Source organism: Microcaecilia unicolor, chromosome 11, assembly GCF_901765095.1.
Source record: "Microcaecilia unicolor chromosome 11, aMicUni1.1, whole genome shotgun sequence".
In the NCBI taxonomy this organism is placed as follows: domain Eukaryota; kingdom Metazoa; phylum Chordata; class Amphibia; order Gymnophiona; family Siphonopidae; genus Microcaecilia; species Microcaecilia unicolor.
The window spans coordinates 127,524,924-127,597,012 of record NC_044041.1 but is presented as its reverse complement, the minus strand read 5'-3'; the positions used below and the strand labels follow the sequence as shown (position 1 = coordinate 127,597,012).

Here is a 72,089-nt window from a genome sequence, read left to right as displayed (position 1 = left end):
TCTCATACCCACAGCCATGCCATGTCAGCAGGTGGAAGCAGCACTGAAGACAATGAAGATGCTACTGGTCAAGGCAGAGCAACTGAAGAGCGATAGCCAGCAGCAGAATGAGGAAGTGAAGCAGGCCATGGAGGAGCTACAGTGGGAGAATTACCTGCTGGTGCAGAGATAGGAGCAAGCTGAGATGACATGACCAAGATGAAGAAGACCATCAATGAGTTGATGGACACCAAGATGGCCTTTGAGGCCCAAGAGAAGCAGTTTCAGAAGCTGAGCAAGCAACTGTGAGGTCTGACAAAGAACTCCATCAGTATCAAGCCCTGCTCTATGAACAGTGAAAATATCAACTTTGAATTCCCCACCCTGGCATTCTCAGATAGAAACATTATTTTTACATTTCTAGGGTTCAAATGTGTTATGGCTCCTTTGGTAATCCAGCAAGATTTTTGGCCCCGTCTGTCCCTCTCCTCAGAGGTGATGCAAAAGAAAACAGATCCCAGACATACTGCTCAAAAACAAAACTTCTTGATTAGAACAATCACCCAATGTGGCCCATGGGCTGCTTCATGGGTACAGTACCAGAAGTGGGAAGGCTAACAGATTCACAATCCCAGCTAAAATATGAAAAATGGCCAGAAACACAATGCTCACAGTAGCATGGACACAGACTGTTCTCAGTGTTGTATACAAGTCCTGTAAAGCAGCCATGGGGATTTCTTTTGAAATCCCCTGATGTTCTTTATCCCACGTACTTTATAACTGTGAACTAGGGGGATAAAAACATCCCTGCAGCGCTTGCCCTGCTTTCGGATTTTCAAAGGGGAACGCCATGAGGAGTTTCACTTTGAAAATTGGCTTGCAGGCCCATAGACCTGCAAGAGCCACAGTGAGTAGGAAAGATGCCCATCCTGCAATTGCACAGTATGCATAAGATTATCCCCTTTGTAGGGAAATAGCAGTGTGATATTTGGGAAGGAGATGGGGATTTTCAGACTAAAAGGCATTAAATTCTGATTTCATTTAATGCTGATTGTTTATCACTCCGTTAACAGCTGTTCTTGAATCGTAATACTGTCAGCACCATAAGAGCCACATCCTCATAGGAAGTCATTTCCTTACCCTTCACTATCAGCAAGATTTTAAACAAGCAGCTCAATATATCATGAGTGGAGGAGAGGAGAGGCCTAGTGGTTAGAGCACTGGTCTTGCCATTGAGAAGTGCCTGGTTCACATCCCACTGCTGCTCCTTATGAACTTGAGAAGTCACTTAACCCTCTATTGCCTGAGGTACAAACTTAGATTGTGAGTCCTCCAGGAACAGGGAAATACCCAGTGGTCCTGAATGTAATTCATCTTGAGCTACTACTGAAAAAGTTGTGAGCAAAATCCAAATAAAATAAATCACCTTCCTTGTCTTTGGCTCAGTCACTGCTCCTAACTGTCTTACTTCTTAACTCTCCTTCCTTCCACTCTCATATCCCACACCTGAACTTTCAAATGATGCCACAGAATCCATCTCTTGCTGAGGAGTTACTTATCCTCTGTTAGTGATGAGCACAGGGCAAAATTTTCAACTTGTCTTCAGTTTGTTTGCGCTTTCTTCCCAAGTTTTGGACATGTTTTTCATTTTGTTTCACATGTTCATTTTAGTTTAAGATTTTGATGTTAGAACTTTCTCATCTTTGTTAATCAACTTATTACGTATTACACCAATTTAATTCACATAACATTTTTTAAGGCAGAGCAACAAACCAAATATTTGCTAATGAATGTATCTCTCTATTCCCTGAAGAATCAGTAGGTCAAACCGGAAACAGTGATGGCCGGCACATATCTCTCCCTTCCTCACACTGGTGTTGACCTGGGCTTACTATTGGAGGGGGGGGGGGGCAATGGCAGAATGGTGCAGCAGACTCTTTCCTCTTCCCTACACAGGGCCACAGGGCCCAATATTCAGACCACAGAAGGCAGCCTGCATAAGTGCCACGATGGTGTTGACCCCAAATATTCAACTGGACCATTTCTGGTGACCGGCGTTGAATATCCAGCTTTTTTTTTGGCTGCCTCAAACTTAACCGGCTAAGGGGCCCTTTTACTACTACTATTACTTGACATTTCTAAAGCGCTACTAGGGTTACGCAGCGCTGTACAATTTAACATAGAAGGACAGTCCCTGCTCAAAGGAGCTTACAATCTAAAGGACAAATGTACAGCCAGTCAAATAGGGGCAGTCTACATTTCCTGAAAGGTATAGAGGTTAGGTGCCGAAAGCAACATTGAAGAGGTGGGCTTTGAGCAAGGATTTGAAGATGGGTAGGGAGGGGGCTTGGCGTAAGGGCTCAGGAAGTTTATTCCAAGCATAGGGTGAGGCGAGGCAGAATGAGCGGAGCCTGGAGTTGACGGTGGTGGAGAAGGGTACTGAGAGGAGGGATTTGTCCTGTGAGCGGAGGTTACGGGCGGGAACGTAAGGGGAAATGAGGGTAGAGAGGTAATGAGGGGCTGCAGACTGAGTGCATTTGTAGGTAAGAAGGAGAAGCTTGAACTGTATGCGGTATCTGATTGGAAGCCAGTGAAGTGACCTGAGAAGAGGGGTGATATGAGTATATCGGTTCAGGCGGAATATAAGACGTGCAGCAGAGTTCTGAACAGATTGAAGGGGGGATAGATGGCTAAGTGGGAGGCCAGTAAGGAGTAGTTTGCAGTAGTCAAGGCGAGAGGTAATGAGAGCGTGGACGAGAGTACGGGTGGTGTGCTCAGAGAGGAAAGGGCGAATTTTGCTGATGTTAAAGAGAAAGAAGCGACAGGTCTTGGCTATCTGCTGGATATGTGCAGAGAAGGAGAGGGAGGAGTCGAAGATGACTCCAAGGTTGCGGGCAGATGAAACGGGGAGGATGAGGGTGCCATCAACTGAGATAGAGAGTGGAGGAAGAGGAGAAGTGGGTTTTGGTGGAAAGACGATAAGCTCGGTCTTGGACATGTTCAGTTTCAGGTGGAGGTTGGACATCCATGCAGCAATGTCGGATAAGCAGGTCGATACCTTGGCCTGGGTCTCCGTGGTGATGTCTGGTGTGGAGAGATATAGCTGGGTGTCATCAGCATAAAGATGATACTGGAAACCATGAGATGAGATCAGGGAGCCCAGGGAAGAGGTGTAGATTGAAAAAAGAAGGGGTCCAAGGACAGATCCCTGGGGAACTCCAACAGAGAGCGGGATGGGGGTGGAGGAAGATCCATGAGAGTGTACTCTGAAGGTGCGGTGGGAGAGATAGGAGGAGAACCAGAAGAGGACAGAACCCTGGAACCCAAATGAGGACAGTGTGGCAAGAAGTAAATCATGATTGACAGTATCAAAAGCAGCGGATAGATCAAGGAGGATGAGGATGGAGTAGTGGCCTCTGGATTTGGCAAGGAACAGGTCATTACAGACTTTAGAGAGTGCCATTTCTGTCGAATGTAGAGGGCGAAAACCGGATTGAAGCGGATCGAGGATGGCCTGAGAGGAGAGAAAATCAAGGCAGCGGCTGTGAACAGCACGCTCAAGTATTTTGGATAGGAAGGGTAGGAGAGAGATGGGGCGGTAGTTGGAGGGACTGGTAGGGTCAAGTGATGTTTTTTTGAGGAGAGGTGTGACTACGGCGTGCTTGAAGGTGTCAGGGACAGTTGCAGTGGAGAGAGAGAGGTTGAGGATATGACAGATGGAGGGGGTGACAGTATGAGAGATGGTGTTAAGTAAGTTGGTGGGGATGGGATCAGAGGAACAAGTGGTGCATTTCGATGAGGAAAGAAGGCGGGCGGTTTCCTCCTCGGTGATATCAGGAAAGGAGGAGAAAGAGGCCTGGGTTGGTTGATTGAGGGAGAGGGTTGAAGGGTGAAGAGGAAGAGGTGCCTTGGTAGTGAACTCAAGGTTGATCTTTTGCACCTTGTCGCGGAAGTAGTCAGCCAATGATTGAGGTGAGAGTGAGGAGGGGGTGGGAGCGGAGGGCACTTTGAGGAGGGAGTTAAGGGTGGCGAAGAGACGACGAGGGTTGGCGCTGAGAGAATTGGTCAATTGGGTGTAATAGTCCTGTTTGGCAAGGAATAGGGAGGACTGGAAGGAGGATAGCATGAATTTGTAATGAAGGAAATCTGAGTGGGTATGAGATTTCCTCCACAGGTGTTCAGCAGATCGGGCGCAGGAGCGAAGGTAATGGATGCAAGGGGTCAGCCAGGGCTGAGGATTACTACGTCTTGTAGGACGGGAGATGGATGGTGCAAGGGTGTCCAGAGCAGAGGAGAGAGTGGCATTGTAAGCGGAGACAGCCTTGTTGACAGACTCGGAGGACATGATGGAAGGGAGGAGATTAGAGATAATGGAGGATAAGGTGGGAGGGTCGACAGCCTGGAGATTCCTGGAAGTAGTGGTTAGTGTTGGGCGGGACTGCGGGGGAGGGTGATGAAGTGTGAAGGTGATCAGGTGATGGTCAGAGGGAGGAAGAGCTGAGGCGCAGAAATTGGAGGGTGAGCAGGTAGAGGAGAGGACGAGGTCAAGACAATGGCCGTCTCGGTGAGTAGGGGTGGTGGAGCATAGCTGGAGGTTGAAGGAGGATGCTAGAGTGAGGAACTGAGAAGCGTGAGGGTCGGATTGGTCATCAACGTGTATGTTAAAGTCTAAGGTGCGCCGCAAAATGGCCTGTGCTGGTGTAGGCGTGTGATTTGGACATGCGCAGGTCCATTTTTCAGCGCATCTGGAGAAAAGGCCTTGGCCGAAAATAGACGTGCGGCAAAATTAAAACAAGCGCGTGTCCATTTTTGACCTGAGACCTTACCACCACCCATTGACTTGATGGTAAGGTCTCATGCACTAACCGGGTGGTAAGCATCAATGCACGTACACTGGTGCTTACTGCCCAGTTAGCGCCATATGGTAGAAAATGTCTACCGCATGATTTGTACGCGTGCCAAAATGGAATTACCACCTAGGGCATGCAGTGGCCGGGCAGTAGTTCCAATTTGACGCGCATTGGATGCGCATAGGTGCTTACGCACCTCAGTATAAGGACCCCTAAGTGAATATTCAGCACTGGCTAGATAAGTTTATAGCGCCAAAGATAGGATTGCTATTTAGGCAGTCCAATTTGGCCACTAAACTTAGCCAGCCAGCGCTTGAATATTTGTGGATAGCCGGCTATATTGTGCGATATAGCTGGTTAGGTGCTATGCACTAACCGTCAATATTCAGCGGAGATAACCAGCTATCTCCCACTGAATATTAGCGCTCAGCTTTCCCAATGCTCATTTCCTTCTACACCAAATTCCTCCTATGTTCAATTCACTTATCCGTTAATCCCATTAATATTGCGTTTACTACAAACTGTATATTCTTCTTACGACTTTATAATTCTTTATTTTGTTACTATGTAAGCCGCAATGAGCCTGCCGTATGTGGGAAAGCACAGGGTACAAATGTAATCTATATTAATAAATCCCACCTTGAATGTTCTGAAGCTCACTCCAAGGCAGAGAAGCTCACTTCAAGGCAGAGAAGCACAAAAATCCTGTAGTCTTCATAGGCTAGGACCAGTCACCCTCACTCATAGACCCGCCCTCAGCCACGCCCCATCTGTACATAAAACGCTACCTCAACATTCTGAAGACAACCTGCTGAAGCCATCTGCAAAATCCCTAAACAGTTCGTAAGTTCATGGTGGTGAAGCCATCCAACTCACCATGTCTCTCTGCCCCGCCCTCGAGGCGGAACACAGAGAGTAAAGGGAACCATAAAGGCACCCCTGCCAACCCCCTCCAACAAACAACGACCCAGGCAGGGGGAGTGTTTCCGTACTCCTCCCCCTGCCTAGGAATCGCTACAGACTGCTGGCAAACTCCCCAACCACATGACCACAAAAGCCACCCGCAACCCCCCCCCCCACACACACACAAACACACACACAAACAAACACATACACACACACAAACACACAAACAAACGCAAACACACACACAAACACACACACACATAAACACACACACAAACACACACATAAACACACACACACATGCAAACACATACACACGCAAACGCACACACAAACGCACACACACAACCACACACACACAAACACACACATAAACACACACACAAACGCACACACAAACACACACACACACATAAACACACACGCAAACGCACACACAAACGCACACACACAAATGCACACACACAAACACACAAACACACACACACACAAACACACAACCACACAAACACAAACACACACAAACAAACACACACACACACAAACACATACAAACACACAAACAAACACACACACACAAACACATACAAACACACACACACACAAACAAACACACACAAACACAGCCTCGACGGTGCACCTCTAAGTGCCCCCCCGCCGCATCGCCACAACAACCCGTGCAACGGGGCATCAGAAAGCCCCTACCCCCCTTCCCTCCTCGCCGCATCACCCAACCCCTCCCCCGCCGCTTCACCAAGCCCCTCCCCCCCACATCGACCGCCTCGCCACCCGCGACCGCTAATACAAACTCTGTCCGGCGGCTGCTGCTGCTTCTATTCAGCAGCAGCAGCCCGTACATAAAGAAAACAAACAAACAAAAAAACAACCTCCTAAAACGCACCTCCGTGGAGAACCATCTCACATTGGCTGACGTCTCTGCAGCCGCTCCTCCTCTCCCCTCAACGTCAGTGCCCCTGCTGGAAGACCCCGGAGAAACGCCGAGACATCAGAGGGGAGAGGAGGAGCGCATGCTGAGACTTCAGCCAATGTGAGATGCTTCTCAACGGAGGTGCGTTTTAGGAGAATTTTTTTGGGGGGGTTTTCTTTATGTACGGGCTGCTGCTGCTGAATAGCAGAAGCAGCAGCCGCCGGACACAGTTTGTATTAGCGGTTGCAGGTGGCGAGGGGGTTGACGAGGGGGGAGGGGCTTGGTGATGTGCCATGGTGGGGGGTCGGGTGATGTGCGAGGGGGGGACAAGGGGCTTTCTTTGGGTGCTGCGCCGGCTGGGGGGGAAGGGGGTCTCGCTGGACATGGGTGGCTGGAAGGAAGCAGGGGGAGGGGAGGGGAGGGTCGCTGCACATGGGTGGCTGCAGGGGGGGGCAGGGAACATGGAGATAGGGATGGGGCTCCACACACCACATGGGTGCCTGCAAGGGGGACAGGGGATACAGGACGGACACTGCAGGGCGGGCAGGGGGACAGAAGGGTTGGTGGTCATCAAGGGGGACAGGTGGGTCGATGGACATGGCTGGCCACAGGGGAGGAACAGGGAAAAAGGAGAGGAGTGTCCTCAGACACGGGTGGCTGCACAGGAGAGGAGGGTCGCTGGACATGGGTAGCTGCAGGGGGGGTAGGGGGACAGAAGGGTCGCTGGACATGGCTGGCTGCAGGGGGGACAGGGGAGAGAGGAGGGACGCTGCACATGCCTGCCTGCAGGGGGACAGGAGGGATGCTGAGGGGGAGGGCCTGAGACCACATGGGTGGCTGCAGGGGGTGCAGGGGGAGCAGGGGAGACAGGAAGGATGCAGCAGGGGGAGAGGAGGGTTGATGGGCATGGGTGGCTGCAGGGGGATACTGGACATGGGTGGCTGCAGGGGGAACACGGGGAGAGGAGGGTCGCTGCACATGCCTGGCTGCAAGGGGGCAGGGGAGAGGGAGGGGGTTCCTCACACCACACACGCAGTCACTCATTCTCTGTCTGCCACTTACACTCTCACTCACACACTCACTGTCTTTGTCCCTCTCTCTCACACAGTGTCACACAGAAACACAAACACTGTCTCTCACACACTCTCTCGCACAAACACATACACTCTGTCTCTCTCTCTCTCACATTCTCTCTCTGACACACACGCTCCATCTCTCACACACGCTCTTTCTGAAACATACACTCCAAGGAAAACCTTGCTAGTGCCCGTTTCATTTCTAACAGAAACGGGCCTTTTTTACTAGTAAATAAATAAATACTATTTATCTGGCCAGGAGTCATTCCTAACTGGTTAAATAGTGCTGAATATTGGACGGCCAGTTTGGGCTGTGCAATTCAAAATTAAACACTTTACCTCAGCTTGAGCTGCCCTTCTACAATTAGCAAGGCTGGATCAACAGGGAGATATAAAGGAGTGGTGGGGAAAATCAATATGGATGTGTGGTTAAGGGAGGGGATGAGAAGAGATATAGAGTGAATAAAGAGATCTTCAGTAAGTATGAGAGTGAGGGGATTGAAGGAGTATGTGAATGATTGAGGAGACAAGGGATATATTGTTTAATATTTTATTAGACACAGTAATATAGGGAAAACTCACTCAAACTCAACCTCAATGGTCACCCACATAGAGAGCAAGCGAAGTTCAACAAGTGATCTGCACCACTTAAACAAAAGGACCACCATATGTCCTTCAGGAGAACTATACACGTCAAGTTCAGATAATCAAGCTAAGCTGAATTTTGATTTATTTTTCTTGAACTTTGCATGTTGGACAGTACACCACACACTGATACAGAGTGTTTCTTTTTTAAGTGCATAAATATACAAAACATTTTAAAATATAATACAAAGATATGAAGAATTTCTTCCAACCTTTTTGGTTGGTTGGGGGTTTTTGACAGATGATTAGAAAAAACAGGCACGAGTTAAGGATTGTCTAACTGCCATAGGCTTGCAGAGGCAGGTCTTTTTATGAGGTCTTTTCCCCTTATCTTTTGTTTAAGTGGTGCGGATCACTTAATATTTTATTAGCCCATTCGCATTAATGATTCAAGAGTATAGATTAATGACTCATATGTTTGCAGCTGATATACTTCTTCTCTATATTGTGGAGCCTGATGCTATCGATTTTTCTCTTTTGCAATGATTGCTTTATGATTAAAAACTCACTGCTTGATCCTTAATCCAGAAATGACCACAATATTTTGGCTGACAGGACATCTGTCCTAGCTTAGAGTGGATTTTCTGACTCCAGTACCACCATTTCATTATTTGGGAGTTGAAATTGATTCAATATTGTCTTTTCATTGCATGTGTCTATAATGTTGAAATGTAAGAACATATGAACACATAAGCATTGCCATACTGGGACAGACTGAAGGTCCATCAATCCCAGTATCCTGTTTCCAACAGTGGCCAATCCAGGTCACAAGTAGCTGGCAAGATCACAAAACAGCAGTGCCGTTGCGAGGGCAGCTGACACCCGTGGCGGGTCACAGCTGTGCACCCTCCCCCCTCTGAAGGGCACCCCACCCCCGGAGCGCGTACTTACATAGGAAAGCGGCGAGGGACGGGCGGGAGGGCCGAACCGCCCCGAGTGCAAGTCGCTGGGAGCTGCATCGGCTCCGCTGGTTCCCTGCTCTCTCTGCCCCGGAACAACCTGTTCCGGAGCAGAGGGAGCAGGGAACCAGTGGAGCCGACCCCCCCCAGTGGCGTGCACCCGGGGCGGATTGCCCCACCACCCCCTTCCTATGCCACTGCAAAACAGTAAAACAGATTATATGCTGCTTATCCTAGAAATACTGTCAAACAATAAATGGCAATGTTCCACCTATATACCAATGAATAATACACAACCAAGTAGTGGTAAAACCTATAATACGCAGTTCTTGTTACGATTGTGCCCATGTTTCATGCTCTCATTCACCTTGCCCCCTGGTGGTTAGACCTGGTGGCTGCTATGGACTGACTGCTTGCTCTTTCCCATGTTCCAGAAGGTATTCCGGTCCAGATCTTCCAGCCTTCCAGACTGTTTTGGGAGTTTTTTGGAACTAAGCAGTACCCGTACCTGGTGAACTCCCTTGTATGTTGCCTTTATTAACCACCTGGAAGCTTTCTAGTTTGCCTTGCAACAGAGGTCCTCAGAAGAGTGTTCTTCTGTGAGTGTTTGTTGCTGTGCTTTCCTTGCTACTTTCTGTTCCTGCTAGACTCTGCTTGTTTCCTGGTTTGCCCTTCTGACTGCTGCCTGCCCAAGACTCTGCTTGTTTCCTGGTTTGTTCTACTGTCTGCTACCGGCCCAAGACTCTGCTTGTTTCCTGGTTTATTCTGCTGCCTGTCCGAGACTCGGCTTGCTTCCTGGTTTATTCTACTGATTGCTGCCTGCCCAAGACCCTGCTTGATTCCTGAGTTCCTGTTGATTGCCACCAGCCTACTGACTCTGTATGGTTCCTGGTTTCCCTGCTGCTTTGCTGCCTGCCAGTAAGACTCTGCTTGTTTCATGGACTATTCTCTTGCTTGCTGCTTTTGCTTCTGTTCCAGCCCAGCTGCTCCAGTCCGGGTTGTACCTGTCAGTCTGTGTTCTGCCTTGTCTCCTGTTTGGTTGATTCTCCTGCGCTGCCGCTCCTCGGCGGTGGCCCAGGGGCTCACAGACCCAGTGTTTCGTAAGAAGCGTGACAGTGCTGACAGTTAGTCAAGGGGACGTCTCATACAGTCACTTAGCCTATCTTTTATCACCAGAACGGTGAGCCTATACTTTGTGACAATGTATAATCATTGACTGCCCCCAGCTTCCCTTAGTGCCAAATCATCATTCAACAATATATCAAGTGCTCAACCCTATATCTTGAGTGTCTCTATTTATTACTTTTCCATTTTTATATTTTTTCTTTATTTTTCTTCTACGGATCTAATGTATGTACTGACTGATCGATTGCATTAGCTTAACTGCAGCACTCGTGCTTCAGCTGCTATCGATTGCAGCAGGGGCGTAGCCACAGGCAGGCCTGGATGGGCCCAGGCCCAGCCACTTTCCCTCCAGGCCCGCCCACCCAACACTGATCTGACAAGTCTCCTGCGAAACACGTGGCGCCAGCTCCCATTTCCGGCCACTGCTGCTTCTCCTGTTGAGTGCTACCAAAAATGTTTTTTAAAAAGCAAGTGCAGCACCGCAGGCAGCCATCAGGCATTGGCTGTTGGCTCTGCAGCCGCTCCTCTCACCTCTGTTAATAATAATAAACATGCTGCATAAATATAATGAGAAACAGTTGAACAGTAGAAAGTTCCTATGGTCAGTGAAGTGCAAGTATTAAGGCAAAAGAACTATGAGTCACAAACATATGAGAGCAATATGGTTGTCATGGAAATAGCCTTGAGCTATGTAGCCCTGGGCAGTGAAGTAGAGACGGAGGAGAAAGTCTGTGCTGGGGCAGAAGGAATGTTGCTTGCAGACATTTGTAGATAAGAAATGTGAGAACAAGCTTCAAAGAAAAGGGTTGCTGACGTGCAGGTAGGGGGTACAGCACGAATGAAAGTGTATTTAAACTGAGGAGAAGATATGTATCTTAAGCAAAGCAAAGCAAAGCAAAGCAAGCATATATCTCTGTATTACTGCTGAGCAAACATATATCTCTGTATTATTGCTAAAAATAGATTCTGTAAGTATACTTTGCTTCCAGCATGATGTTCTCATGCTGCCTCTGTCCAACGGGGGACAGTTGAAAAAATAAAAAATTTTGATTATTCTTCTTTATAATAGGTGTCAGTTTCTTTGCTTACACACATATAAGGTGTAAATAAACAATTGGCGACCGCGGCAGGACGCGGCTGCCGTTGTTCTGATTAAGTTGTTGTATTGGAAATCGTGTGACTTTCTTTCCTATGATCTCCAGAAATGGCCAGCCTGGATTGAGTAGGTTATAGACTGTCAATCAGCTGAACCGTGAGTATATCTTGAAGCAAAGTCTTTTGAAAAATTGCTTTTTTATTTTTATTCTTGTATCTTTCATTATCTATATTATTGTTTGCTGTGTATTTTGCTAGCTTAGGCATTGTTTGTTATTATATCATGAGACCTTTTCAGTCTAAGAAGGAACCATTCCCTCAACCCGCTGCAGAGGGTCAGGGAGAAACATCTATCACTCCTTATGTTTTGTATGTAGATAGCCGAAAGAATTGCTCACCCCTTGTGCATGTTAAGGATACTTTTCCCTTTGAGGCACCCGTTATTCAAAAGGTCTGTGAGAAATGGGCTGGATATGCCTCACAGGATTCATTTTTATCATGGCCAGGTGGTGGTTCATTTGTAAGAACTCAGCTGTTGTCTGTTTTAAAATACATACAACAAAACAAAAAGGGAAAATCCTTGCAGAAACACTTACATGTTTTAAATCTTTTTATGGTAGCAGCAGACTTATACCATGCTGATAAAATGAAAATTGAGACACAGACGCGTGAAACAGCATGCATGAAGGCAGACGAGGAATTTCAAAAACAGCCTCCTTCATACCAGAGCTCTGAAGCTGCCGCAGCTACACTACAACATCTTGGATACCTTTTACAGAACCAGCTGCCACTGCTAAATTAGGAATGTTAATTAGACAATTTACAATCATTATTACATGTTGTTACCCATGAATTGGACATTGCTTTAACCGCCCTACAAAGGCAGATTGATGATTATGTTTGTGAACTTATTAATGATACATCATGTTGTGCAGTTCCTATGCAGTTATTAGAAATCAATCAATAATTGTGAAAAATGAAATGCAGCGCATTCTTTCTCTAGCAAGAATTCAAGTAAGTGATTATGAAGGAATATTGGATATGTCATGGTGGGATTCCATAAAAAATTGGTTTGGAGGATTAGGTCCATGGTTAAGAGGGATTGTGACTGGATGTATTGTTTTCATATGTGTTGCAGGACTCTTATTATGTTGTTTGCCTTGTTTGCTTAGCTGCTGCAGACGAGCATGTCAAGATTCATTGAAAATGACCATGGTAACTCAGATACAAAATATAATGCCTGACACCAGTGACTATGAACCAAACTGTCCTGTGTTACTGATGACTCCCGAAAGTTCTGTGGTTTGATAGAAAATGTTTGTCATTGCCATGACGGCCTGAGGTGTTACCTATTTATAGGATGATGCCCAGTCTAACAGTGATGAAAACTATAACCATGAAATTTTGGTGAACCTTGCTTTACAAGGTTCAAGGGAGGATTTGTTAATAATAATAAACATGCTGCATAAATATAATGAGAAACAGTTGAACAGTAGAAAGTTCCTATGGTCAGTGAAGTGCAAGTATTAAGGCAAAAGAACTATGAGTCACAAACATATGAGAGCAATATGGTTGTCATGGAAATAGCCTTGAGCTATGTAGCCCTGGGCAGTGAAGTAGAGACGGAGGAGAAAGTCTGTGCTGGGGCAGAAGGAATGTTGCTTGCAGACATTTGTAGATAAGAAATGTGAGAACAAGCTTCAAAGAAAAGGGTTGCTGACGTGCAGGTAGGGGGTGCAGCACGAATGTAAGTGTATTTAAACTGAGGAGAAGATATGTATCTTAAGCAAAGCAAAGCAAAGCAAAGCAAGCATATATCTCTGTATTACTGCTGAGCAAACATATATCTCTGTATTATTGCTAAAAATAGATTCTGTAAGTATACTTTGCTTCCAGCATGATGTTCTCATGCTGCCTCTGTCCAATGGGGGACAGTTGAAAAAATAAAAAATTTTGATTATTCTTCTTTATAATAGGTGTCAGTTTCTTTGCTTACACACATATAAGGTGTAAATAAACACCTCTCACCTCTCAAGTCACTGCCCCTGGAGGATGACCCAGGAGGAGCGCAGCAACGTAAGAGGCGAGAGGAGCGGCTGCAGAGACACTGGAAGGATGGGGAGAGAAAGAGGAGAGCTGCTGGATGGAAAAGGAGAGTAGAGAAAGACTGGAGAATAAGAGGAAGGGGCATGGCGAGAACAAGGGTGAGAAAAAGATGAAAAGCCATAGGTAGATGAAGGAAAAAGAAGAAAATTAAAGAATGGATAATAAGAACGAATTAAATCTGGACAGAGAGAGAGAGAGGCTGAAAATATTGAAGAAAGCAAAGAAAAAGGAGAGAAAAATGACAAATGGCGCAGAAGAGTTAAGCGAAAATGAAGGAAAGCAGAATCTAGAGACTGGGAGCAACACAATGAGAAAAAGTAAACGGCCATACAACAAAGGTAAAGAAAATAATTTTATTTTTAATTTAGGATCAAGTAATATGGTACCTGTGTTAATAACGTTTCAGAGACCAATACTTCCTTAGGTCAGGAGAGGATAACATAACAGCATTATACTGACCTGAGGCAGGAGGTTTTGGCCTCTGAAAGCTCATTGAAAAGGGTGTTAGGCTATTAAATAAATTATTTTCTGAAACCTGATGCACTGAAAAGCAGCACTTTACCCCTGTGTGACAAATGCATCTGATTAGTGTGACTAAATTTTGCTGAAGGAGGGGGGGGGGGGGGGTAGAGAGAAAATTTTGTGCCCACCCACTTTGGGTTCAGGCCCACCCAAAATTGGCAGTCTGGCTACGCCACTGGATTGCAGGACACATTTAAATGTCTTCAAACATTATACAGCCACAGTCTTCACAATATCAGGCACATCTCTTACAATGCTTTGCCTTGAAACTGACTACCTACGGCTGTATATTCATACTACAGAATTGAAAGCGAAGCTGTATCACTTATCTGTATTTAATCCCAGGTATACTCATGAAAAAAAACCCCGCCTAATTTTGACATTTAAGGCTCTAAGGATGCGAGCCCTTCTTCACCTAGCAAATTTAACAATCCCATATATTCCGAGTAGAACCTTTTGGCATTAAATGACCATTGCCTGTACTTCCTGGTCCTAAATTGACCAGGTTGGCGTCCACAAGGCAATGTACTTTCTTTTTTATGGCACCTTTTGAGTGGAAAAATGTACCGAGTTAGATTTGAGGTGAATTATCCTTTTCCAATTTTAAAACACAATTTAAAATGTTATTTCTTAGTCAAACCTTTGGAGTATTCAATTAGCCACTGGTGGCTTGTTTTGTTGAGAGAACTTATACAGTTTACTTTTTTAGTATGGAAATTGTTGATTGCTTTCTAGTGATGAATGTTTTATGAATCTTTTCTAGCATTTTATTGGAGTTCTTTTCTTTATACTGCTTTGACTGTACATCCCTTTGGCCTGTATTTTACAGTAAAGGTGGTACAGCAAATATAAATAAATTAAACCGAGTGAGGGGACTTGGGGAGAGGGGTAATTGAGGAATTAGAGGGATTGTGGAGTTATTACCTCTCAACCTCTGTGTTTTTTTTCTCTTTCCAGTGCCTTGCCTTATCCCTCATTCCTTTTCTGCATCCAGCTTTCTTCATCTTAGTCATGTATTTGGGTTGAATCAAATTATCCTACATAAGTACATAAGTATTGCCATAGGCGGTCGGTGGCCCAACTGTTTGGGGAGGCTAAAGGGGGCGGGGTTAGGGGTGGGGCCAGGGGTGGAGTTTAAATCCATAATTGTCTGATAACACACAGAAAAAAAATAAATAAATAAAAATAAAAGTCACAATACCTTTTATTAAATTTAGATATTAGATATGTATCATATGTCAAAGAATAAAGTGGTTGCTCAAAGCATATTCTAAGCACAATCGCTCAACAGCAAAACACTATGCACAACTTTGTGCAAAAACACACTCAGAACCTTACTGTACCATAAATATTACACTGGGCAGAACCTAATACACCAATATACCACCCATACGGAGAATGCAGACCATCAACAATATGAAACAAGGGATCATATCATCACAATTCTCATGTAGAGCCACAAAACACCCTAATTCATGTTTAATGTGGGATAAAATGCCATAAATAAGTAAATAAATATAAACTTTTAATGTTGAGCACCTGATTCTCAAAGTGGACATATTCCAAACACTATAATGAAAATAAAATGATCATTTCTACCTTTGTTGTCTGGTTGTCCGATTCTGCTGTTATCTGTTCTCAGTGCAGGTCAGGAAGTCATCCTCCTTAAATATCTCCCTGGCAACCCAGCCACCCCCCCCCCCCCCCCCCCCCCCACTCTCCCAGCAGTAAGGTAAACAAACCATAAACCAATTTCTACAATTGGTTACATAAGGCTAGAGGGCTTTCACTGCAGCTCCTGCTGTGAGGATGGAGGTACATCAACAATTTAAACCTCTCAGAGCACAGCAGGTAAGGCTTAGCCTGTCCAAGCCTCTTATACGGGGCGCCTAAGAGTATTGCCATACTGGGATAGACTGAAGGTCCATCAAGGCCAGCATTCTGTTTCCAACAGTGGCCAATCCAGGTCCCAAGATCCCAAAACAGTACAGCACATTTTATGCTGCTTATCCTAAGCAGTGGATTTTCCCCATCCATTTTAATAATGGTCTATGAACTTTTCCTTTTGGAAGCCATCCAAACCTTTTTTAAACCCCACTAAGCTAATTGCTTTTACTATATTCTCTGGCAACAAATTTCAGAGTTTAATTACACATTGAGTGAAGAAATATTTTCTCCAATTCATTTTAAATATATAACTTTTTAGCTTTATTGTGTGCCCCCTAGTCCTAGTACTTCTGGAAAGAGTAAACAAGTGATTCACATCTACTAGTTCCACTCCACTCCTTATTTTATAGACCTCTATCATATCTCCCCTCAGCCATCTTTTCTCCAAGCTGAAAAGACCTAACTGCTTTAGTCTTTCCTCTTAGGGAAGTCGTACCATCCACTTTATCATTTTCGTCACCCTTTGGCAATTAAAATTCAATGCAAAGTGATGCACTTAGGGAGTAGAAATCCACGGGAAACATATGTGTTAGGCGGTGAGAGTCTGATATGCACAGACAGGGAGAGGGATCTTGGGGTGATAGTATCTGAGGATCTGAAGGCAATGAAACAGTGTGACAAGGCGGTAGCCGTAGCCAGAAGGTTGCTAGGCTGTATAGAGTGAGATGTGACCAGAAGAAATGAGGTATTGATGCCCCTCTACAAGTCGTTGGTGAGCGGAGAGAGTGGTGGATACTTGGAATACCCTCCTGCGGGAGATGGTGGAGATGAAAACGGTAACGGAATGCAAAAATGTGTGGGATAAACATAAAGGAATCCTGTTCAGAAGGAAAGGATCCTCAGAAGCTTAGCAGAGATTGAGTGGCAGCACCGGTGGTTGGGAGGCGGTCCTAGTGCTGGACAGACTTCTACGGTCTGTGCCCTGAAAATGGTAGATACAAATCAAGGTCAGGTATACATATAAAGTAGCACATATGAGTTTATCTTGTTGGGCAGACTGGATGGGCCGTACAGGTCTATTTCTGCCGTCACCTACTATGTTATGTACTTATGTTACTATCGGGCTCATTTTCGAAAGAGAAGGATGCCCATCTTTCGACATAAATCGGAAGATGGACGTCCTTCTCACAGAAACGTCCAAATCGGTATAATTGAAAACAGATTTTGGACGTCCCCAACTGCACTCCGTTGCAGGGATGGCCAAAGTTCAAGGGGGCGTGTTGGAGGCATAGCAAAGGCGGGACTTGGGCATGCCTAACACTTGGACGTCTTTGACCCATGATGGGCACTTGGACGTTTTCACCTGCACCTGTTTTTCTTACGACTAAGGCACAAAAAGTTGCCCGAAATGATCAGATGAGCACCCGTTACTCCCCCAGTGGTCACTAACCCCCTTCCACCCTCAAAAAACATCTGTAAAAATATGTTGTGCCAGCCTCAGATGTCATACTCAGGTCCATGACAGCAGTATGCAGGTCCCTGGAGCAGTTTTAGTGGGTGAGTGTACTTCAGACAGGCACACCCAGCACCATTCCCCCCCTCTCCTACCTGTTACGTTTGTGGAGGAAACAGAGAGCTCTCCAAGACCCACCACACACCCACTGTACCCACATCTAGGTTCCCCCCTTCACCCGTAAGGGCTATGGTAGTGGTGTACAGTTGGGGGTAGTGGTTTTTTTTTTTTTTTGGGGGGGGGGCTCAGCACACAAGAGAGCTATGTTCCTGGGAGTATTTTATGAAGTCCACTGCAGTGCCCGGTTGGTGTCCTGGCATGTCAGGGGGACCAGTGCACTACAAATGCTGGCTCCTCTGATGACCAAATGACTTGCATTTAGTTGTTTCTGAGATGGACGTCTTTGTTTTCGAAAATCGCTGAAAATCAGAAACGACCATGTCTAGGGACGGCAAAATTTAAGGATTTGGACATCCCCGATGGTATTTTTGAAACAAGATGGACGTTCATCTTTTGTTCCAAAATACAGGTTTCCCCGCCCCCAGATCGGGACATTTTGCAAGGACATCCAAATCGAAACGGCCCCTCCACGTTACCTTTTCTAATTCCACTATATCTTTTTTTAGATGCGGTGACCAGAATTACACACAATATTCAAGGTGTTGTCACACCATAGAGCGACACAAAGGCATTATAATGTCCTCAATTTTGTTTTCCGTTCCTTTTCTAATAATACCTAACATTCTATTTGCTTTCTTAGCCATGTACTACCTTGCACAGTGAACTAATAGTAGTCAAGCAAAAGCCTAACCCAGCCCCAAGCTTAATGATGCAAATGTCCTAGCTTCCAGAGTCAAGTGTCTCACTTCTCAGTTTGTGGAGACGACCTCACACTGCGACCAAACACCTTCTGCCATCCAGTGGAACGCGTCGCTGTGCCAAGTGAAGAAAGGCTCCGATGCTCCTCTCGAGCTGGAAGATCTTTACACCCCAGCTCCTGTAGCGTGGTCCAAGCCTCCGCATATGTAGACACCTCCACTCCTAAGACTTTCTGTCCACCGTAAACAGCAGTCCAAATAGGAACAACCATCTGTATCTGTACTTAGCAGTCTGTAAATAATGAGTAATGGGAGCCAATGCATGCTGGCATTGCAAGGTACTGTGTGCCAAATCCTGATAAACTGTGATTTTGCAATTGTCCCAAACAAAGTCCTTTCTCGTGCGAGCTTTTCGCAAGATGTCTTCCTTAAACTGATAATCATGGAAGCACATGATAATGTTGCATGGCACAGAATCCTTGCGTGGGCTCGCACTGCGATGCACCTGATCCATTTTAGGCTGCTGCAAATCTGAGGAATCTACCATGTAGTCCTTGGAATGTAGCAGGGCCCTGCAACTAGCCGTGACTGTTTTGGCACAATCCTGATACGTTTCCAGCTCTAGGACCCCTCGGAACCACAAATTATTCTGACGGTATCTATTTTCAAAATCTTCAATTATGTCCTGCAACTCCATGCGTTCCTGCTGGGTCTGAGATCCCATTTTGTCCAGTGTGTCCAAACGGCCCTCCAATACATCCGCTTATTCCTCAACCTGCTCTACCTGAACCCCGATCTCATTCACATCCTTCTTCAGTTCTAAAGGAGTCTTCAGAAGATCTCCCCGTAACGCCTGCATCTTCATCTTTAGTGCCTTAAACCAGCTCACCACTTCTTTCTTGGTGATCTCATTCAGTTCTGGGGGAAAGCACATGGTCTACATCCCCCGACTCTCCTTAATTCTTAGGCACACTGTCTCCCATTCTGCGGCTCAGTGATCTGCTGCATTCTATGGCTTCTGGTCTATACATAAACTTCTCTGAACGCTTGCTGGTGTGCATCACTAAAATTCTAGTGAGGGAGGCTGGACAGGGGTGGACTTTAGCTTAAATCGCATCGCTCCTACTGAGCTCAAATTTCAGGCTTCCATACTTGAGCAGTGATGTCACTTCCTCCCCCTGTATGATTGTATTCTTTCCTATTTTAAATTGGAGTTCCATTTCCCATGATTTTATCTCCAAAATCAAAAATTACTGCACAGAGCAATTCAATCTAGAAACTATTAAATAAACCTATGCCCTGAATATAAGGTATTAGTTGACACTTAAATCCAGTCACTATATTTATAAATAATGTAGCCTCATAAGCCCAGGGTACCATATATTTAGGACACCTACTGAAATGGCTAACATCATTGGCTCCACCACCAACCGAAAACACCTGCAGAGTAAAAACTCCCCAAATCTTAACAATAGGAGAAAAAGTCTGCAGTAAAAAACGGAGGGGGAGGTTTTAAATGTGACAAATTTTGCTTTAAGTGCTCAAACTATAACCCACATTTACCACTCTAAATATAAAGTGTAAAGTTGGAAAACTCATTTAGAAGTCAAAATGTCAAAAAAATCACAAAATGGGAGCAAAAATTGATACTTAGCTTCACAATAGGAGTGCTAAAAAGCATCATTCCCGGTACCACTCTAAGCGAATGTTCTAAGCAAGATGTCCAAAGTCCGCATTTTCAATCAGACATGTACATCTTCTGTTAGTAAATTTTCAATCTAGCGTATATATCTTTGATTTCTCGACAGTTATAGGAATCCCTCTGTTTCGCTACTTCATCAGGAGAAAAAAAGATAACCAATGACCATTTTTCCTTTTACTCTACATGAGTATCCTTCAAAGTGGATTTGAAATTCCTGAATGATAATTCGGCATAGATAGCTAATGGGAGGGAATTCCAAAAAGATGGGGCTGTGAAGTAAAAGGCAAGATGTCTGGTCGATTCCAGCTGAGCAGATCTGAGACTGGGGAGGACTAAGCAATGATCAATTATAGAATGGAGAAGACAGGTGGGAGAATGTCTCTCCTTTCCCAGGTTCCCTACATTTCAGCCGCTCCGATATTGTTTTTCACATAGAGTCATTCCTCCACTTCTTCGGCCATCCCTATCCTTCCTAAAAAGATTATAACCTGATATGGTCACATCATATTCATGGGAATCATTGTAATAGCAACAATATCCATGTTTTCCTCAGACATCAGGGCTTGCAAATCTTGAATCTTTTTACTTAGAATATGAGCATTTACTCTCATTGCTTTCTATATGCTAAGTGAGTTTGGATGGTTTTCTATATTAACGTGACCTTTTCCTGTGCCACCATGTTTTTGTTTTGGTGGGGGGGGGGGGGGGGGGGGGGGTAGTGAGTCTGACTTCCCTTGTTTCTTTTTGTCACTACCACCCTCTAGTTTAAATGTCTAGAAACATACTGTCTAAAATTTGTCCCCAAGGATCCTTTTTCCTGTCACAGAGTCAGAAACTTGTGGGGTGGGCAGGGAGGGACCATAGAGTCAGAAACTCTGCAAGTGAAGAGAAAGATGAATGGAGGGAAAGTCAGCAGATTATCAAGGAGATATATAATCTGATTTTACCTGTGTCTTCTCTTAATAATGAGCCAAGTTAGAATATTCACAGTTTAGCTGTGACACTGACAGTACTCCAAAAGTGCTGCCACTGAGCATGACCATCAGCTTGTTTGAATGTAACACCTCACTGAACTGTGCTTAACAAGAATACCATCATCTTCCCCCAAGTAGCCTTGAATTTTAAGAACTGTGAGCGGGAAGAAATGGATATCTAATGTATATAAGTTGGTGTTTCGTATGACTTGTTTTCATTATTCCTGAGCTTCATCAATTGAAAGCGCAGTAAAGTTCCCATTTAAGTTACCTCATGGTGTGATCTGGATTTGTGTGTGGATGGAAGTCTGATGCCTTGCTTGCCCGTCCCTTCAGCCTTAAGGTTGGCCCTAGCCCCACCCAAAAAATTCCTTGTGTGCCCTTCTTCCTGGGCAGTGACTAGGCAGCTGCCTAGCTCACATATACAACCAAAGGAGTTGTGCTTAGTTACTATACAACACTGTTGAATATTAGCACAGACCACCACAGCATTATCGGGTGGTCTGGGAGTGGAGTCTAAGCAAAACTGGCAGTTATTCAGGCAACACGGGTGCCTAGAGAACTGCCTGAGCAAACAAGAGCGCTACAAAACTGCTAATCCAGTTACCACCACTGAATCAAGGCCATAGCAAGCTATATGCAGGCAGTGCAGCTGTACAGGGCACATGGGAAGCATGTCGCATAGGGTGTGCACCGCACTTGCTACGTTCCTTGCCTGAATATTGTTGGATTATTTGTAGTAAATAATTAGCAGATTTTATACACACAGCTTCAGCTTTAGAAATGTTAATTTCTTTTCTTCATCTCTCTCACATACACCCCAGAATAATTCACTGCTGAGTCACTTTAAAGTTGAAGTAACAAAACATCTGTTTACTCACAGTTTGTAGTTAGATTATATTCAGACAGGCTTATATAAACATAATACTATACATTTGGATTATCAGCTCTTTCCATGTGCTTAGATGGTAATGGATGCTCACACCATAGATCCTCAGGTTAGGAGAGATCATGAGCTCCATGTGCTGTGCCTAATCACACCCACAGGAAGTTGCATAGGTGTGACCTCTCTAGGCAATTCACATCAGAGGTCACAGAGTAATCACAGAAAAAAATTGGTGACAGACAATGCATGTAAAATACAATACATTATTCCAACAAACCCCTTCTCATGCATAACTGTCATGCAATTATTAATTCATACAAAGTCCAAGCTTTATTCGCAGATTCACAAAATGTTCTCTGGGTAACGGTTTGGTCATGATGTCAGCTGTCATTTCACTGGTGTGACAATAGTGTAGACTGATGACCCCTTCTTTCGCCAGCTCTCGCACGTTGTGATATTTTGTTGCGATGTGCTAGGTGCGTGACTGAACCTTGTCATTCTGTGACAGTCTGATGCAGCTCTGATTATCTTCCATTATCTGGATTGGTCTCTGTTCAGCTATTCCAAAATCCAGCAAAAGTTTTTCAATCCACATCAGTTCTCTGCATGCTTCTGATACAGCCACATATTCAGCTTCTGTAGAAGACAGACTCACAATACTTTGTTTATGACTGGCCCAAGAAATTTGTACATTTCCATACATAAACACATATCCACTTGTGGATTTATAATCAGAATGATCCCCTGCCCAATCTGAATCACAGTAACATATTAGTTTTGGATTACTATTGGCTGAAATCTTTAATTTACAATCAATGGTACCTTTTAAATACCTTACCATCCTTTTAACTGCAGTCCAATCTGATTTGGTAGGTGAGCTGACCCTTCTGCTCAAAATTCCTACTGCATTTGCTATATCAGCCCTGTATGTGGTAGTCAGATATAAAAGCTTACCTATGGCTGATCTATATTGGATGTTATCTGGTAAAGGTTCTCTTACTGTTTCATCCTTCAGAAAATCAGTGATCATGGGAGTGCTTACAACTTGGGCATCTTGCATACCTAAACTTTCAATAAGCTCAATTATTTTCTGCTTCTGGCTTAGAAGATAAGAACCATCATTTTGTTTCTCAATTTCTATACCAAGATAGTATGACACATTACCAAGTTCTTTTATCTCAACATTCAGGTTTAAATATTTTACAATGTCCTTGTACTCTTGCTCACTTTCGCTTGCAATGAGCAGATCATCAACAAAAGCTAAAATGTATGCATATTGTCCATTTCTGCACCTAGTGTACAAGCATTTATCTGCTTCACCTTGCTTAAATCCTAAATTTGTCAATATTTCATGCAATTTGTCATTCCAACATTTTGCACTTTGCTTTAATCCATAAAGACCTTTGTTTAATTTACACACTAGCTGTCTTTGTTTTGTATTTATGAAACCTGTTGGCTGTTCCATGTACAAGTCTTCAGTTATATCTCCATGAAGAAATGCTGTTTTCACATCAATGTGGTTGACTTGCATGCCTTTTGAGACTGCAATGCTCAGAAGTGTTCTAATTGTCGTGTGTTTCACTACAGGTGCAAACACTTCATCAAAATCTTCTCCATATTTTTGAAGATATCCCTTTGCGACTAATCTGGCTTTATACCTTTCCACTTTTCCTTGTGCATTCCTTTTTAACTTGAATACCCATTTGCATCCTATAGCTTTCTTGCCAGGAGGTAATTTTGTAAGAATCCAAGTATTATTTTTATCCAATGCATCAATTTCTTCTTGTGCAGCTTTACGCCATTCAGCAGCTTCTTCTACTGGCATTTTCTCAATCTCATCCCATGTTAAGGGCTCTTGAGCTTCTGCTGACTTTGTTAGGTAAGACAGTCTTGGGGGTGGAACACCTTTGTTTTCCCTGGATGAGCGTCTGACAACAGGTTGGTCTGACCTTTCCGCATCCTCTAAATCTGAGAGTCCTTCTCCAATTGATTCCCCTTCTCCAACTGTACTGTCTTCTGCAATGATCCTTTCTGTGTCTGCTTCCTCTGCCTGTTCCTCGTTAGATACAGATGAGTTGCTTTCAGACATCTGCCTTGGTATGGCATTTATATACACTGGCATGTCTATTATGGTTCTAGTTTCATATTCTGGATGATAAGGCTCATCTGGGATAATCCAGCCTTTATCAACCCTTTTGTTTTCATCAAAATATGTAACATGTCTTATGCCAACAATGCCAGTTTTCAGATTCAAAATTCTATATCCTTTGTGTCCTGGAGCATAGCCAACTAAAATTCCCCTTTCTGTTGTGGAATCCAGCTTATGCCTTCTTTGCTTTGGTACATGAGCATATGCTGTACTTCCAAATGTTCTTATGTGTGACAGGTTTGGCTTCCTACCATGCCATGTCTCATGTGGTGTGCGCTCAGCGCCTTTAGTTGGCATTCTGTTTTGTAGGTACACTGCTGTGAGAATGGCTTCCCCCCATAGTCTTTTAGGGAGATTGCTATCTGACAGCATACACCTGGTCATTTCCACAAGTGACCTAAATTTTCTCTCTGCAACAGAATTTTGCTCTGGTGTATAAGCTACTGTTGTGATATGCTGAATGCCTTCTTGTTCTAGAAATGTGCGCATGCTTTGTGAAGTGAACTCACCACCATTGTCGGTCTGAAGAACCTTTGGTTTTCTTTCAAATTTATTGCTCACCATGGCTACGTATTTCTTCAGCATGTCTGTGACTTGACTTTTTTCTTTCAGCAAATAGGCCACACAATATCTAGAGAAATCATCCAAGAATATTAGCACAAATTTGTTATTTCCCAATGATGGGATATTAAACGGTCCACATAAGTCACTGTGTATTAAGTCCAGTACTTTATTACTCCTATTTCCTGTGTATGCAGGAAATGAGGGTCTCACACCTTTTTGAGTAACACAGTCTATGCATTTCTCCATTTTACCAGTATCTGCACTTATCTGAATGCCGGTGGCAAGTTGCTTACTGTAAAGATCCTGGATCACCTTAAAATCACGATGTCCCAGGCGGCGGTGCCAGATTTCCAGACTACATTTACCATCATTCTTCCTTACTTGCGCCAGATGTGAGGCTTCACCTGAAATGCTCAGTTTATAAACATCATTATGCATAAAAGCTTCAGCATACACTTCATCATTTTTAGAGATTGTGCACTTACTGTTTTCAAAATGAATCGCAAATCCCTTCTTATCTAATGTAGATACACTAAGCATATTGCAAACTGCTTGGGGAATATACAAGACATCACTTACAGGAATTTCTTTAACTTCATTAGACACTTTGCATTTTAAGAATCCAATGCCTTTTGCTTGGATCTGAGTAGTCCCTGCGTTTGCAGTTTGAAGAATACCTTCTTCTGGACACATTTCCTGAAAGAAATCCTTACAATTGGTTAAATGGCATGTGCTCCCCGAATCCAAAATCCAAGTACTTTCATTTGAATTATTATTTACCATAGTCAAAGATTTTTCTACCATTAGAAAGCTCTTATGTTTATCATTGTCTTTCATACATTTTCTGCTTGGAAAATTCTTTTGTTCCATTGGCTTAGGTGAGCTAGAGGGAGTGTTTTGTGTTTCCTTACACCATTTAGATACATGTCCCTCCTTTCCACATGAATAGCAAATCAGCTTGCCCTTGGGTGGAGTTTTCCCATAGCTCCGCCTTCCTCTGTTCTTTGCCAAGAAATTTGTTTCATTTCTCTCTGACTTGCTTTGAGAACACATCTCCTCAGAATCATTAATTATGCATTCCTGCCTCAGTTTTGATGCTGCCTGTTCAAAAGATTGCCCTTCAATGGCTTCATTTACAGACCTAAAAACATCAAACTTCTTTGATAGTGAGGTAAAAAGAAATGCTCTTTTCAATGCATCACACATGGGAATTCCAGAAAGTTCTAACTTTTGAAATGAAGACATAAGATGCATAATGTGATCATTACATTTACTTTTATCCCTTAATTTGGTCTCATTTAACTCTGCTAACCAAATTGGTTGCTGTTTTGCATATGTAGTTGCATACATAGTTCTCAGTTTATCTAACATTTCATTTGCTGTATCTTTTGCTTCCAGCAATATGGCTTGTTTCTCTGAGAGAGCTTCCAAAAACATGCACTTCACATAATAGTTTGCATTGTCCCATTCTGCCATATTTTCAGCTGTTCTGTTTTGGTCTAAACATATACTTAATTTCTTTGCTTGAAGGAGACATCTGAATCTTAGTTTCCACTGCTGATAATTAAATTCAGTTAATTTAGGCACCTTGAGAGAGTAGAAAAATGGTGAATTTCCTCCCTCAGCCATGGCTTAGCCTTGCCTTCTGTTTGGTGTGTGGGGGGAGGAGAGAGAGACAGACTGAATCTTTCTTTTAAAACTTAAGAGAAAAAAAAAAATTTGGCTTTTTCACTGCCTGGTAATATTTCTCCCTTTTTCAATTCCTGGGCTGGGCCCATAACCCTTTTGTTGGATTATTTGTGGTAAATAATTAGCAGATTTTATACACACAGCTTCAGCTTTAGAAATGTTAATTTCTTTTCTTCATCTCTCTCACATACACCCCAGAATAATTCACTGCTGAGTCACTTTAAAGGTGAAGTAACAAAACATCTGTTTACTCACAGTTTGTAGTTAGATTATATTCAGACAGGCTTATATAAACATAATACTATACATTTGGATTATCAGCTCTTTCCATGTGCTTAGATGGTAATGGATGCTCACACCATAGATCCTCAGGTTAGGAGAGATCATGAGCTCCATGTGCTGTGCCTAATCACACCCACAGGAAGTTGCATAGGTGTGACCTCTCTAGGCAATTCACATCAGAGGTCACAGAGTAATCACAGAAAAAAATTGGTGACAGACAATGCATGTAAAATACAATACATTATTCCAACAAATATCAGCAGTTGTCTGGATAATTTCTAGGACTCGTTGAAGATCTGGATATTCAGCACTGAATCAGCCCACAGTACTTCTGTAAATTCTGACCACTGTGGGCTGAATATTGGCCAGTTAATGTTTTAGCCAGAAGTGGAGTACCACTTAACGGTAGAACAGTAGGCTGAGATCCAGAAGACCCATGTTCAAATTCCACAGCAACTCCTTGTGGCCTTGGGCAAGTCACTTAATTTTCCACTGACTTAGGTCCAATGCTGGGTGGGTTCTGGCAGCAATGCCAGTCCAGGTCAAGCCCCCTATGGGCAGCAGCAGCAACACTGTGGTACCTTATACTGTACTGGAAAAAGCAATGGCAAACTATTCCTGTATTATGCCAATACAAGGAAAGGGGGAAGGGGTCCTCTTATTGTGTGGTTGCCAGGAGTCAGTTTTTTAATGCTTTACAAAATTGTCATACACATTTCTACCAACTGGCTTTTTCCATCAAATGATGTGGGACCTCAATAGGTAGATCACACAGGAATCTGAAGTGTAATGGATATCTGTGTCTGACATATGAATGCCATTTTATGCTGGGAACATCTGGGTCGGGAATGTTTTTTTCCAGTCAAGACTACAAATCCACGGTCAGCAAATCCATTTATTGAACAATTAATGACACAGATTAACACTGGAAGCCACCATAGCTTTCAAGTTACACCTTGTCTTAAGTCTGGTATGAAAGCTACTTCCACCTGCCACATGGTGATATAATGGAAAGTGTCCGCTGGCAACATTTTTATCTGTAAAAAAAAAAAAAAAGATTAGGCCAAAGATCCTAAGTTCAGCCTTTGATCATTTACAAGTGCATCTGTCATGAGGCACCATCTGCTCAGTTAACCTGTTGGTAGGGGAGAAAGTTGTGCCAGACAGTCCAGTCCCTAGGAAACTCTTTAAAGATGTGGAAATGCACTCGTCCCATCCCTCAAAGTGCTGTAGTGCTTTCATCAGACATGCATGTGCTGCAGCCCTGCTCTCCATGGCTGGTGGTTTGGAAGGCCTTGGCTTTGAGTTTGACAGTCAGCACTGGACACTGTATAGATCAACACTGCCCAATACCTTTAGCCATGCCATCTGCAACAGACTGAAGCCTGGAGGGTGAAACTCGCCCAAGGGGACACCATTCATGGCTAACTTAAAGCCTTCAGCTTGACACAGCAGTATAATCTGGACAGAGGGAATACAGAAGAAAAGGGGATGAAAGGTCAAACAAAGTATTGCAGTCACATTTGCCAATCTCCCTCATCAGTCCAAAGTAGTTTTAGATGGGATCTCCTGGAAGCACACCTAGCCAGTCAGGTTTTCAGGATCACCACAATGAATATGCACGAGATAAATTTGCATATATTGGAGACCCACTGTATCAACATTTCTCTCATGCATATTCATTGTGGTAATCCTGAAAACCCAACTTGCTATGTGTGCTGCCCCGATTAGGGAGCTTAGCTCTCCATCCAGTCTCCTCCAAACATCTTCTCATCAAGGTACTCCCCCCTCCAATAAAACATTGCCCTTAATCTCCCCCATTCAGCACTCATCAAGGATCCTCCTCTCCACAATAAAATCAGTGACGCAAAGGAAATGTGCTTTCTGATGTTGATGGCTCCAGGCTCCTTACCTCAAAGAAGCGCAGTGGGTGGAATGGGAAGAAGGCAAGCGAGACTTTCTCCTGCCATCCCTGAGATGGGCCAGATGACCAGCGCAGCTCTCTCTCTTGGAAGCAGACTGAAAGCTTCACATCATTCCCATCAGACTTTGGTGTTAATACTAGTGAAAAGCTTAGGGAAACAGATCAAGGTCAGGACAAAGTTCACCAAGGGACCTGGACAGATCATTCTCTCCACCTCTACCCCCCCCCCCCCCAACCCCACGAAGGTCATTTCCTGCCTCAGTTAATTCACTTCAGTGAAATCTGAGCAACTGCCCAATGTAAACAGGATATCCTCCATATGATGAAATCATCTCCTGCTGCTCCAGTTCACTTATTCACACTTACTCTTCCACATCCTGGTGTACCAAGCCTCGCACAATGATCAAATGGCCTGGTGCCAGCCTACCAGTGAGCAGACGTGAGAATGGCAATGCCTATGAGAAATTAGACAGCCATGGTTCAATACCTTGAAAAAGAAAGCTATGCCCACACTGTCCCCATGCATCATTTCGGAAATCCCTCTGACCAGTTTCCACCCCCTTTGAAATGATGAAACGTTGAAACGTTTTAAAGTTACATTTCAGTGGTCCTGTAAGAAGCTCCCCCATGTACCAATCAAGCTCACCTATTCCTTAGTTGTCCACTGCACCCTTGTCAAACAGCATCAAAAGCAATAAATATTGAAGTCAAGACTTATTACTGGTATATTCGAGGTATGGTATATTACTTACCAGTTCAGAGCTGTTCAGGAGCAGTGGCTGCAAAAACAAACATGGGAGCAATCAGAAAACTTGGCATGAGGACAGAGAAGACTATGCTGGTGTTCTGCAGGGGAAAGTGAACTTGAAGAAAAAGGGTTTAAGAAACAGCACAGTTGGTAGGGGGAAGGGGAGGAGGAGGTGTTGGATGTACTTGCACTCTATATGGTGATGTACCAGTGACACCTGCTGGCAGTGGTGGTTCAGTTCTTTTCAAGGGTGGCATTATTCACCTACTGAGGTTTATTGGGGATGGAGGAGGAAATTGTAGGATTTGCTATCACAGGATGTCATAGACAAATAATCCAACCAGGTTCTGAAAGGGATCAGACATTTCTGGAGATGCATCAATGGCAGGCTATTTAAGAGCGCAGTCTAGAACATCACCCCAAGATTAGGACATCCCTAACCCATGACTTCAGAAATTAGGATGTGTGCTGCATGCCACATTTCCAAGGGCCCACTGTATGCCATAGGTAGGAGCCTGGTCACTTACTATAGGCAGTTGCCTGTGGCAGCAGCTTTTGGGGAGTGGGAAAGAGCAGCTGCCATCAAAGCAAAACAATAGAACTTAACAGCCAAACAGGCTCAAAGAACCTGCAGAGAGGATGGGTAATTTTCAAATAATCCAGTTACTTGGACAAATAGCCTTTGGAAATTACCCTTATTATGTGCATGCATCTATATTAAAACCTTTGTTTCATAAAAGTTTGAGATCCAATTATATGTTTGTAGCAGAGCACCAAAATGACCCCATGTTTTGCAAGTTTGGGCTGGGTACGGTGATGCAGTGTAGGATGGGCTAAAATTTGTCACAGAGAATGGAATTGGGAGACAATTAAATTTGGAAAATAAAAGAATAAATAGAGCAAGAAGGAGCCTGGATTTTGAACTTGGTGCTACCTCATTTTGTGGCTGGCTAGGTCTTTGAGCAGAAGAGCAGTTGCCCTAGGCCAGCTTGGCCTTGCTAATGAAAAAGATTATATATTTCTTGCCTACTGTACCTGAATGTAACTTGCATTCAGCTACAACAGAAAAAGGTATGAGGGGGGTCTGGGAGCTGTTCTGTTCCAGCTATAAAAGCAAGTTGGAGGGACTCAATTCAGGTAGGGCCGAGGAGAGTGGTATCCCCAAGGAGATAGTTAACATAGATACACAGTTCGGTTCTGGTCCCATCTATCTTAGCAATTCAGACTGACATGTGAGGGACTGAATCCCAGAGCATCCCAAGCAAATAGAAAGATGGTTTGAGAAGTTTTATGATATGTTGCCTTTGTGAAGTGTGGTCAGGTACCAAGGAAAAAATATAAACAAGGTATAGACTGGAGGAAGGGTGCATATTATGGAGCTGATTCTACAACTCTGAAAATAAAAGGTAGATTTGAAACTGGGCGATAATGTTTGGTCTGTAGAGGGTCTAGATCAGATTTTTTCCAACATTAGCTTAATGATAGCTTGGTACCATACCAGATTACAAACTATTAACCAGGAATCGAATAAACATATGGAAGCAAGTCTACAGAAGGTAGTTTGAGCCAATTAGAGGGAATAAGGTCTAGTTTGCAGAAAGTGTTATGCAGACGAGCGACTATCTTGGTAAAGGATTCAAGTGAAAGTATATTAAAAGGATGACTATATAGAAGGCTGAGTATTATCAAAGAAGATGATATCCAATGGCAGTATAACTGGTGACAAAGTTGCCTGTAATAAATCAATTTTACTTAAAGTACTGAGCTAGGTCATTAGAAGAGATCGGACAGAGTCAGAGGTAAGGGTATTGAAAACTTTAGAGTTGTTTAGTAGAATTGGATGCATGTTGGATTTGATTAGAATAGTATGCCTTTCTCATTGCACGTAGTTGAGTCACATAATATTGTTGATCAAGTCTAACTAATCTTAGAAGAATCCAACCTTTTCTTCTGCCACTTACGTTCAGCTCTTCTGACTTGACAGAGTCTCAAGACAGAATGGAAAGGTTGGGTAGCAGATTTCCAGTTCCTAGACAAAGTTAAGGGAGCAATATCATCAATTGCCACCTGAAGTGCTGAATTCCAGTTATTAACCCGATCATTTAAAGGTAGGTTTAAGACATCAGGAGAAAGACGGTCCTGTAACGATGGAAAGGAAAGAGGATCTATCTTACCGAGGTGTCTCGTCCAAACTTTTTGGTTTCTGAGGTTCTACCAGGAGAAAGAATAGAAAGTGAAAAAGATGCAATAATGGTCAGACCATGAAAGTGACTGCAGTGAAGTAATAGTAAATGGAGAAAGCTGAGGGGAGATAATCAAGTCAAGGGTGTGACCAGCCAGATGCAATAGGCCTGAGTATGTTTTTGCCTGTAGCACAGTACCAACAAAGACGATAATAGAGAGCTCCTGGGAAACTATGCATCCCACTGCAGTTTCAGTTTTTTTTTCTCTGAAATGCACCTTGGGGGGGGGGGGGGGGGGGGGGTGCGAGGTAGGTGGTGCCAGGAAGAACTATGCTCTAGGCTTATTCGACAGCAACTCTCCTGCAGTGGATGCCATTGAAATACAGGAATCTATTTACTTAAACAGAATGTTTGAAGCAAATAGATTCTTGTATTTCAATGGCAACCACTGCAGGAGAATTGCTGTCAAATAAGCCTAGGGCATAGTTCTTTCTGGTACCACCTCCCTCACAACCCCCCCAGGTGCATTTTTTGGGGTGGGAAAAAACCTGAAACTACACTGGGGTGCATAGTTTCCCAGAAGCTCTCTATTATCTCCTTCACTGGTACAGTGATACAGGAATAGGCTACAGGCAAAAAAATAACCAGGCCTAACCCACTATGTAATTCCTTATAAGCTGTACCCTGTACAGATGAGAGATCCATGTCTGCTGGATTGTGCACATGACAACAGCCATCGCATACTTCACTCCCACCCCGAACACTGTTGCCTCCCGTAGCACTTACTTCACAGAAAGGATACGATGTCTCTGCGAATGGCTACAAGAAAAGAAAAGACAGCGCTGAAAACACCTAGAAAAGCAAATCACGCAATGCCACACAACTGGCCACTTGCTCTGCTGCTAGATACATTACGTTGCTGTTCAGAAAGGCAATGCATCGGACTGAGACATCTCCAAAGACCCCTAGGGTGTCCATCCTTTCCAGGGGCAATCGGTACCAGTACTCCAGAAAGTGCTGTCCATTCACGCTTACCTGAAGGGATAGAGAGATCATGCACAGATGTTAACCTCTCTGCTAAAACATCTGTTGGATCTCTTAAGGAGAGGAGGAGATAGTGGATTCTGCAGTTGGGCAGACTGGATGGGCCATTCAGCCTTTATTTGCTATCATTTTTCTATGTTTTCTATCATTTTAGTGGTCTTTCACTAAAGATTAGTGTTATATATGCAGCAGGATCCATAGGAATAAATTGGGTAAACTGAGTTCAAAGCTCAGGATGATCTTTATTTCCTTTCTTGTTACATATCTGGTCACATAGCAACATGCACTGTGTGTGGCCTGGTGGTCCGGCTCACCTGGACTTTCTTGTCCAGAAAGAGAAAGAGGAGTTGGAAAAGGTCCCCGCCTTTCAGAGGAAGTCCAGGGCTCTTCTGCTGCTCCATCCACCTCTCATGCTGTAGGGTGTTGCAGACCACATATGGTACAGAATGAAAACGAGGGTTGAAGTGAAAGCCAATATCAGCCCGCGGCCTAATGCTGCACCCATACTGGAAGTCCACCTGAAACCTGTCAGAAGGGAGGGGAGCAGGTGAGAAAAGAGATAGGATACGTTATTCTCAACAGACAATATTGACTATTTAAGAGCTCTCCCAACCACCTGCGCTCTCATCAATTGAAGAGAAATTGTGCAGCAAACAAGAAGAGCAGAGCTGTGAAAAGTATATAGGTACTACAGTGCCTGCACGTCTGAAATCTGTGGTGACTGATTGACACTCTGCCATGTGCTTTTTCATGCTCAGCACTGAAGCCATTCTCTGTACTAGCTGAATCAATTTTATACAGATAGTAGAGGACAAGGTACACAGCAGGAGATAAGCCCTCACAAAGCCACAGGGTCACAGTCTGGGCTTAATTTGCAGACAAAATGGAAGTGGAACTGTAGAGTCAGGAGGGGGGCGGAGGGACTGAATTAGTGAGAAGAGTTATTTTTGTCTGTTCTGCCCCCCTTTCTCTTCCCCCCTCCTCCGCTGGCTGCCTGGAAGGAAGGGGCTACAGCAGAGCACTCCTGCCTCTCTGGAAGTTTGAAAAGAAGTGTCAGATCTGGTTCCAGGCCATTCTCCCCAGAAATTACATGCTAGTCACAGTCTAAAGAGAAGGTAGATGTCCTTTTATCTACATACCAGGGTCTCACATAGTAGCCTAATATCATCATAGCATGGTCATGGGGACAGGAATACAGAGGCAAAATAAACATCAGGCTAGGGTCATACAACTGCCCCATTGTTCTATTCCACACTGCTAAGGATGTATCTTGGGGCTGCCCATAAATGCTTCACTGCTTGCAGCTCTCACTCCATATACAAGTCAGGTTAAATGTCTTCCTCATACCCAATTAAATACCGAACATCCCTCCCTTCCCAAATCAAGCTTTGCACTAAGCTGAACTGTTTCAATAATTTGTGAGGCTGTTGTCTGAACAACCAGTCTAGATGGTACTTAACTACCATTAACCTGCTGGCATCAATCCAGCTATACCTACCTTGGGCTTGTGCTGTCACTGGTTTCTCCAGGGCCCCAATTATGGGTCAAGGGAAACTTTAATTCACCAGTTGTGTTCCCATAAGGCAGGTTTGTCAAAGTTCAGTCTTCAAGGGTAAAAGCATTACATTATACCAAGTTTATAACCCAAAAGTACCAACATAGTTCACAGTAAAATAAAAATGATTGAATCAGACGTTCCAATAAGATCAATTTACAAATTATATAAAAGTATTAATATACAATAAATGTAATTAACAGATAAAACATATTTATGGTCTTAAGCAACATTCTACTCTAATTTTCCTAATCTCAAATGGTAAAGAGTTCCATAAAGAAACAGCCTAATATGTGAAAGAAGATAATGTTATAGACAATGCTCTTCACTGCTGGGTAGCACAATAATACTTGTTCACGTAAACGACTGGTTTAAGGCTCATCAACTGATTCACCAAATTTATCATACAAGGTTGAACCTCACCTTATAAAATCTAAATGTAACCCCCAAATTGGACCCTAGCCTCAACTAGCAACCAATGTAATTCCACTCCTAACCTAGCTAATATAAAATTTAACTATCTTTCTAACCTCATATGCACGTTTCCTTAGTCACCTTATTTTCTAACTCCTCTTGCTCTCTTACCTATCCCTATATAGAACAAAAATTTATATTTCTGTATGACACTCTTGAACCAGCTGGTCTAAACCATGAAATACAATGGGATTTGGTGAGGTAATCACGTTTGTGGTTACTTAGAATGAGACATTATGACTGGATACGTGCAAACCTCTGACAGAGTTTAAAAATAGGGGGTGTTTATTCCCTAACATGCATGCTTAGAGTCCTGATGGAAGTTGGACGGGTTGAGCTTTACAGCTTTGGTATGCCAAGTATATATTTGTATTATTGGAAATATGCTGAGTGGATTTATGTTATTTATAAAAATATTGTTTGTATGGGTGATGGTATGGATAAGTAATTGTAAACGGTTCTATACGCACAGACTGAAGATGCCAACTGAGCGAACACAAAATTTGTGTCAGGCTGGACAATCTTTTGGAGGAAAAGGATGTTTTGACTTTAGACCAGCTGAAAATTGAGGAGTCTGGGAAGATTCTTATGGTTATAGAATTAAAAAACTGGGACTACGTTATGGGTAGAAACAGAGAGGCTCCAGAAGTTTGGGGAGAGAAAGAAATCTTTGGTTCGGACTGTGGCTCTTTCTGAAGTAATTCCAACATTGGGGAGGGGAGAGGAAAGACTACGCAAAACAGAGGAATTCAATGTGGCTTGAGTCTTGGTGTAAAGAAGAAGGTTTTAGATACATAGGAGAATGGAGTAATACGTGGAAAAATAACAGGCTGTACTGTAATGATGGGCTACATCTTTCTGTGATGGGAAAAAGGATTCTTGGGGAGAAATTCAGACAGTATGTTTCTAGACATTTAAACTAGAGGGTGGGAGTGACAAAAGGAAACAGGGGATTTCAGAAAGTCACCCCCAGAATAAACAAGGCAGAGGGAAAGGTCATGTAAATATAAAAAAACCACCCAAACTCACTAAGCACATGGAAAGCTATGTGCACAAATGCTCGTAGTCTAAGTAAAAAGCCCTGACGTTTGAAGGGATATTGTTGCTATTACGGAGACGTGGTTCAACGATTCTCATGAATGGGATGTGACCATACCGGGCTATAATCTTTTTAGGAAGGATAGAGAGGGCCGAAGAGGTGGAGAAGTGGCTCTGTATGTGAGAGAGAATATCAGAGCGGCTGAAATGTGGGGAACCTGGGGAAAGAAGAAGCTTTATGGATCATCCTAGAAAGAGAAGAACCTGTATCCACACGGGAGTTATCTATAGACCTCCTGTGCAAACGGAGGAGAAGTTAGACAAGGATCTGATAGAAGATATTCAAAAGATTGGTATGAAAGGGGAGGTGCTACTGTTGGGAGATTTCAATTTCTCTGACGTGGATTGGACTGTCCCGTCTGCAGAATCGGAAAGAAGTAGGGAGATTGTGGATGCCTGTCAAAAGTGCCTTGTTCAGACAAATGGTGATGGAACCACCAAGGGAAAGTTCGATGCTGGATCTAGTGCTCACTAATGGAGGTAGTGTTTCCGATATCCGGGTGGGTGCCCACCTATGTAATAGTGATCATCACACCGTATGGTTTGATATAAGGGCAAAGGTGGAGTGCCTATGCACAAAACAAAGCACTGGATTTCAGATGTACTGATCTTGATAAAATGGGGGACTACCTGAAGAAGGAGCTGTTGGCGTGGGAAGGCGTAGGAGAAGTGGAAAAACAGTGGTCCAAGCTAAAGGCTCCTATGAATATGGCGACTGATCTTTTGTGAGGAAAGTAAATAAAAACAAGAGAAGCAGGAAGCCTATATGGTTCTCCAAACAAGTAGCTGAAAAAATAAGAGCAAGAGAGGCTTTGTTCAAGAAATACAAACGTACGCAACGAGAGGATCATGGAAAAGATTATCGGATTAAACTGAAAGAAGCGAAGAGGGAAATACGGCTAGCAAAAAGTGCGAGTGGAAGAAAAAATGGCTAAAGATGTAAAGAGGTGACAAGACTTTTTTCAGATATATTGGAGAAAGGAAAAGAGATATGAACGGAATTGCGAGACTGAAAGATAATGAGAATGGCTCTGTAGTGGCCATGTGGAGAGTGATGAAGATAAAGCGAACGTGCTAAACAATTATTTCTCTTCGGTGTTCAGAGGAAAATCCTGGAGAAGGACCGCGGTTGGCTGCCGAGGGAACGTCTGGGAATGGAGTGGATACTGTGCCGTTTATGGAAGAAAGTTTATAAACAGCTGGAGAAGCTGAAGGTGAACAAAGCTATGGGGCCGGATGGGATACATCCCAGGATACTGAAGGAGCTCAGAGAGTTCCTGGCGGGACCTCTTAAAGATTTACTTAATAAATCTTTAGAGACGGGAGAGGCTCCACGGGATTGGAGACGAGCAGATGTGGTCCCTCTTCACAAAAGTGGAGACAGGGAAGAAGTGGGAAACTACAGACCGATAAGTCTCACGTCGGTGGTAGGAAAAATAATGGAGTCGTTGCTGAAAGAAAGGGTAGTTAAACTTTCTAGAAACCGACGGGTTACAGGACCCAAGGCAACATGGCTTTACCAAAGGAAAATCCTGCCAAATGAATCTTATTGACTTTTTTGACTGGGTGACCAAAGAACTGGATGAGGGATGTGCGCTAGATGTAATCTACTTGGACTTCAGCAAAGCCTTTGATACAGTCCCCCACAGAAGACTCGTGAATAAGCTGAAAGGGTTGAAATTAGGACTGAAAGTGGTGAACTGGATAAGAAACTGGTTGACTGACAGGTGGCAGAGGGTGGTGGTAAATGGAATCCGCTCGGAGGAAAGGAAGGTGACCAGTGGAGTTCCTCAGGGGTCAGTGCTGAGGCCTATTCTGTTTAATATATTTGTGGGAGACATTGCTGAAGGGTTGGAAGGAAAGGTGTGTCTTTGTGGATGACACAAAAATAGCCAATAGAGTGGATACCCTGGAGGGAGTAGAAACAATGAGAAGGGATCTCCGAACATTAGAAGAATGGTTGAGGGTCTGGCAGTTAAAATTTAATGTCTTGTTAGTCACACAGTACTCCACTACAGAATTTAAACGAACATGAATACATTTATTATTACCCATACGTATACATTATTCACAATAACCCTCGGTTCTCATGTAACTCTCTTCCACACAGCCAAACACTCATCTAATATTCACCACATACTACACATCACTAAAATTGCATTACAATACTTGCTCATAAGTTTCAACTTTGATGGGTCTCCCCAAATTTCCAATGGTAATAAAATGAATATTAGGTGAGAGTGTTTGGCTGTGTGGATGACGTTGTGAATTATTATTTATTGCATTTGTATCCCACATTTTCCCACCTATTTGCAGTCTCAATGTGGCTTACATAGTATTGTTAACATAGTTAATCCAGTATATCAGGTATAATTAGTATTGTGTAGAGATTAATTAAGGGAAGAAAGGAGAGGAAGGGATTTAAAAAGGGTATTTATAGAAGGTGTGCTTTCATAGCTGAATGGGTTGGTGAAGTGGATTAGTGTGGCTGTGGGTTCTCGTTGTAGGCCTTGAAGAAATATGTTTTTAGTGATTTGCGAAAGATAGTTATTTCGTCAGTTGTTTTCAGGTCTATGGATAATGTATTCCATAACTGCGTGCTTGTGTAAGAGAAGGAGGTGGCGTGCATCAGCTTGTATTTTAGTCCTTTACAGCTGGGGAAGTGGAGGTTGAGAAATTCACGAGATGATCTTGTGGCGTTTCTGGGAGGTAGGTCCACGAGGTTTAGCATGTAAGTTGGGGCATCTGCGTGAATGATTTTGTGTACAATCGTGCAGATCTTGAATGCAATGCGCTCCTTAAATGGGAGCCAGTGAAGTTTCTCTCTTAAGGGTTTTGCACTTTCATATTTAGTTTTTCAAAATACGAGTCTGGCGGCAGTATTCTGGGCAGTTTGGAGTTTTTTTGATAGTCTGTTCTTTGCAGCCAGTGTACAGTGCGTTGCAGTAGTCCAAATGACTTATTACCATTGACTGTACCAGGGTACAGAAGATGTATCTCGGGAAGAAAGGTTTTACTCTTGAGTTTCCACATGGAGTAGAACATCTTTCTCGTGGTGTTTTTTTACATGGGTATCAAGAGTGAGGTTTCGATCAATGGTGACTCCAAGAATTTTCAAGTTTTGTGAAACAGGAAGAGAACAGTATGGTGTGATTATGGTGGTGAAGTTTTTTGTGTTATATGGTTTTTTTTTATACCCCACGCTTTCCCACTCATGGTAGGCTCAATGCGGCTTAGGTACTTATTTGTACCTGGGGCAATGGAGGGTGAAGTGACTTGCTCAGAGTCACAAGGAGCTGCCTGAAGTGGGAATTGAACTCAGTTCCTCAGGACCAGAGTCCACCACCCTAACCACTAAGCCACTCCTATATTGAGAGGTAAGTACAAGACATTGTGTTTTTTTTGCATTATGTTTTAGTTGGAATGCATCTGCCCAGGTGTGCATTACTTGGAGGCTTTGGTTGATCTCGTTGGTGATTTCATTTAGATCATGTTTGAACGGGATGTAAATTGTGACGTCGTCGGCATATATGTAGGGGTTGAGGTTTTGGTTGGCTAGAAGTTTGACTAAAGGTATCATCATTAGGTTGAATAATGTTGGTGAGAGGGGGGATCCTTGGAGAACTCCACATTCAGGTGCCCATGGGAGCGATCTGTCCGCGTTCGTTGTTACTTGATATGATCTTGTGGTCAAGAATCCTTTGAACCATTAGAGAACTGTGCCTCCTACTCTGAAGTATTCAAGTAGTATTTCATGATTGACCATGTAAAAGGCGCTGGACATGTCGAATTGTAGGAGGAGTATGTTGTTACCAGTTGCAATTGCTTGTTTAAATGAATTCATTGCAGACACTAGAACAGTTTCGGTGCTGTGATTTGACCGAAATCCTGATTGAGACTCGTGCAGTATTGAGTGTTTATTTAAGTATTCAGTAAGTTGTTTCGTCACTATGCCTTCCATGAGTTTGGTTATAAATGAAATAGATGCTACTGGGCGATAGTTGGTTAGGTCCATTGGGCTTTTCTTGGTATCTTTCGGTAGCGGAGTAAGTAGGATGTTTCCTTTATCCATGGGAAAGAGCCCATTTTGGAGTCTGTAATTTACGTGGTTCTCGAGGTCTGTTTTGAATGGTTTGGGTGCGGTTCTTATTAGACTTAGGACAAATGTCTAATTTGCATTGCGATTTGACGTATTTTCCAAGCCAATGTGACAATTCATTTGATGAAAGGTTGTCAAAGTTGGTCCAAGATCGATCTGCTGGGTATTCCCCGGGTTTTGGGTCTAGGCATTCAAGGATATTTGTGTAATCTGTTGTATTGGTAGGTATCATGAGTCGGAGCTTTATGATTTTTTCCTTGAAGTAATTTGCAAGATTGGTTGCTGATGGGGTATCTGTGTTATTGGAGGTGACCGTATTGGTGTTTAGGAGATTGCTTACAAGTGAGAAGAGTTTATGTGTATCCTTGTAGTTTGGTCCTATTTTGGTTTTGTAATACGTCCTTTTAGTTTGTCCGATAGTGTATTTGTATTTTCTTTGTAGTTGTTTCCAGTCTTTGAGTGTATTTTCATCTTTTTTCTTTCGCCATGCTCTTTCTAGTCTTCTGACCTTTGTTTTTAGTGCCTTCAGTTCTTCGTTGAACCATGGTATTGAGTTTTTTCTATGTGAGGTTCTGGTTTGGAGTGGTGCTATATTATCTAGTATTGTTCTGCATCTGTTATCCCATTCTTGAAGAAATTGGGGTGAGTCTGTAGGTGTTGTCCATTCGTCGGTATATACTTGTTGCCAGAATATTAGAATGGCACGTGGATGAGAGTTATATGAGAACCGAGAGTTATTGTGAATAAGTATGTATACATATGGGTAATAATTAATGTATTCATGTTCATTTAAATTCTGTAGTGGAGTACTGTGTGACTAACAAGAGATATTGATGGTACTCTGATATAAAGCTATACACTCCTGTTTGAATAGGAGTTAAAATGTAATGCCAAGAAGTGCAGAGTGATGCACTTGGGGTGCGGAAACCCAAGAGAGAGATACCGGATAGGAGGGGAGAGATTAGTAAGCTCGACTCAGGAGAGAAACTTTGGGGTTTTGGTGGTGTTGGAGGATCTGAAGGTGAAGAAACAATGCGACAAGGCGATGGCCAAGGCCAGAAGGATGCTAGGCTGCGTAGAGAGGCACAACCAGCAGAAGAAAGGAGGTGTTGATGCCCCTCTACAAGTCATTGGTGAGGCCCCACTTGGAGTACTGTGTTCAGTTTTGGAGGCCGTATTTTGCTAAAGATGTAGTAAAAAGACTGGAAGCGGTGCAAATAAAAGCTACGAAAATGGTATGGGATTTGTGTTGCAAACCATACAAGGAGAGACTTGCTGACCTGAACACGTATACCTTGGAGGAAAGGAGAAACAGGGGTGATATGATACAGACGTTCAAATATTTGAAAGGTATTAATCCGCAAATGAACCTTTTCCGGAAATGGGAAGGCAGTAGGACATGAATTGAGGTTGAAGGGGGGCAGACTCAGGACTAATGTCAGGAAGTATTTTTTCACGGAGAGGGTGGTGGATATGTGGAATGCCCTCCCACAGGAGGTGATGGAGATGAAAACGGTAATGGAATTCAAACATGCGTGGGATAAACACAAAGGAATCCTGTTTAGAAGGAATGGTTCTGTGGAATCTTAGTGGAGATTGGGTGGCGACGCCGGTAATTGGAAACAAAACGGGAGCTGGGCAGACTTCTACGGTCTACACCCTGATCGTGACTGAATAAATAGGGATGGGCTGGAGTGTAAATTTTAAGGGGCTTCGATGTTAGCTTCAGAACTTAGTACAAGAACAGTACTGGGCAGACTTCTACGGTCTGTGCCCTGAGAAAGGCAAGGACAAATCAAACTCGGGTATACATATAAAGTATACATACCATATAAAATGAGTTTATCTTGTTGGGCAGACTGGATGGACCGTACAGGACTTTATCTGCCGTCATTTACTATGCTACTATATGTGGGTTCACCTGAGGACTGGTGATTTACTAAGGAGAAATACCTTATTTATTTATTGCATTTGTATTCCACATTTTCCCACCTCTTTGCAGGCTCAAAGTGGCTTACAATACATCATGAGTAGTGAAAAGTATATAAGAAGATTGACATTTTGTATTGCAAAAGGATCTTGGGTAACATGATAATGATAAAACATGATAGTAGTGTAACATGGCCAGAAGCTGCTTGGCATGCTCAGCATCTGGGAACAACCTAGACATGTTACCTGCTATCCTAACGGGTGTTCAAACTGGCGTACGCCACAATGAGATCAAGCCCCGTAAGGCGAAACGCATTGGGCGAAAGATCTGGAGGGCGAATGCACAATTCGTGCATTGGAGCAGTTGAAGATCTATTTTGATCAACCTTTGCGGGTAGAGAGAACAATAATGCACACGGAGAAAGCTGAGGCATAAATTGGAGTTATTATTTTTCAGCATTAAGGCGCAGGGTTGAAACAAGCTTCGTTAGCGCTTTGACGACGTCCACAGCTATCCGTGGCTGGCAGCACTGTTGAGCGCACTTGCTGACTTTTCAAGCTCACAGGATAAAATCATTGTTTTTCATTTGGAGCGACATACGGACTGAGTTGTATATGCAAGCAATTAACATCGGAGGACTATGGTAGCAGTGCTCATTTTGTTATGTAGAGCACTGTAAGCATATATAAGGATTGATGGAGTACAGTTTATAGCATGTATTAGTATGGTATTGTTTATGTGAACTTATATGGATAATTTTTCAGTGGGGATTGTTCCACAGTGCAATGTTTTGTAGGATGTATGTGTGAATGCATGGTGTGTATGGAATCTTGGACAGGGCATTGTAAACTAAGGTGTTTAAAATTATAATAAAGGACAATTTTACTGATTATATTGGAGAGTATTTATAAAGTTGGGGTGCTGTTATCAATAAATACAGGATTAAGATAAATTATAACAGGATAAATATTTTCACTCTAAGGGTAGGATGCATATTAATTAGGGATATCCTGTTTGCAGCTCTCAAGGACAAGCCTGTCATAAGGTTTTAGGATATAAGGGACATATATAGAAGGAAACCATAATGTGCCCTATATAGGCAGAGGAACATTTCTTATATGCTGCCTGTAAGTCCTAAAGCTATTAAAGCAGTGTACATACAGGTACAGTAGGTATTTTTTTTGTCTCTGGCAGGCTCACAATATGAGTTGGTACCTGAGACAATGGAGGATTAAGTGACTTGCCCAAGATCACAAGGAGCAACAGTAGGATTTGAACCGGGTTCCCCTGGTTCTCAGCTTATTGCTCTAATCATTAGGTTACTCCTCCACATTCTTGAGTCTCCCCTCCTAATCGAACCCTGCCCACTGTGTGACGTAATGGTGGCAGGACCTTTCACTGGTCCAGAAGGGGTGGGGGCTCCTTCATTATTACTAAGGGAAGGATAAAAGGCCCTAACGTAAGGATTTGGTAGTGTTTTCCTTCACAGGCATTCAAGGAAGACGGAGATACTGTGTAGCCTGGAAAGCAGCCCCTCTCACAATGAGTTAGATCATACGAGCCAGGGAGCGCTGTTATCACTAACACAGTTAGGCTTCGCCTTAATTCAAGATCCCCCTGAGCTGTGATTAAGCCTAAGGAGCGCATTTCAGGCATGGAAGTACAAAGGACCAAGGTTTGTGTTACCATGCTGAGGCCCATTGCAGAAATTTGGGTGGGTGCCCCAAAGCCCACCAGAAGGCTCTCTCTCATTCAGATTCAAACAAGCTTCGGGGCCTAGGACAACTACCATATTAACATCCCTTGCACTGTTCCTGCTAAGGACCCAGTTAAGGCCTGCCAGAAGGTCCATCAAACTGATGTGTTTTTTTTTCCTTCAGTAAGGTAAGCAAGACCAACAAAGTGCATCCTATTTTACTGGGTGACCCAGAGCTCAGGTGCCACAGGGACCAGACACTTAATCTAGGGGTCATTTTGACATTTCCCCAATTTTACTGTCTTAGGGAAATAGGGAAATGCGCATGCCTTCCCATCTCCAGTTAAGAGGTTTGAGCCCAATTTTAGAAATGATGTGGAAATGGGTCACTAGCCCCACCTCCATCCAGGTCAAGATGTACACAATTTCCAATGTAGTTTTGAAAAGCTCTGCCTTATTTGGATGTCTGTACCTTAGCAGCAGTATCACAAAATTACCACTAAGGGTCATGGTTGCCATTTTGAACCTGGGACAGTGGATGACTCCTACTCCCACTGGACAACAGGGACTCCAGTAAGGCCAGAGACAGGATCCAGGGTGGGATGTTTACCAGGTGGAATCTTGTCTACAAGGGGAGACTAGTTCCTTTCTGCCAGAGATGTTCAGGCAAGGGAGGATGTCCTGTCTGTTGGTGTAAGGGCCTGGCCTCATCCTTTACACCTGCCGACATCTAAGATTTTTTTAAATTGACGAATGTTCCCTTTGTGAAATGGGGAATGCATGCCAACACTAGGACTGCCTTTAACACTCCCTCTCCATGTCCCCTTGCCATTTAGATGTGGCATGGATCCCGTGTTGCCATACTGGGACAAACCGAAGGTCCATCAAGCCTGGTATCCTGTTTCCAGCAATGGCCAGTCCAGGTCACAAGTACCTGTCAAGATCCCAGAACAGTAAAACAGACTATGCTGCTTATCCTAGAAATAAGCAGTGGATTTTTCCATCTTAATGGCTTATGGACTTGTCTTTTAGGAAATTATCCAAGCCTTTCTTAAACCCTGCTAAGCTAACTGCTTTTACTATATTCTCTGACAACGAATTTCAGAGTTTAATTACACACTGAGTGAAGAAAAAAAAAAAGATAGAAAAAATTAATTCACTACTTAGTAGCATCATTGCATGCCCCCTAGTCCTATTATTTTTGGAAAAACAAGCAGTTCAGGTCTACCCATTTCACTCCACTTAGTATTTTATAGACCTCTTATCATATCTCCCCTCAGCCATCACTTCTTCAAGCTGAAGGGCCCTAGCTGCTTTAACCTTTCATGAAAGGGAAGTTGTCCCATCACCTTTATCATTTTCATTGCCCTTCTGTGCATAGGAGCCAACTTTTCAAAATTATTGGGAGTGCTAAGCCCAATGGAAATAACCCCTCCCTGGACACATACAAGCAATTTTCTCAATATTGGGGGTGCTCAAGCACCCACAGAGTCGGCTCCTATGCTTCTGTGTACCTTTTCTAGTTCTGCTATATCTTTTTTGAATTACGGTGACCAGAATTCACACAGTATTTAAGGTGCGGTCACACCATGGAGCAATACAAAGGACAACATCCTCATTTTTCTTTTCTGTTTCTTTCCTAACGATTTCTAACATTCTATTTGCTTTTGTTGTTTCTTCTGCTGCTGCTCCACGCTTTCTAATAGCCCTTACAAGTGTCTAACCATCTACATACGTTAAACCTGCTGTTTATACAGAGGGATCCTCCTAAAATACAGGCCATACTGTGAAGGAGTTTTGGGATTTTTGTATAACTATCCAGTGCATAAGACACTGATTATGCTGCTTAAGGTACAAAAGAATGGCAGTTAGCAGCAAAAAATAAATAAATCTTCAGATACATATGAAGGCGCAAGGAGAGAGGAGAGATCCAGAGAAACTACTTCAGGTCTCAGAACTTACTTTTTAATTTTCTTAATTGCTTTTACCCTGTTTTGTTTCATATGTACTCGGTGTTTAGTGATAACTAAAATGGTGGTTTTTTTCTAACATACCTTTGGTGCACAAGAGTCTTTTTTGTGGGGGTTTTTTTTTACCACTTAAACTTAGGTTTTGCCTATCTAAGTTCCAACAGCGCCTTTTACATTTATTGCACTGGTAAATTTTCTGCATACCCGTGAACCTCTTTTCTATAACATCTGGGATGCCCTAACCCTCTTTCGTAAGAAGCCTCTTCCTCTTACACACATCACAGTTTATTGAAGTTTTGCAAACAGAAAGCAAACGCTGCTTTCTGTTTGTAGTACCAGAATGACAATGACAGAGTCTATAACTTGACATGATTCCCAGAGGAGTACAGTTATGAAGGAAAATGTTAAAAGATTATACTTGGTTTTTTCAGCACTGTTACAGGGTTCAAGAAGTTGGGGACTCAGTGGCGGTGGAGACTTTTCGCTCACCTTTCTGCGTTCTTCGGCACCATCCCCTGGAGCAGGACTAGTTTGCCATGATACAAGCCACCAAAAATTGTCGTGATATACGGGACCACCTGAAAGATGTCAGAGTGAAAGTGTGCAATTGGGCCCCTAAAGCTGGGACTAAATTTGATCTCCCCTCCCCCACTAAGCTTAAATTAAATCCTTCTCACTGACTCTTGCAAGCTGAGAAATGTGGCCTTCCAGAGATCAGGTACTTCCACACACTGAAGCCGAGAACACAAAAGCACACCCCTTGCCTGACCTAATTCATCAATGAAAGGTTTGTGCCAGAAACTTAACAGCGAGAGCCACTTACTGGGTAGAAAACCGGAGGCTGGAGCAAGAATGGAGCTGGGCAGGCATCCATAGCAAGCAGTTGTTTGTGTCTGGCTTGCTGCTGGGAGGAATCACATGGAAAGCCAGTCACATGCTTTGCAGACAAGCCCACCCTGACTTTATAACAATCCCATAAGCACACCCCAAGTCAGCTGGTAGCTCTTTTCTTTTTCCACTTCCCCCTCCTCAGGCAATGCTAACATCGTTAAACTGAGCTTTCTGCATACTCCACACAACTGACAGAGAGCAATCGTACTATCTGTGATATTCAGCCTCCACAGAAAAGTGAAAGGAAAGGCTGGGGCATACTTCTCAATCCACTGCATCCCGGGACTTCTTGTTTCTTGAGGAGGCAATACAAAACTACAAGTACATACATGCCCTTTGGTGACAGGTAAAGCCAGGACTGGATAAACCTGCCCTGCACTACTGGAGCCAGCTGACACACCTTGCTGTACTTTGTCAGCAATTGTGTGACCTCCAGCAATCCTGACATACTTCTGATGGGGGGGGGGGGGGTATTTAGGTCTTCATTCTTAGCTCCCCATGTGCTAAGCTGAATCTGTGTCATTCTGTGCAGGGTCTGCCAGGTCTGGTTTTCTCTCCCTCCCCATTGCTTGTAGGGAATATTTCTCTTATTGTCTCCTCAAATAGAAACCTACAATGCAATGCAAAATGGAAGAAGATTGAAAAATATGTAATATGAATTAGTTACCACCCACTAAACCCACCCCAGCACTGTCACATTATACACAGTTCCAGACTGTAAACTTTTTAGACAGTTCAAGTTTTGAATTTCCAAAGCTATGTTGTATGTGAAATCAGTGTTACAGATTCCACAACCATGTGATGACAGAAATTCAGGACTGACTGAAAATCTCACTCCTAGAACTGGGTAATTTTAGCAGATTTGAGGGATACAGAATTTCTAAGCCTGGAGGACTCAGGGAATAGACATAGAGGCATATTTTCAAAGCACTTTGGGAGGCTAAGTTCCATAGGTTTCTATGGAACTTTGGGAGGCTAAGTGCTTTGAAAATATGCCTCATAGGGATGCAGAGAGGCATATTTTCAAAGAACAAAGTTACAGTAACCTTTGTGCTTTAAACATGAGCCCCAGAGCCTGTTACCACTAGCACTGGAGAGCTCAGGTGATGAGTGCAGGGATACAGAGCCTGTCACCTCTAGGACTGGAGGGTTCAGGGTATAAGTGCAGGGATACAGAGCCTGTCACTTCTAGGACTGAAGACATGCCAAGTTACACACAACCTGGCCGGCCCCTTCTCCAGCTCACATGCTTAAGGGGCCCAATCTCACTTATTGGTTTCCTCCCTACTTCCCAGCGGTCTCCAGCGCGAGTCTGGCATTGCCTAATCTTTCCTATTTCCTCCGGCAAGTCTGGCATCTGAGCATCAACCTTTTTTCTTTCCTCGTTCCCTGCCCCCCCCCCCCCCCAACCTGGCCCTACAAACTTGCCTGTTTGCCAGAAATCTTACATCAGGTCCTCTCCAGCCAGTCCCTGGATTCTTCCCTCTGTTGTGTGTAGGCAGGACATGGCAGATGGAAAGAAACCTGAGTGGCCTGGAGAGCTTGATACAGTGTCGGCAAAACTGCAAGTTTGTTGGGCCCATGCGGGGGTGGGGGGGCAAAGGGAAGATGCCAGACATGCAGGAGGAAGGGGGTGTGAGAGCTGCACTTGACTGGAAGGGGTGGGAATGGGGGGGTGGATGCTACACTTGAATGGAACGGGGATAGCGCTGCAATTGAATGGAAGGGTGGGAAAGCAGCATTTGGATGGAAGAGAAGGGAGAGGGGGAAATCCTGCACATGGATGAAAGGGTAGGGGTGGGGGAAATATGCATAAAGAGAAAAGAGAGGGAAATGTTGCACTTTGATAGGAATGAAAGAAAAGGGGGAAATGCATGTGGATGGAAGAAAAGGGAGAGAGAGTTGGGGGAGGAGAAAGGAAAGAATGCCAAGATTGGGGGGAGGGAGAGAAGAAGAGATGTCAAGGTGGTGGTGCTGGTGTGTGTGTGTGTGGGGGGGGGGGGGGGTGACAGAGAGAATGAGGATGCCAGGATCTGTGGGAAAAGAAAAAAAAGGAGAGGTGCTGAACCTGCAAATGGACTTGTGGAAAATCCACTATTTCTGGGATAAGCAGTATAATATATTTTGTACTTTTTTGGGATCTTGCCAGGTATTTGTGACCTGGATTGGGCACTGTTGGACAGGATGCTGGGCTTGATGGACCTTTGGTCTTTCCCAGTGTGGCAATACTTATGTACTTATGTCCCCAAGTTTTAATGAAAGAGCTCAGGCTCTACACACAAATTCTGCCTTGTCATAGATTCTGTGACTGGTTGCAGGGAGCCTGGCTATTGTGGGGTGGGTTAGGGTTACCATATGGCTCCTGAAAAAGGAGGACACATTGATCCACTCTGGGTTTTGTTTCCATTGAAAGCTCTGTAATTTTGTCCTTTATAATAGTCTCTACCATTTTGCCCAGCACCCGACGTCAGACTCACAGGTCATACACTCCACTGAGGACTAGGTCTAGAATTTTTCCTTTTCTCGTCGGCTCCTGTACCAGCTGCTCCATAAAGCTGTCCTTGATTTCATCAAGGAATTTTACCTCCCTAGCGTGCCCTGATGTTACATTTACCCAGTCAATATCGGGGTAATTGAAATCACCCATTATTATTGTGTTGCCCAGTTTGTTTGCGTCCCTAATTTCCTTTAACATTTCTGCATCCGTCTGTTCATCCTGGCCAGGCGGACGGTAGTACACTCCTATCACTATCCTTTCCCCCTTTACTACTACTACTACTATTTAGCATTTCTATAGTGCTACAAGGCGTACGCAGCGCTGCACAAACATAGAAGAGAGACAGTCCCTGCTCAAAGAGCTTACAATCTAATAGAATTAGATTACACATGGAATTTCAAGAAGTGTTTTGTTTCCTGCAGAATTTTCAATGTATTTGATTCAAGGCTCTCACTAATATACAATGCTACCCTCCACCAATTCGATCCACCCTATCACTACGATATAATTTGTACCCCGGTATGACAGTGTCCCACTGGTTATTCTCCTTCCACCAGGTCTCAGAGATGCCTATTATATCTAATTTTTCATTTAGTGCAATATATTCTAACTCACCCATCTTATTTCTTAGGCTCCTGGCATTCGCATATAGACATTTACATCATGCTTAGTACTTGACAGTATTAATTTGCAATCTTTTGTCTGATTTTTATTTTTATTTAAGGACACCTGATCTACTACGGTTTCTTTTGCAGCCTCACTATCAGGATACCCTATCTTCCCTGTTTTGGTGATATCTTTGAAAGATACCTTATCCCGAACCATGATGCGCTTTTGAGTGACTGTCGGCATTCCCCACCCTTTCTAGTTTAAAAGCTGCTCTATCTCCTTTTTAAATGCCGATGCCAGCAGCCTGGTCCCACCCTGGTTAAGGTGGAGCCCATCCTTTTGGAATAGGCTCCCCCTTCCCCAGAATGTTACCTAGTTCCTAACAAATCTAAAACCCTCCTCCCTGCACCATCGTCTCGTCCACGCATTGAGACTCCAGAGCTCTGCCTGTCTCTTGGGCCCTGCACGTGGAACGGGTAGCATTTCAGAAAATGCTACCCTAGAGAATCCGGATTTGAGCTTTCTACCTAAGAGCTTAAATTTGGCTTCCAGAACCTCTCTCGCACATTTTCCTATGTCATTGGTACCCACATGTACCAAGATAGCCGGCTCCTCCCCAGCACTTTCTAAAATCCTATCTAGGTGATGCTTGAGGTCCGCCACCTTCGCACCAGGCAGGCAAGTCACCAGGCGATCCTCCCGTCCACCAGCCACCCAGCTATCTATATGCCTAATGATCGAATCACCAACTACAACAGCTGTCCTAACCTTTCCCTCCCAGGCAGCACTTGGAGACATATCCTTGGTGGATAGTACATCCCCTGGTGGGCAGGTCCTGGCTACAGGAGTACTTCTTACTTCACCAGGGTGATGCTGTCCTTCTAGGAGACCTCCCTTCTCCAAGGTAGCACAGGGGCTACCAGACTGGAGGTGGGACTTCTCTACAACATCCCTGTAGGTCTCCTCTATCCTCTCTACCCTCATCTTCCCTTACGTTCCTACCCGTAACCTCCGCTCTCAAGACAAATCACTCCTTTCAGTACCCTTCTCCACCACCGCCAACTCCAGGCTCCGCCCTTTCTGCCTCGCCTCACCCCATGCTTGGAATAAACTCCCTGAGCCCATACGCCAGGCCCCCTCCCTGCCCATCTTCAAATCCTTGCTCAAAGCCCACCTCTTCAATGTTGCCTTCAGCTCCTAACCACTTTACCTCTATTCCTAACCACTTTACCTCTATTCTGGAAATCTAGACTGCCCCAACTTGACATTTTGTCCTTTAGATTGTAAGCTCCTTTGACCAGGGACTGTCCTTCTTTGTTAACTGTCCAGTGCTGTGTAACCCTAGTAGCGCTCTAGAAATGTTAAGTAGTAGTAGTAGTAGTAGTAGTAGTAGTTTTGGGGATCTTGCCAGGTATTTGTGACCTGAATTGGCCACTGTTGGAAGCAGGATGCTGGGCTTGATGACCTTTGGTCTTTCCCAGTATGGCAATACTTATGTACTTATGACTTTTGGACAGCCAAAATTGTGGCGCCAGAGAGTCAGGCTACATTACGAGCAAGGATTGCGGTTCTGGAGAGTCACAGATCCCAGAGACAATACAAATGTAAAGTAGTCCATTGTCCAAGGAAAGCAGAAGAAAGATGTATTTCGGGCCAAGCATATCAATGCTGCATATTAGCAAAAGGCCTATATCCAAAGGACCATGCACAATTTAAATGTTTCCAAGTAGCTATTCACTGGAAATTTTAGCAATGGATTTTGTCATCCTGGAGGCAAGCAGCAAAGGGATGGGACATGTACTGGTACTCAGATATGTTCACCCGGTTCACAGTTGCTATTCCTACAAGGAACCAGACTGCACACACAACTGCAAAGGCTATAGTTTGGCATTGGATATCGTATTATGGATGTTCAGCATAGTTGCACTTGGACCAAGGCCAGAACTTTGAATCGGAATTAATCTTGGAGCTCTGTAACATGCATGAAATGTGGAAAAGTCATGCAACACATTATCACCTGACAGGGAATGTTCAGTGTGAGCAATTTAACAGAACCACGTTAAACATGCTGAGAATGCTATCAAAAGAGAAGAAGCGTAATTGGGTGGAGTATCTCATCCACTCTCTTATTACCTCTCGCCTTGACTACTGCAACCTACTCCTCACTGGCCTTCCACTTAGCCATCTATCCCCCCCTCCAGTCCGTTCAGAACTCTGCTGCACGTCTTAGCTTCCGCCTGGACTGATATACTCATATCACCCCTCTCCTCAAGTCACTTCACTGGCTTCCGATCAGGTACCGCATACAGTTCAAGCTTCTCCTACTAACCTACAAATGCACTCGATCTGCAGCCCCTCCTTACCTCTCTACCCTCATCTCCCCTTACGTTCCTACCAGTAACCTCCGCTCTCAAGACAAATCCCTCCTTTCAGTACCCTTCTCCACCACCGTCAACTCCAGGCTCCGCCCTTTCTGCCTCGCCTCACCCCATGCTTGGAATAAACTCCCTGAGCCCATACACCAGGCCCCCTCCCTGCCCATCTTCAAATCCTTGCTCAAAGCCCACCTCTTCAATGTCGCCTTCGGCACCTAACCACTATACCTCTACTCAGGAAATCTAGACTGCCCCAACTTGACATTTCGTCCTTTAGATTGTAAGCTCCTTTGAGCAGGGACTGTCTTTCTTTGTTAAACTGTACAGCGCTGCGTAACCCTAGTAGCGCTCTAGAAATGTTAAGTAGTAGTAGTAGTAGTAGTAGTACTCTATGTACCTCTGTCTCCCTCAGCTCCACCAAGTCTGTTACTCTAGCCTAAAGAGAATGAACACGTTCTCTGAGAGCTAGGAGCTCTTTGCATCGGGCACACACATATGAGATCTCACTAACTGGGAGATAATCATACATGTGACACTCAATGCAAAAGACTGGATAGCACCCCTCTCGCTGCTGGACTGCTGACTCCATGTTAGTGTTTTTGAGTTTTTCAATAATTTAAAACTTGCTACAGTATTAAGGATATTAGCCTAATATAAAAGTGTCTTTTAGTTTATATAGTATGTTGTATGATTTATTTAGTGTTTCCTTCTGGATCAATTTTAGCAGACAATGAAAAAGGTGCAGGTATTCAGTATACCCCCAAGTACCCCCTCAAAAAAAAAGCCCTGATTATTACCATATTGTAATCAGAGAGAAGAACAGAGGTAGCAGGAAACTTCCATAAGTATAAAGCTTTGTAACACTTGGGCTTAGCTGTCTATGGTTTTACCTTCATATTCCTTAGGGAAGAGCCCTTCTAGCCGATATGCTGTGCTATCCAAGCTGTTATACTAAGGTAAAGGAGCCCAATATTCAAAGCGATTTAAGCAGGCAGGAAAGCCGGCCTGGGACCTGCATAAGCTTTGGCAGCAAACCTTTGGTCATAATACTTGGATTTTCATTGCTGGTGCCCAGACATGGCCAAGCATTGAATATCTGGGTTTAGCATTAAAAAATGCTAAAGTGCTGGCTGCCACTGGCTGAATATAGACTGGAAGGAGTGATCCAGAAACATACAGGTGACAGTATTCAAAGCCACATAACCAACTGCTCTGGGCACACGGGCCCTCTGCATCCCTTCTGAGATATTAAGCAGAGGTTGAACTATATATGCATTTCTTCCAGCAAGGCAACCTGGATTTCATCCCCTCCACTTGTGGTCCAGGAACATCCACAGGGCTGAAGGTGAAGCATTACCTTCTATATCTACATGATTTCTGAGAGTATCTCAACTGATCCCAATTGCAAATAACTTGCACCTGGGTCTCAAAGTCCCTGAGTCTCTCAACAGCTATCATCTGAACTATAAGTTGGACTTTATCCGAGCTGTGAAATATGAGTATATAACCTCAGAGACACTATAAATATTTCTACTAGCTGTGTCTTTTCTTATATATCTGCCTGTGCCTCATTATGTTTACTGCCTGAAGAGGATTTAAGTAAACAGTTGGTTCAGAACAACAACCTTGGATTTGCTTGACTTAATGGTAGAGAGGCTGAAGCTGCTTATCAGCCTTCCAGAAGATTCCGAACCCAGCTCTCGGCCTCACCAATACATTATTGTTTATGTACAGGGGTTACTCTGATTCCAGGTGCACTAGATCAATACTCCTTAGATGAAACACAAGCCCCAAAAAGAAAGAAATGAGCACAGTGGGTATCTTTAAATAAAAGCACCTTTATTAGTGATCAAACAGATAAAATATTTACAGCTCAGAATAAGATAAAAGCAAAAGAAAAATCAATAATGGGTCAATATTTAAAAGTATTTATTCAGCTAATAGCACCTGCTCAAAATATTCAGCAGAACTATCTGGCTAGCGTCTCTCAGGGCTGCTTTAATACCTATGGGGCCCGGGGCAAACTTTTGTGGATGGCCCCTTTGGTCCAGCTCTACCCTTCCACCCCCTAGTTCAGTGGTGCAGCTTCCTTAGCCCCCTGCCAACCAAGCCACTTCCCGTGAAAGAAAAATGCATCATAAAGGCGTGGATCTTCTGCTTAGGTGCACCGCTGATGGCTCTGCTGGTTTCACTCTTCCGAAATAGGAAGTCCACATCAGAAGAGGTGGAACGGGCAGAACCATCAGTGGCGCAGCCTAGACAGCAGCTCTGCACCTTTATACTGTTTTAAAATTTTTGCTGGAAGGATGGGGGGGGGGGGGGGGGGAGATAAAGAAACTGCTGGACCAGAGTGCACAGATGGCAAGGGTGGCCCATCCTCAAGAGTGCAATTTACCACCCTAATTGTATTAACTTGGGAAGTCCTAGATACAAATCCACACAACTCCCATCAGAGGCAAACCTCAGTTTTATTATAGGATATAGCCACAAAACGAGAACAGGCTATGTTCATAAAGCATGCCACAGCCCGTACTGAGGTAGAAAGCAAAGCAATGCTGGACCCACTGGGGGTGGGGGTGGGGGGTGCAGGCAGAACAGGTGGGAGGGAGGGAGGGGCCAGAAGGAGAGAAAGAGGTGCCAGGACTAAGGGGAAGGAAGAACAGGGAAAGATACTGGACCTGGGGGGGGGGGGGAGGGAGGGTAGTATAAAGAGCAAGAAGTAGTGAAAAGAGAAGGAGGGATGCTGTCCACTGGGGTGAGGGGGGAGCAAGAAGGAAAAAAAAGATGATGGGATGGGGACAGGAGGGAAGGAAGGAAGAGAATTTCTGACCCCTGGGAGCGGGGACAGAGAACAAAGAAAAGAGATGCTGCTCTGTGGGGGCTGGGGGAGAAAGGAGGAATGGAAGAAAGATGCTGGTCCCTGGGGATGAAGGACAAGAGGGAAGGAAGAGATGCTGGCTCTCAGGGAGGTGGGTGAGAGACAGGAGGGAAAGAAGAGAGGTGGAGAGATGCTAGCCCCAGAGGTGGGGGGCGACTGGTATGGGGGAAGAGAAAAACAGGGAAAAAAGCTAGACATGGGGAGAGATAAGGACACAGAAAGGGAATGCTGAACATGGGAAGGGAGGAGAATGATAAAAACACAGAGAAGGGAGATACTCAACATAGCAAGAGTGTAGGGGCTAGGGCACAGAGACAGGGTGGATAGGGATGCAGAGAGAAAATGAATGAGAGACATAGAGAGAGAAGAAATACCAGGGGATGAGGCAAGTCTAAAGGGTCCAAGAAGGAGGGAGCGACATTGGATTTGAGGTGGGGAGAAGGGAGAAAGAGATGTTGGATCCATTGGGGGGGGGGGAGAGGGAGATATGCTGGACTATGGGGAGGGGGCTGCAAGATGGGGATGTGTTAAACCCAGGGGGAGGGGGACTGGAAGATGGAGATATGCTTGACTGGGGGGGGGGGGGGACTGGAGAGAGATGGAGATGTGCTGGGCCAGGGAGGATGTCTGGAGCAGGGGCGTAGCCACGGGTGGGCCTGGGTGGGCCCAGGCCCACCCATTTCTACCCTAGGCCCACCTAAAAACAGTGGATCGCAATCGGGCATCATGCGGTGGCCAAGATGAAGCTTTTTTTCCCTCCCTCACCCCCACCGCGAAGCGTCTAGTAGTTTAAATTAAGGGCGCTCCGGCGCTGGCCAGCAGAGATTCAGTGAGATCAACTCCGGAGCCTTCCATGATCCGAGTGGTGGCCCGTGGCCGAGGTGAATCAGCTTCTCCCTCCCTCACCCCTGCCAAGCACCTAGTCTAAATTAAGGGCACCAGCCAACAGCGATTCAGAAACGGAGACCCACTCCAGGGCGTTCCCTCTGCCGTGATCCGCGCTCTCTGTTACAACTTCCTGTTTCCGAGAGGGCGGATCGTGGCAGAGGGAACGGCCTGGAGTGGGTCTCCATTTCTGAATCGCTGTCGGCTGGTGCCCTTAATTTAAACTAGAACTTAGCAGCGCAGAATGAGGGAGGAAAAAGGACAGAGTAGTGCTGACCTGCTGTGGGGCAGGCTGGGAGACAGTGGCTGCACCGGGGGGTGGGGCTAAAGGCCGAAGGGAAGGGAGAGAGGTTCAGGACTTGCAAGGGGGGGAGAAAGCTAACTGGCTGGAGGGAAGGGATAGGGTTTTGGACCGTGTGTGTGGGTGGTGGTATGTGTGTCTGTGTGTCTGTGTATGGGTGGTGGGTTGCCTGCCTGCAGGGAAGGAAGAGAGGTTCTGGACCTGTAAAAAGGGGGGGGGGAGTAGCAGACTGGAGGCAAAGCTGGACTTATGGGGGGGGCGGCTGGAAGCAAGAGAGAGAGATGCTGGACCTGTAATAGCAGGAGGGCGATGGAGGGAAGGAAGAGAGGTGTTGGACCTACAAAGGGGAGAGGCTGGAGGAAAGGGAGGAAGTTGCTGGACCTGCAAGGGGGGCAGGCTGGAAGGAAGGGAGAGAGGTGCTAGACCTGGGGGGGGGGGGGGGGGCTGGAGGGAAGGAACAGAGGTTAGAGGGAAGGGAGAGAGATGACGGGTCAAGGGGATGAAGAAAGAGGGAGACAAATGTTTACCTCACAGTTGAAGAAAGAGCCCAAAGCTGGAAGGAGAGAAGCTGGATAGGTGGGATCGCAGAAGAGAGAGAGACATTGATGTGGGTGAGGGAGAAAGGGAAAATACAGAAACAGATGTGAGATGCTACATACATGGGGATGACAATGCCTGACCGGGGGGAGGGGGGTAGGAATTTGGGAATAGAGAGGCTATGATGGTCACTGGGAGGGAGGGGCATATGCACACGGGGGACAGATAGTAGATATAGGGGAGAATAGGAACTCAGAAGGGAGGTACTGGACATGGGAGGGCAAAGGGACACAAGGGATGATGCTGGACACAGGGGTAGGGGATAAAAGGGTGATGGATGCAGGAATTTGAACATAGTGGAGATACTGGACAAGGAACCATGGGGACACAGAGAAGGGAGATGGATGGTGGACATGGAGAGAAAAGACATGACAAATAGACAGAAGACTCTGGTGAGTAAGTTAAGACAGAGGAAAGAAGAAACCAGAGACTAGGACCAAGCTGATTTGAAAAGTAAAATAGCCACACAACAAAAGGTAGAAAAAAATTTATTTTCTATTTTCTGATTAGAATATGTCAGATTTGGAATGTACATCTTGCCAGAGCTGGTGTTAGACATGGCTGGAGCCCAGGCCATAAATTTGGGAGGGAACCCCAAAGCCAATCACCAGGCTTTACTGCCTTCACCTTCCATCATGCTTGTGGCTCTCTGGTCAGGGGACCAACAGCAATTGCTCCAGTTGCACTCCTCTAACACCATCCCTGGCACGTACTACCTCTATATTTTGCGCAGGAGGAAATGCATTTCATTCTGTTTTTCTGGTATTGTATTGCATGCAAGGTCTGACTTCCTGGGGTTTTGGTTATTTTTATAATTTGTAGTCAATTATTCTATATTTAGCATTTTTGTTCCAAGTGTGTGATCGAGGTATTCTGTTAGCATGAATTTTCTATGTAGCCTTCTTGTAGTAAGTTTGGTTTGTTCAGTTTTATCAATAGATGTATTGATATTTTAGGGCCCCTCCGTAATATGTAAGGCAATGCCTTTTTCATAGGTAGGATCCTTGTTTTGGACGTTAGTGCTGGCATCTTAAATTTGCTCTAGGTTATGTGACATTTTGTTTTAAAGATTGTTTTATTTACTATATGGTGGCTGTTGAGATTACGGTGAGTTTTATGGGGAAATGTCCTAACTCTGCTCTGCACCCATTGGGGGAAAGCCAGGGGGTTCTATGGATGCAGAATTTATTTGCAGAATTTAATACTAGAGTAGACTATACTTTCTGGCATCATTTCTACAGCGTGTAACTGGAGAGATATGCTGAAAAGTGTTTGGTCTTGCTATACAGGCTAAGTATGTGTGTTAGGGGACCGAGGCTGAAGAGTGCAATCTCTTGTACTTCCCTCTAGCCCTCAATGTGGCCTGCAGTCACTGAAGCCTGCACTGCTACCCTCATTGAAGTTATTGGCAGTGGGGTAGAGGTGGGGCATCAGGTGGCAAGTTTTTCAATTTCAAAAAGTTGGCAACCCTGATGCCCACCCATCTGACCTGTTGGCCCACCCAAAAATTGCCTTCTGGCTACGCCACTGGTCTGGAGGGAGATAAAGATGTTCTGGCTGGGGGGGGCGCTGGAAGGAGGTGGAGATGTGTTGGGATCAGAAAGGAGGGGGGGCCTGGAGGATAGCGAGAGGCAGATAAGAGGGGAGAGAGAGACAGACAGACAGACCAGATCAGAGGATGGGGAGTAGACCAGAGAAGGAGAGACACTGGACCTACAGATGGATAGAGGGAGTTAAGCTGGACCATAAGGGGGGTAGACAACAGAGAGGGAGAAATGCTGGACCTGGGGTATGGGAGGAAAGGAAGAGAGAGGGAAGGGACAGAGCACAGACAAGAGATGCTGAACATAGAGTAAGAATAGAGGCAGAGACACAGGGCAATGCTGGAAAAGGGGTGGCTAGGGACACTAAGAGGGCAGATGCTGAACAGGGACATGGAGGAGAGATGCTTGACAGGACAGATGGGGACGCAGAGAGAAGATGGATGGCAGACATGGAGAGAGACAGAAGAAATGTCAAACGGACAGGAGACCCAGGCAGAGCAGAAAAGACAAAGACCAAATCGAATGGAAAAATAAATTGCTCACACCACAAAGGTAGAAAAAAATTTATTTTAAATTTATCAGTTGGAACACGTCAGTTTGGGAAATATGCATCTCTGATATCTTGCATTTCTATTTCTGTTTCTCTAGTATTGCTGTATTGTGGTCCTCCACTTCTGCTCCAGGGTTGTAACTGGAAGTCCTGTTCAGTGCACAGGGTTCCAGTGCAGTACAACACTTTAATCAAGACTCAGTTCAAAACAGTTTTAATTCAGGCTCAGTTCCACAAAGCACAATCAAAATCCAGTTTCAAAACTCAGGCTCAATGAAGTTCAAAAGCTCCAGTAAAGTTCTGAGAGGAGTTCCCTTCTCCGCTTTCTAAGGAGTGGCTTAGGGCAGTTCTCCCCCCCCCCCCCTTTCTCTTTTCTTCATGCATACCTCCTACCCACCCCCACCCTCCCAGACTGTCAAAGTAATACTTGGATGTTTCACTTATATATACTATCTGCTACCACATTTGCTTATTTCCGATCTGAAGGAGAAGGGCAACCTTCGAAAGCTAATCAAGAAATGTACTAAGTTATGTCCAATAAAAAAGGTATCATCTTATTTTCTTTTCCATGTTTTATTTTGTTTGATTTCTATTGATAACCTTAAGGGTGGACCAGTGGCATAGCAAGGAGGGCTGCCACCCGAGGTGGTTCACCGTTGCACCCCCCCCCCCGAGTGCAGCACGATGACACCCCCCCTCAGCGCATCAACACCCCCCCGACCCAGTGCCTTCCCTCACGCTGTTTGTCCCGCCCTTGCGGAAATAGGAAGTTGCATCAGCGGAGGGCAGGACAGACAGTGTGAGGGAAGGCCCGATGACGATCCACACTTCTTTTACTTGAAGGCGCAAGGCACTGCGCCTCGCCTCTCCACGGCTTCCGAAATTTCTTTAAAGGTAGGGTGCTCAGCTGGTTGGAGGGAGCTGAGGAGGGTAGGCACTGGGTCGGGGGGGGGGGGTGTCATCGTGCTGCACCCGGGGGGGGAGCTGGCAGGGAGCATCCCCCCCCCGAGCTGACACCAGGGCGGACCGCCCCTCCCGCCCCCCCTTGCTACGCCACTGGAGTGGACTAACACAGCTACCACACCTCTTTTCTTCATGTAATTATAACAGTTCCACACAGAAAGTTCAAACAAGAAAAAAAACAATGATCAAATCACCTTTCCTTCTTTAGGCACTTCAGCGACCCTACAGCAAGCAGGGCTGGCAGTTCACCTCCCACTTCACAGTAACAAACTCATGTGGCCTCCCACAACTGCCTTTAAGTGCTGGAAAGGTTTGTTTTTGTATCTTCCAATTCCATGTTGGCTTGCTCCAGTGGCGTACCAAGGGGGGGGGGGGGGCGGTGGGGGCGGTCCGCCCTGGGTGCACGCCGCTGGGGGGTGCCGCAACGCGCGCCTGCTCCGAGTTCGCTAAACTTCGTCGCTCATTCGCTGCAGCTCCCTCTGCCCCGGAACAGGTCCTGTTCCGGGGCAGAGGGAGCTGCAGCAAAGCGAAGTTTAGCAAACTCAGAGCAGGCGCGCGCCGCGGCACCCCCCCCCCCCCAGCGGCGTGCACCCTGGGGGGTGTCATTTCGCAGGAGGGGGGGAAGGTGTCATTTAGCGGGTGGGGGGCACGCTGCACCCAGGGGGGGGCGCATCAGCGCTCCGCCCCGGGTGCCATCCAGGCCAGGAACGCCACTGGCTTGCTCCTCTAAGGAAGGCAGTTCTGGAGACAGGTCCTTTCCCTGTTCCACATACTCTGTAGATTTGTTTAGCTCTGAGCAGATATTTCCCCCTCTCTGACTTCTGAGAGCTTTCAGGAGATCTGCCCTCAGTTGGGAGGAATTATATATTACTTTCGCAACCACGGAAATTGGGCTTCTTGACTTGTGCTCCCTGCTCCCTCTGCTGGTAGCTGGAGTAACTGGCACCCTTTTCCTGGAGTTACTCCCATTCCTGCTAATGTTAGAAGTCCCATCCGTGTTTTTAGATCCACCCCTCTCTTTCAGTCTCCTAAGGTAATCAATAGAAATAAAACAAAATAAAACATGGAAAAGAAAATAAGATTATACCTTTTTTATTGGACATAACTGAATACATTTCTTGATTAGTTTTCGAAGGTTGCCATTCTTTGTCAGATCGGAAATAAGCAAATGTTGGTAGATGACAGTATATATGAGTGAAACATCAAAGCATTTCAGTGACAGTCTAACAGGATGGGGGTGGATAGGTGAGAGTCAGGGAGACAGGAAGATGACAGAGCAATACAATTTACAAAGCAATACAATTTTATGCTTTATAATGGGCTAGAAAACCCAGATCTTTGTTAAGTCCTGTCTGGTGGGCGTCAAAATATTTGATCATTCTGACTTCAAAGGTCTTACGTTCCTGTATTGTTTTTTTTAAATCTCTTTATTAATTCACAAAGACAATTACAAAACAAACAAGGAGCACACATCACGCCCCCAGCAGGTCAACTATACAGAAAATATTTACAGGACAATATACGGGGAATATGATCAGCCCCTGCTGAATAATGAATGGCTCATTATTGTACAAGTCTCATTGTCTTTACTCATTTTAACTTTTCATAATAGCATAAAAATAAATCAAACCCTCTCCCCCCCTCCAAGAATCCCCCCCCCCCCCCCGTCCCCGTCCGCTCAACTTCGTATCAGCAAGGTTCATCCAGCAAGCCCCCAGAGGGGAACAAAGAAAGGACTCTACTCCACAGGTCCCGATACTGTCGGAGCCCCAAAGAAGTAGAAAATTTCAGTGAGGTAAGCACCCATCCAGCCATTTCCCTCATAGCTCTCTGCCAAACGACTATAGAAGGAGATTCAGGGTCCACCCAGGCCTATAATATGCATTTCTTTACTAGCAGAGTAGCCAGCAGAGTAAACCTGCGCTGGGCATTCCCCAACCCCTGCTCCTGAAGCGTGGTCTCACATCCCATCAACACAACTGAATATTTCCATTCTACTGTGCACTGCATAACATTTTCAATGGCACCTAGTGCCCCTGTCCAGAGTGATATAAGTGAGGAACATTCCATGAAAGAGTGTAAAACAGAACCCACATTCACGTTACACTTGTTAACTCATCGCTATCCCACAAACCCATGACCCTCCCTCTTTCCTTAGTGATGTGTACTCTGTGCAAGATCCTATACTGAATGCCCTGCAGTGCAGCATTGGGAGTTACTCGATGGATGCCTTCAAATACCTCTCCCAAGCTGCTTGACTGTGAGAGGCTCAACCATGTCCTTGCTCCAAGCTTCCGCTAACTGTGCCAGATAAGGTGCCTTTTTATTATCTCTAATCAGTTGGTACCATTGTGACAGCCTGTTTAGTTCAGGGGGAAATTTTAAGAAAATTTGATCCAATTGAGTAAAACCCACTTGCGCCTGATATCTGCACTCCATACTCAATATATAATCCCTTGCCTGAAGATAGGCAAAAAATTATGAATTGGGAAGGTTCCACGCACGCTGGACCTGCTCAAATGAGGGAAATACCGTCCCACCCAACTGTCTAAGTTGACCTACATAACACCACCCCTTCGCTTTCCATTGGTCAAACATGGTGGCACCCATCCCAGCAGGGAATCCGTGTTATTCAGAAACGTCATATATGGGCTAAGTCCCTTAGCCGCCCCACTATTCTCCCTCCACCTTGCCCATGCATGCCGTAAGGCTAGAACAAATGGGTTCCGTAGGGCTCTTCCTGCTCTCCACATCCACCTTGATTCCAGCACAACAAATGGGTCACTCTGGCCACACCAATTCCTCCAAAAGTCCCTGGGAGCGAAAAACCCCTCTCCTGAATGGATTTCATGAACCCATCTCAGTAATGCTGCAACATTATAGGCTCACAAGTCTGGCAAGCGAAGACCACCCTGAGCCCTATTATGCGTTAGCTTTGCGAAAGAGATTCGGAGATGCTTGGCATGCCAAATAAAAGATCCAACCAAGCTGCAAAACAAGTCGTCCTCTGATTTACGCACCCATATTGGAAGCATTTGCAAGGGGTAAAGCAGCTTAGGCAGCAGTACCATTTTGACCAGTGCAATCCGGCCCATAAAACTCACTGGAAGATCTTTCCATTGATGGCATGTTTTCTTTTTTTTTTAACTTTAAAGTTTTTCTTGCATTTTGTCATATATTTACATTCATAACCATTTAACCTTGAATAAACATCGATTTTTATGTCTATCTCTCAAGTTTACCTCTACATACAAACTGATCAACTGTTTTTAATTGCTTCTTTTCCATTTAATTACATTTGCAACCAGCAACCCATAACATACTCCACTCTTCTTATCTTTGTCTTTTAACTTTGTTGCAACAGGCAAACTATCCCTTAACTGCTAAATATCACCCCATGTTCAACTCTGTAGTCCCCCCCTAATTCCCTTGTACCATTCCTCCACCTTTAATGCCCCCTATGTGTTCCCCTCATTAATCATGCAAATGTCTTTTACTAATATATGGTTATCCCCCCTCCCCTTCTCCCTCTAAATGTTAACCCCTATTCCCCCCTCCCCCTTCACTGGAATGCATGTCCAACCCCTTTAGAGATGCTCTATCATGTGTTGTACTCTTCTCCATCCCTTCTTGCATTTGAGTTCACCCTCCCTTCTATAGACCATCAGCCGCTCCATGTACCACAATTGCCGTACTTTGACCTTCCAATCCGCTATATCTGGGGAGTCCACTGACTTCCAACAGCGCACGATGAGACACTTAGTCGCTGCCAGTTTCCAGCGCAGCATTTTGCTCTCCTCCCACACCTCTCGTTCATGGTACATTCCCAGTAAGCATGCCTGCGGACTACACACCAGGGATGCCCCCATAATCCGGACTAGCACTTTCATCACTGCTTGCAAGAATGGTACCACCCCCGGGCAAGTCCACCACACATGGAGAAATGTGCCTGTCTGTGTCTTGCATCTCCAACACCCGTCCGATGTCTCTGGATACATTTTTTTCAACCTCTCTGGTGTGTAGTACCACCGCGTGAGGACTTTATAGGCATTCTCTTGTATCAATACACAAACCGAGGCTTTCTGTACTTCCCCACATATGTGTTCCCATTCCCGCTCTGTAAAGTGATAGTGCAGGTCCCTCTCCCACGCTCCCTGAAATGGGTATGCCCGCTCTTCCTCTCCCTGGAAGTAGCGATACACCACAGAAATGGACTTTGGGACCTTTCCCAACAGTATCCACAGGTTTTCCAAACATTCTCTTTCCCGTGGTATTCCCCCCTCCATCCCTGTTTCCCCATGAAATGTATTAATTGTGTATGCGCAAATCTGTCTCCCTCAGGAATCCCATACCTATCGCTCATTTCCTCAAAGGTCCACATCCCACTCCCATGCATCCCATCTCTAAATCTCTCCACACCCCTCCGCTCCCATCTAGCAAATGTGGCATTCTCCCTGCCCGCTGTGAATTTAGGTTCCCACCTGAGGTGAGCCATTGATGACACTGCTGCTAGTTGCCCCCTTCGTCTCCTCAGCGCTCCCCACACCTCCAGCAGATGTCGTAGGAATGGATTGCACTCCCCTCTATGCCCTTTCCCCAGATTCTCGGAAGTCCACAACAATGACTTCAGCTTCCTTTGTGGCCAGTAAGCTTGTTCCACTTGGATGGCAGGTTTCTCCATTCCCCGTTCCCAATCCAAAATCATCTTCAATTGAGATCCCCAATAATTCCACTCCAAATTAGGGACCGCTCTCCCCCCCTCTCCTTCCCCCCCCCCCCCCACAACACTTTTTGTGCCAGCCGCGGTCTCTTATTACCCCATATGAATTTCAGTATGGAACTCTGCAATCTCTTAAGAAATGATTTCGGCACCGCCACTGGCAATGTCTGGAAGAGGAACAGTATGCGCGGCAGCACGTTCATTTTAATCACAGCCATCTGCACCATGACAACCATTTGTTTTTCCATCTCAACATATCATTTTGTATCTGCTCTTGCAAGCGTCCATAGTTAAGTTGTTAGACTTGCTGCCCACATTCTCCACGAATTAATATGTTACAAGAAATTCTACCCACTTCTCCAGCAATTAATATGTTGGAAGAAATGAGTTATTTTGGGGAAAATAGCTCGAGAGCAACTCGCTACTGTTTATAATTTAAGAGCAAGCGCTGTATTTATAAGTTTTAGGATATTAATTTCTCCACCAATCACCAAAGGTGATAATTGCAATAAATTAAATATATTAAGTATATATATCTTCAGAACACAAAGAGACCATATTTTTAGCTTCAAAAAAGGTTGATTTAATATACAATTGCACACGAGAGGTAGGTTTTAAGAGGAATCTTTTACAGGTAATCTGTGCATAAAATAGAACAAAGTAGCAGCTAGATCAACTTACAAGTCCTTGTTACAAGCATGCTGTGGTCCAGCTGATTGATGAGCACATGTTTCAAGAGCAAGGCCTCAGCAGACCCCAAAGAGAGCAGCAGTTTCCAAGAGAGGCAGGTTTCCAGAGGAGGCAGGTTCCAAGAGGAGCAGGTTCCAAGAGAGCGAGCTGGGCTGTTTCCAGGCCTTTTATAATGTTAGCAGAGAAGCATGGTGTGTGCATGTCTTGGATATTTTGCAAGGCATTATGGTTAATGTAGTCTCATGTCTGCACACGACCCCTGAGTTGGTCTCATGTGTTATGACATCACGAGACTTACAGTCTGGACTTTGCTGGCAAATGTCTTTTGATGTCCTGTTCAGTCTCTGGGGCAGATACACATTAAAAGTCCTTCCTTTCTGCACATGTCTGGAAGCTGATGGGAGGGGCAGGTATACCTTTGACAAGCAAATGTCCTGTTTATGGTTCCCCTGAGTTTCTTTGTTTTATTCAGGTGTCCACCTTAGTCCATCTTTTGTTAGGTGGGAGGGCAGAGGAATAGAGTCAATTTAAAACTTTAAAGCAGTCTTAAGTCTTTTGTTTGAGGAATGAGAAAAGGCAAGGTGAGGCCCCAAAGGGGGAGGGAAGAGAGCTTTTGGAATGAGCCTATTTTCTCTGCTGCAGTGTCAAATATATATTTTTAAAAGATACACAAATATATTGGTGTATATATAATCCAGCAAACATGCTACATATTTCAGTAATAAACTGATACCGTTACATTCCCTCTCTTGGCTCCGAGTGAAAATTAAATTTTAATATATTGGAATGAGGAGCCATAAAATGAACTATAAAAGCTAAAATTTAAAAAAACAACTCTAACCTTGTACAGTAGCATAATATCAAAAGAACAATAGCAAAGGTACTGAACTGTTTACATGGGCATGTGTACTGGAAGAGGTGAATCTTTTAATAATGGACATTGAACAGACTGGACCGTGCAGGTATTTTCCTGCCGTCATCTACTATGTCACATCACTATGAATCTTGGAATATGTCCTTAGCTGGAATATGACTGTTATAAGCAAAAAGACTCATCATTATTACTTTGTTTGCTCATGACTTACATTTAGGTAGCTAGGGTTAAGTTTTCTGTGGTCAGTTTCATTAGGCTTCCGTTCAGTCAGGTGGCAGAGTATGGCTTTGCTCTGGTTTAAAATAGGATTGCAAGTACACTTTATATGACTTCAGCCACACAAGCATCATTTTGCTCTATTTCCAGAGACCACCTCTTTTTGTGTCACCTGCTCAGGGGCATAGGCTGCTCCCAAGTTTGTGCCACAGGATATCTTACCCAGTATGCTAGCCAAAATCAATAGCATGAGAGTGCGCAATTGACCAATTTACCACCGCAATGGGGTGGAACAATCTATTCAGTCATATTTTCAGCGTTTGACATTCCAAGGAAAAATATTCTATGAATGTTTCCTAACACTGTGAATGTTTCCCTATATTCTCTATTTCAGAGGCTAACTGAGGTATTCACAGCAGTGATACATAAGCAAGGGTGTAAATGTGGAGCTATTATACTACTGTTTCATTAGAAACAAGAAAGACATATGTAGGCAATTATAATAATTTCCTAGGTTACTATTACACACAAAATAATTATTCTATCAATCCTATGCAATAATATTTACTTAATCATTGACCAAATTAAAAAAAAACAGAGTCATGGTATAGTGCCATGAACTACCTTTCAGAGAGAAACTTTTTATTTTTCAGAGAGAAACCTTTTATGGGTAATGAGTGTGGTAAAAGGTTACCATATTTATCTGCTTTAGCAGTGTTTAATGTTGCACTTTAATAGACAATACTCATGTGTTTAATGTTGTAAAGAATTTAGAAAAGATATGTTAATTTTGCTTTGCACACAGCCAATATTTCATTCCAGGGAGAGACATTGTGTGCGTCCTGGCTGTAATGTAGAATAAACTAAAAAGGTCAGAAACATTCCCTGTACTGATTGTACCTAATAGATCATGTAAAGAGAAACCTTCGCTCATATTTTCAAATATATACATGTGAATATATAACCTTAGATAGCAATTGGTAGAACTTAATATACGTGAGCCATAGCTTGAATGATTCTTTTCTATAGCTTGCCTGCCAGTGAAAATGGTCTCTCTTTTTTTTTTTTTTCTTTCTTTCTTGGACAATGTGAACTAATGGAGGGACTGTTAGTAGGGAGGGTCTATGAATGTCTGTGTCTATTTTCATGGTACCCCATAACATAAAACAAACATGTAACATGGAGACCACATGACAAACAAACAAAGAACTGTATTAGGCCTTTAGGTCTCCGATCGTCCATTCCAGATCCAGGATTGAGCTTAACCTGCAAATAGAACATAAGAGCACGAAAGCAACGTATGCGGCATCCATTTTGGATTTGCCAAAGCATTTTCATTCATTTAGAACACAAAAGCATCATCTGTGGCATCCATCTTGGATTACCACAGCAGTTTCATTTACTATCTCATAAGTAGAACAACATAGATCTGTTTATTTTTAAAATATCCTAGCACCATAAAAATATTAATCTCGTAAGTAGAACAGAATCAGATCTATTTAAAATTAATAAAGCACAAAGAGCACCAAGAGCAGCACCTGCGGCATCCATCTGGATTACCACCGCAGTCTCATTCATTTAGAAATAAGCAACAATTAGCAAAATTATATATGGTTTTTATCTCAAGTAGAACAGCATAGATCCGTTTATTTTTAAAATATAAGTAGAACGGGATCGGATCTATTCATTTAGAAATATATCTGAGATAGCCATATATATATATTAGTTACTAGCACCATTAAATCTTAGATTTAATCTTAGATTTACACTCGAACTCTGAAAAAGACAGAAAAACACATTATACATTAATTTAGCAGGTCACATGGCTCTCCGGTTCTGGTGGGGGGGGATCCCTCTCTTGTTCACAGTTCCTTCCCATAATCTTATATCATTGTATGCGAGCAGCAGCGTGCAGTGCAGACAGGCTTTACTTTCTTAAGCTTTAGTTTCTTTTCTATAAAAATAAGCATATCTTGTTAATTCACATTAAAGCACAATATTAAGTTTCAGCTCCAGCGGGAGTTACCTATTATAAGGAGGTATTTTTAAAACTTCTTACCCAGTATTTTAGTTTCAACTCCAGTGGGAGTCACTCATCAGAAAAAAGACATTTCTAAATCCTTAAACAATATTATATCAAAAACAAATTACAACAGAAGCTATCACAGAGAGACATTTTAAATCTGACTTATTGCAAAGAGACATTACTAAATCTTAAATGTTCAAAAGAACAATAGAAGCTATATTTTTAATTAAAAGAACAATAGAAGCTATATTTTAAATTCTTTACAGTGTTACAAAGGGCCATTGCAAAAACTTTTTCTATTTTCCGGTCCAACATATTTTTACAAATTAAGCACCTGGATTTCCCTGCCATCTGCAGAGTGGGTCATGCTGTGGAGAAGTCCAGTCCAGGCTGGATGCGTCTCCTCATGTTTAATTGAAATTAAATTGCAGGAAGGGCTGACAGAATGTCAGTTTCTGGTCCAGCAGGACCTGCAGTTATAAGTTTCTGTTTATCTGGTGGCAAATTTCTCTTTTTATTGTTAGCTATCTGCAATATCTGCAAGGCTACATGAGAGTTTAAAATGTCACATGCTTGCTGGCGGTTTTCAGTAACTACATACTGAGGAGCTGATTTCTTTATTAGAGGTTCCCTTCTATGGGAGCTTAGATCAGAATGCAGCCCAGGTGGTGCATCTGTGTGCTGAGGAGCTGAATCATGAGCATTTAAATCAGACTGCAGAACAGGTTGTGCATATATGTGCTGAGGTTTTGGATGCTGTGAGGGGGTCTGAGAACTAATGGTTCTAGTTGAACCTCCTGCTATGGGTGTGGACTGTGATACTGTTACCACAGCTGAAACATGCATGGCTGTAGCTGTATTTGGGTCTGGAGGAGCACATGGGAGACCCGTAATGGTTGAGACCTGCATACGAGCATCCTGTAATTTTTGTCTTAAGGTTTCTATCTCCTTGTGACAATGTGCATGCTCTTCACCTAGAGTGGGAGTCTGCAGTGATAACTCTCTGACTAAATGCTTCAAACCAGGAACCTGGTTGGCTTGTATTTCTAAGGCTGAAATTTGGGTCTGCATCTGATTTTCTTGGGCTACCTGCTGTTGGACTTGCTGTTTAAGAGAATCCACTTGATAACTTAAGCAACTAGTCATTGTGATTAAGAACTCATTTTCATTCTCTATCTGCATACATTCTCTCTCTTTGGCTAGTAATTTCTCATTCAATTCTGCATGTTCCCTTAAGGCTTTCTCACACATGGCCCACATTAACCAAGTGCATGCAGAAATTCTCTTGCTCCCTTCCTTAATTGAATATAAATTACAATATTTTTCGAATTTGCTCTCCATATCAGAGATGCTACTAATGTCCTGCACTACGCTAGGGGTCCATGGATTGGGGCCCGAGGATTCTACGCATTGCTTAGGCAAAGTGGGGTTATCTATGTCCTCCTCAAAAGAAACTGCAAAATTGTTTTTTATTTTATGCCAGAGCATGCCTAAAGATTTGATTATGAGATACATAAAGTACATGAGTGCATAAGTACCTAAACAAGACCAAACATCCATCCAGCATAGCATTCTGAATACCTGAAAGCCTTATCAGTTTATCAATCGGAAATTTAATTAATGAAACCTGATACTCAGTTCTCTATAAAGCAGCAAAATACAAAAATATAATTTACCTATTTACCTCATTCTATTTGCACAGAATACCTGCCCACGTTCTCCACCAATTAATATGTTACAAGAAATTCTGCCCACATTCTCCACAAATTAATATGTTAGACTTGCTGCCCACATTCTCCACGAATTAATATGTTACAAGAAATTCTACCCACTTCTCCAGCAATTAATATGTTGGAAGAAATGAGTTATTTTGGGGAAAATAGCTCGAGAGCAACTCGCTACTGTTTATAATTTAAGAGCAAGCGCTGTATTTATAAGTTTTAGGATATTAATTTCTCCACCAATCACCAAAGGTGATAATTGCAATAAATTAAATATATTAAGTATATATATCTTCAGAACACAAAGAGACCATATTTTTAGCTTCAAAAAAGGTTGATTTAATATACAATTGCACACGAGAGGTAGGTTTTAAGAGGAATCTTTTACAGGTAATCTGTGCATAAAATAGAACAAAGTAGCAGCTAGATCAACTTACAAGTCCTTGTTACAAGCATGCTGTGGTCCAGCTGATTGATGAGCACATGTTTCAGGAGCAAGGCCTCAGCAGACCCCAAAGAGAGCAGCAGTTTCCAAGAGAGGCAGGTTTCCAGAGGAGGCAGGTTCCAAGAGGAGCAGGTTCCAAGAGAGCGAGCTGGGCTGTTTCCAGGCCTTTTATAATGTTAGCAGAGAAGCATGGTGTGTGCATGTCTTGGATATTTTGCAAGGCATTATGGTTAATGTAGTCTCATGTCTGCACACGACCCCTGAGTTGGTCTCATGTGTTATGACATCACGAGACTTACAGTCTGGACTTTGCTGGCAAATGTCTTTTGATGTCCTGTTCAGTCTCTGGGGCAGATACACATTAAAAGTCCTTCCTTTCTGCACATGTCTGGAAGCTGATGGGAGGGGCAGGTATACCTTTGACAAGCAAATGTCCTGTTTATGGTTCCCCTGAGTTTCTTTGTTTTATTCAGGTGTCCACCTTAGTCCATCTTTTGTTAGGTGGGAGGGCAGAGGAATAGAGTCAATTTAAAACTTTAAAGCAGTCTTAAGTCTTTTGTTTGAGGAATGAGAAAAGGCAAGGTGAGGCCCCAAAGGGGGAGGGAAGAGGGCTTTTGGAATGAGCCTATTTTCTCTGCTGCAGTGTCAAATATATATTTTTAAAAGATACACAAATATATTGGTGTATATATAATCCAGCAAACATGCTACATATTTCAGTAATAAACTGATACCGTTACAAAGTGAGAATAACCTCTCTAGGTCCACCGGTATCTGGATCCCTAGATACCTAATTCTTTGTCGCGCCTACTTAAACTCAAACCGTTCTCTCACCTCTGCCTCTTCCTCCTCCCTTAAGGAAACTCCCCAAATCTCACTTTTGTCCCTATTTATCTTGAGCCCTGCATATTTCTCATACTCCTCAAATATCCCCAGGATAATCGGCAGTGTGTCTCCCGGATCTTTTACATAGAGTAGCATGTCATCGGCAAACAGTGCTATGCGATGTTCCCGGTCACCGATCCTCATTCCCCTCACCCCCGGGTGGTCTCTAATCGCCACGGCCAATGGTTCCACGTAAAGGGCAAAAAGAAGTGGGGACAGCGGACACCCTGTCTAGTGCCTCTACCAATCGGGAAAAAGGGCGAATAGCCCCCATTGATATTCAGGCACGCTTTTGGGTTCTTGTACAGTGCCTCCACCCAGAGGCTGAAATTCCCTCCCAATCCCATTCTCTGAAGCACCGCCCGCAGGAAACCCCAGTTTACCCTATCGAAGACCTTTTCGGCGTCTATCGACAGTATAGCTACCCCAGTCCCTGTGTGCTGGGCCTCTCACAACAGGTGCAATGTTCTTCTGATATTGTCTCCTACTTGCCTCCCCGGTACAAAACCGGCTTGGTCTGACTTTATTAATGTAGGCAACAATCTGCCCAATCTGTTGGCCAGCACCTTAGCTATGATTTTAGCATCCACATTTAGCAATGACATCTCATTGTGTATAAGGGATGAGGGGGATGACCGTCGGGTCTTTCCCCGGTTTAGGTATGACAGTCACCCCGCCTCCATCATTGATCTCGGGAGCTCCCCCCCCTTCAGTACCCCATTATCCACCCTCACCAACAGCGGACTGACCAGGCTCTCAAATTGTTTGTAAAACCTTGCTGTAAAGCCATCTAGCCCGGGGCCCTTACCATTGGGGAGTTTTGTAACGACCCCCATGATCTCCCCCTGTCTTATTGGTTCCTCCATCCTTTGGCGCTCCTCTTCACTCAATCTCTGCAGATGGATCGAGTCCAAGTATCCAGCAGCAGTCTCAGGCGACTCTCCCTCCGGAGCTCTGTACAATTCTTTATAATAGCTTAGGAATCCCTTCTCTATGTTGGAATCTGTATACACCCACCCTCCTTTATTGTCTTTGATTTTTTTGTATCTTAGATTTTACCCGTTTCGCTCTCAGACATCTTGCCAGCATGGCGCTGGATTTATTAG

The 72,089-nt window shown here is 44.1% G+C and overlaps 1 protein-coding gene across 3 annotated transcripts; it reads right to left on the bottom strand.

Moving 5' to 3' along the window:
* Positions 1-27,476: 27,476 nt before the first annotated feature.
* On the bottom strand, positions 27,477-46,449 carry LGALS12 (galectin 12). Of its 3 annotated transcripts, XM_030218925.1 has the most exons (10): positions 46,140-46,449; positions 45,806-45,894; positions 32,809-33,019; positions 32,366-32,485; positions 32,237-32,269; positions 29,272-29,298; positions 28,886-28,974; positions 28,508-28,667; positions 27,949-28,056; positions 27,477-27,632 (listed from the first exon to the last, which is right to left on the bottom strand). In XM_030218925.1, the coding sequence occupies exons 1-10, from the start codon at positions 46,188-46,190 to the stop codon at positions 27,540-27,542; spliced, it is 981 nt and encodes a 326-aa protein (XP_030074785.1). In that variant the 5' UTR covers positions 46,191-46,449; the 3' UTR covers positions 27,477-27,539. The 3 variants fall into 3 exon arrangements, with proteins under 3 accessions (XP_030074785.1, XP_030074787.1, XP_030074786.1); XM_030218927.1 differs by lacking the exon at positions 45,806-45,894; XM_030218926.1 differs by lacking the exon at positions 27,477-27,632 and having other exon boundaries at positions 27,731-28,056; positions 46,140-46,448.
* Between the last annotated feature and the right edge of the window lie 25,640 nt (positions 46,450-72,089).

Bases quoted from the DNA above. Each gene is read 5' to 3' on its own strand.
- LGALS12 (XM_030218925.1), bottom strand. From the start codon at position 46,190: ATGGATGCCTGCCCAGCTCCATTCTTGCTCCAGCCTCCGGTTTTCTAC. The intron at 29,299-32,236 runs GTAAGTGCTACG...TTGTTTTTGCAG, and splicing joins CATCGTATCCTTTCTGTGAA to CCACTGCTCCTGAACAGCTC. The intron at 28,057-28,507 runs GTAAGGAGCCTG...CCCTCTGTCCAG, and splicing joins ACCCACTGCGCTTCTTTGAG to ATTATACTGCTGTGTCAAGC.